Here is a 72089-nt window from a genome sequence, read left to right as displayed (position 1 = left end):
TCCTCATAAGAATCCTAAGAGATAAGTATTATTACATTGTTTGTACCAACAAGGAAATTGAGGAAGACAAAAATCAAATGACTTGTCTAGGCTCACAATCTAATAATTTTTTGAGGCAAGTTTTGAGCTCTAAGTTTCTTAATGTTAAGTCCAGCATTCTATCCATAATGCCTTCATAAAGACAGAAACTTCTACATCATCTCCCCACTAGTCCTTAGTACCTATTTTTATTTGAAAGAGCAAAGACCTATTTCCTGCTTGTTTTTTAGTAGAATTCCCCTTCCCCCATCTTCCCATGGTCACTTGCCCCATTAAATTTCTGGAATTTTGCAGAAAAAAACAAGTATGGAAAACTTAGAGCATTACATAGTAGAAAGTACAATAATGAACATTCTTCTTTAGCTCATAAATCAGCTAGACAGAGGTTTGGGTATCATGTATCACACTTCCTCATAATTCAGAGAAACCTCTCCCATTCTCACTGAATAATCTTTCCCCATTCCATTCTATTCTTCACAACCATTCCTAAACACAGGCCCAATCATCTTATTCCTCTGATTAAAGATCTTGCATAGCCCCCTACCCACTCTCTCCTGCCTATATGTAATGCATTTATACAAACCATATTTCATGCTTGGAACATATTCTCTCCTACATCTCAATATTCCTTCATATGTCTCCCAAGACATTTTTTTTGGGGGGGGGAACTCCCTGTCTAACATTAATAGAGTAGATAGACAAGAGTTCCACAGAATGAGAAGTAGTGTATGGTTTACAATCTTTTCCCCTGTAGGAAGTACTAACAACAATGAGATAAATATAGTTCCACTAAACTCTTCCTTTATTTTCCCCAACTAAAAACAATGCTGTGTTTAAATCTCCCATCCACTTACTTTTTCTATGCAATTGTGTCATAATTATATAACTTGAAATAAAGCCTTCTCTTTGAACACCCATATTTCTTTGGTGATACTATGTGGCTCTGAATCGGGGAACACTAAATCTCATTGCAGATCACATTGGAGAAGTGATGTGCGAAAATTGCTGCATGGTATTATCAACAATAACTTGTGCATTAAAAATAGCATTAAATAACCACCAAGAGATGTGGGATGAGAAAAGGAAGCAGTTCAATTGTGTCTTATAGAAAAAGCTTATATCAATCATATATGATCCCCAGATCTTAGAGATAAGTCCTTACATAAAGGAGGTAAAGGGTTAATAGCCAATTCTTAATGAAGTCAAAGACAATACCTCCAAATGACATAATCACAGTATACTATTCCCTTCATTTTTAGTTGGGGAACTGAGGCTAAAAGAAATGAAGTGATATACCTACAGTCACATAGAACTACTTAGTCACAGAACCAAGACTGAAAAGAATTAGTGACCACTGTTTAACATGTTTCTCCTCCTAACTCCCCTGTTTCTGATTTATGAACCTTTGTGCTCAATCAATCAATAATTCACTTTTAGAGATAAAGAATTGGAAGGGAAAGAATGGTGTAAGTTCATTGTGGCCAGTTATCCATTACTTGGATGACACCCATAGGTGAGAACTTTTAGCCTCTAAATTTCCCGTACTCCTTTGCAGGTTGTGAGAACTTTGTGAACTGGCTAACTCTGATCTGAAGCCCTGGGAGAGCAAATACATGTATGTCAGCTCTGAAGACTTGGAGTCATTTGAATTTCTGAAGATAAGGATCCTAGGGATCTCAGGGAAGAAGTAAGACAATGATTAGCTGGACTGCAGATAGAACTGATAAGATGGAAAGCTATATCCGGATTTAGACAAATGATATAATAGATTAAGAAATCAAACACAGTCCCTTCTTCAAGTACTTCCCACCAAAACTTTTCCCCCCAGAAATTCTCTTTTTTTAGACTAATTCATATCTAAATTTTTCCATTTTCTTCATTTGTTCACTTTGTAATATTTGTGTCATCCATTTAGCAATTGGCACCACTTCATTTCTATTCTTTTCTTTTTTGTGCCCCTGTTCTATTTTTCCCACTAGGTTATAAAGTCTCTCAAAGGTAATCACTGTGTCTAATATATCATATGTTCTCGTTTTTTTAACATAGTACCCTAGAAGCTCTTAACAGAAAACAATAGAACAGTAACATGTTAGAGTTGAAAGGGATGAAAGTGAACATGTAGATGTATTCCTTTATTTGATGGAGGAGAAATTGTGGCCTTAGGAAGTATAGTTGCTTGCCTAATTCATGTAGTCAGACAGGTGATGGAATGATTGATGGTCATGGTGACGCTGATGGTTTTTAAAATGGCCCACTCTTCCAGGATATAAAAGGACCATCAAAATGCCTGGAATAGATTGTAGACTAGACAGCTTTCACAGACATTTTAAGGAAATGCATTTTCTGTTAGCTCTTATTCACCTTCTAAGAATAAGTGTAGCTTACAGCATCACAGTTTTTCAGGGTTAAAACAATTTAAGGAGCCAAATGGTTTGACCATATCTGAAAAAGAATTACAGAAAGGGGGAGGGGGGAGAGAGAGAGAGAGAGAGAGAAAGAGAGAGAGAGAGAGAGACAGAGACAGAGACAGAGAGAGACAGAGACAGAGACAGAGACAGAGACATAGAGATGGACAAAGAGAAAGAAAGTGAGAGGGAGAGAGAAAAGGGGAGAGAGAGAGGGAAAGAGAGAGATGGAGGAGAGAGAAGGGAGGAAAGGAGAAGGAGAGGGAGAGGGAGGGGAGAGAGAGAAAGGGGAGAGAGAGAAAGAGAAAGAGAGAGAGAGAGGAAGGAAGGAAGGAAGGAAGGAAGGAAGGAAGGAAGGAAGGAAGGAAGGAAGGAAGGAAGGAAGGAAGGAGAGGGAGAGATAGAGATAGGAAAAGAGGGAAAATACCCACAAGTAATTATCTGGCCTTTGCTTAAAGAATTCCAATTAGGGAGCAACTAGGTGGTGTAGTGGATAGAGTAACAGCCTTGAAGTCAGGAAGACCTGAGTTCAAATCTGATCTCAGACACTTAACACTTCCCAGCTGTGTGATCCTGGGCAAGTCACTTAACTTCAATTGCCTCAGAAAAAAAAAAAATTCCAATTAGGAGGAATCTTCTACTGCCATGGTAACCCATACCATTTTTTAGGAGCTTTGATTGTTAATATCTCCCTGACACTTCTATCCATTGTTTCTTTTGTTCTCTGGGACCACGCAAAGTCTTTTCCCTCTACCAGAAGACATTTTGAATACATAGCTTTCATATTCTCCCATAAGTTTTCTGTTTTCCATTTTACTCTTGCCCAATTCTTTCAACCAATCCAATTCTCATTTGCCGTGATCTCAAGAAGGTAACTATTTTATGACTTTTAAATATTTGGATTGTATCTATTCCAGGACCATCCCACAACAAAATTGTAAGATAGATGGTGAGTATTTAATGGCCTCACCCTCACTTTTTTGCCTTTTTAAAAAAAATTCTTCTTTCCCAGTCTCAGTAGTCTAGTAATCTCATGTTCTCTTTCAGCTCTCTTTTCTATCAAAACAATTTCTAAAGAAAGGGGCAAACTTATTCACACTATGTGTTAGATATTGGTTTTCAAATACAGGCGAATGCATTCAACTATTAACTTGGGATTTCACAATAAGGACACAATCAATGACAAAACAAAGTATAACAGTCTTCATTGTCACCCACATTTGAGACATTGCTTCTTAATTGACATGTTTTTATATTAGATGTAAATTGCCCTATTAACAATATTTGTTGTTGATGATTGATGGAATCATAGCTAGTCACAGACCTAAACTTGGCTTTTTTAAAAAAAGAAAGGATACAGACAGAGAGAGAAAAAGACAGAAACACAGAGACGCAAAAAGGGAGAGACAGAAACAGAGAGAGAGGAATGCACGGTGGCAGAAAGAGATAGAGGCAGTCAAAAAGAGACAGAAAGACAAAGAACCAAAGTGTGGAAGACAGAAAAAGAGAAACATGGAAAGCTAGAAAAAGACTGAGAGCCAAAGACAAAAGGACACAGTGAAAGAAACAAAATAAGAAAGGCAAAGACAGAGAAAGAAAGAGAAAAATACAAATAGAAGCAAAGACATAAAGACACAGAAAGATAGACAGAGAGGGACACAGGAAGAAGAAGAAGAAGAAGAAGAAGAAGAAGAAGAAGAAGAAGAAGAAGAAGAAGAAGAACAAGAACAAGAACAAGAACAAGAACAAGAACAAGAACAAGAAGAAGAACAAGAACAAGAAGAACAAGAACAAGAACAAGAAGAACAAGAACAAGAACAAGAAGAACAAGAACAAGAACAAGAACAAGAAGAACAAGAACAAGAAGAACAAGAAGAACAAGAAGAACAAGAACAAGAACAAGAACAAGAACAAGAAGAACAAGAACAAGAAGAACAAGAACAAGAACAAGAACAAGAAGAAAAGAGAGACAGAGAGAGAGAAAAGGAAGGAGGGAGGGAAAGAGGGAGCACAAAGGAGAAAATCATAGCCAATAGAAAAGGAAGAATGGGGATCTCTGTCACCTTAGGTGAGGAAGAGACCAAAAGTCCCCAGAGATAACAATGATTAGAAGAAGGAATGGAGTGATTAGTTGCATTTATGAGTTCTTAGGCAAGAGGGGAAATTCTGAGAACAAGCCTCTTAAATCTAGTACTAGAGTTTCAGGACAATTCAGAGCTCAAAGGAGCAGTCATGACTACATCCAAAACATGGAAGAACCAATCTGATCTTTGGCACTTGTCTATGTTTAGGGGAAAAGAGTCAACATACATAATCCCAAGCAGTTTTTTCACACAGGGGACTTTTAATTCTAGAGCAGTGATATGAGCCTAGAAGTTTGTGGAAGAGTAGAGGCCACTGAAAAGAAAGAAGAGTTGTTTTCATATTCATTAGTTTGGGTACAACTCTTTCCTATTTTATGGATCTTTTATTTTGAAAGTATCAGTTGAAGGTACTAATAATAAGAACTAACATTTATATAGCTCTGTAAAGCTTGCAAAACATTTTACCTATGTTATCTAGAGTGGATCAGGAAAATTAGTTTTGAAATCCTACTTCTTAAATACTTAATAGGTATAATGCTAAATAAATTGCTTAATCTCTCTATTACCTCATCTGCAAAATGGGTACAGTACCAGCACTATCCTCATGGGATTGTCATAAAAATTGAATAAGTTGATAATATTTGTAAGGAACTTTTCAGATCTTAAAGTACCATATACATTTTAGTTATAATTATTATGGATTTTATTGGGTTAAATAAAACGTCCGCTGTATTTTATGTCCTGCTAGCTCAAGTACTTACATGGGAGCTGAGGGCTCTTTCTGCTTTGAGAGTGGAAAAAAGTCAAATTCTGATGTTCCCAAACGAAATTGTAGATGAGATCACAAATCAAAAAAGAATGTCCCCAAGATTAAAATGAATATAAGCCCCAAATCTTGGTATTGGACTTGGAGTTATACATGGAGTATAATTGTATTTAATGGGGGGGGGGATCATTAAAGTAAAGGAATTAAACTTCATTGATTTAATCTTAGGTACAATCAAACCATATTCAAGAGTTATTCTGAGACAACACTAGGGTTTTCTCAGTTCCCTAGAAAGTCTACCACACAGACAACAATTTACTCCATCCATATAAGAGGCCAGATCTGGAATCATAGTAGAATTTTAGGAACTCAGAAAGAGATCTTGAAGGTAATCCCAACCCCCTATCCAAAGCAGGAATCCTATCTATAGAATTTCTGCTATGAGATTATCCTTTCTCTTATGGAGCACTTTGAGTGACAAGGAATTCCCTGTTTCATTCTACTGTTGGAAAATTCTAGTTAGTTACCAGAAAGTCCCTCCTTCCAATAAAATGAAAACTTCTTTGCTGCAATTTTGATCCAACACTTCTCATTCTGCCCTGTGGAGACACATAGAATAAGCTTAATACTTCCATGTGGCAGTCATCTAGATATTTGAAAAGGTTAATCAAATTCTAAATCTTCTCTTTTCCAGGTTAAGAATGCTTCATTCCCTTAATTAACCAACATGTGACATAGATTTGTAATTCTGGGAAGATAGCAGAGTAGGTCAAAAAATCCAAGCTCTCCAAATTTCTTTACAAACAAACAGATCACCACAAAATGAATGCAGAACAGCAAAAGTAAAAGGGTCCCCCTAAGACAACTTGAGTGTACCTTAGATATAGCTGTGGAAATCTTCACTCTCATCACACTAGATTACTCTTGTTTTTTTTTTTAATCCATATTTCTATTAAGTCAATGTAAAAGCACAGTAGATTTGAATTTATCTGACCACTCAAAAGCCTCAGTGAATTAATATCTTTGTAATGCTTGAAATTCTATTAAATATGATGACAGAAGAAAAATATCAGGAAATTCTCAAGGAATAGACCAGATACTGAACAGGAATCCCAATAATATGTCAAACATGCTTTATCAAGATTCTAAACTTGGACCAATTTGGTTTATCACAAGATTTTTTGCCCAGGCCAACTTGGTTTTCCCAACCCACAGTCACTACCTTACTCTTTTCACTCTTTCATTACTAGGAACTTAACTTGTTCAATTGGATAACTCTGACAGTGAAGACAATATAAAAATTATAAAGGAACATTTTTGTTTTGTTTTAATCAGGGGAAAAGTCTCAAAGTAAAAAGCAGAAGAGAAGTGGAACTTTAGACACAAATAAAACATGATAAAAAGCTATTCTTGGGAAGCCAGACAGTTAATAAATAAAATATTCTACCCAAGAAGAAGCCTGTTTCAAAAGCTGAAATTCTTTTAAGCAAATTCTTGCTCCAGAGTTTATGGCATTCACAGAATAAGTACATAAAGTTGGGTAGAATGTGATGAACAAGAAATCACCCTGAGACCTGAAATTTTGGGTCATGGTGAGTTTAAAGGAAGCATTCAGGTCAATTCATCCTTTCATCCAAATCAGTCCATTCATCCCATAGTCAGTCCAACCAACTGCGCCTTTGTCTCACGTTTGACTTGTGTTTCAAATCACAACAAATACCAAGATTCTAAGGAAATGGAACAAATGAAAGTTTTTGAATACACACAGCTCAATAAAAGTATTTCACATCCAGCCAAAATGTAACTGCAGGAAAAATAAAAATAAAAATAAACACCCAAAATTACCTAGGCTAAAGAGCAACCTAGATAACATCCTCAGTCTAGCTACAAAGAAGCTCTTGTATTTAACCAATGAAGAATTAAACCAACATAGATGGGAAACCACAAGTTCAGAGTACAAATATTCAAACCAGTTTCTTGAGTAAAACATATATTGTCCTATGCTTTTCTCTTCCTGATTCCTGACGCAAAACACAGAAAATTTCAAGGCAGGTAACTAATCTAAGGTATACAACTCTACATCTATGCCCACATTAGATACTCAGCTGATTTGGACTGAAATGTCTCTTTAGGACGTTTTTTGATGGACACCTCACTGATAGATGTCCTTGGACACAGCCATCTGCAATTAATGGAGCACCAGGTAGGTCTGTACCAACAATCAGGCATTGGTACAGTGATCTATAGGAGATAACCCACATTTCAGTGGGTTAATCAGGGAGTGGTGGAACCTTTCCCAAGTCATAACATAGCTTGGTACTTACTTTGGCTTCCTTTGTGAACCTTCTCTATAACTCTTGGGTTGATGCCAGAATCAAAATTCTTTCCCAATTGCAAGGTGTTTAACTGGGATTTTTTTTAACCTTTTCGTGTGCATTTTGAAGAAACATATGCAATATTCTATTCTCCCAAAGGAATTGTTTTCCCTGTATCATAGATATCTCTAGTACTATTTACTAACAGTGATAATCATTCACATTTATATAGTACAAAACTTAGTTATTTTAAAAAATTGTTCACATATGGTCACTTATTTTAACCTTAAAATAATTCTGTATAATAGGCAGTATAAAAATTATCCTCATTTCAAAGATATCAGGAACAGGGTTCTGAGAGATCAAGTGATCTGCAAAGAACAGGAATTCAAAGCCACATTGTCTGACTACAAATAGCATTCTACATTGCCCCCATAGATGCATCCTTTTAGGGAAGGCTAAATGGAGAAGTCGATAAGAGTGCCAGGTATGGAATCAGGAAATTCTCGGTCCTAAAGTGGCCTCAGATATTCACTGGCTGTGTGGCTTTAGGCAAGACACTTGATATTTGCCTGCTTTAGTTTATTCAATTGTAACATGAGGGTGATAACCATAGAATCTACCTCACAGGGCTGCTATAAGATTCTAATGAGCACAGTGCTGGGCTGACTACACAGTAAGACTTCAATAAACATTTGTGGATTTACTGAGGTAGTCCTTCTCCTGTGCTCAGCTGCTCCCACTGCAAATACCTTTCTTACCTTTGTCTTTTGGACTCCCTAGTATCTTGCAAGACTTAGCTAAAATATAATTTACTGCACAAAGACTTTCTGAGTCTCCTCGGTAATGTGTCCTGTCCTATCCCAGTATCTACATATCTGTCTCATTAAAATTTCCTTGACAGAAGGGACTTTCTTTTTTTTTTTTCTTCTGTGAATCTGTGCCTGGCACCTAGTAGGAGTTGTATGCTAAATTAATTGATTCATTATGTGGTTTTATGTTCAAGTATTTTAATTCCTGGGCCTACATTTTAATCTGCAAAGATTTTTTTTATGATTGTTAAATCTGAGAATTCTAAAACTGAAAGGAACCTAAGAGGTCCCCTCATTTACCATTCTCATTTTATGGAAAAAGAAATTAAGTAACTGGGGAAAAGGAAAGCTCCTTCTCTAACATTAATTATTGGCAGAACCAGGGCCAAGATTCAAGTCTTTTGGCATGAACCTTAGCTAGATAATCAACATAGCAGGTTGAACTTATTTAATAAAGTATTTCTGTTTTGTGGTGTGAAGAAAGTTGTCAAATAAAAGCCATGGGAATCAGTGTAAAGATAAGATAAGTAATCACTAAAGGTAGCTAGATTTGCCACAGTTGTTTGTCTAATTGAGCAACAAATCTCCTCACCTATAATTATTGTCCTTCTAAAGTGCAATGGTATGTGTGTATTTTGGCCTGGGAGAGCAAGGTTTGGTGTCAAAGACTGTGCATTTGAATTTGGAAGACTTCAAAGGGAGATGGTGTTTAGAATTTTTTTAAAAAGCATTTCTTATAGTGCCACACAGGCAAAGTTATTTAAAAATTATTGGCTTGGAGTGTTTTAAGTTACCACCAATTCCCCAGATACAGAAATAATATACTGAAGGAGTCTCAGAATACTGATGGGCACATAAAAATTTAGGGTAAGAAAATCACTCCCACTTCTAGTTTCTACAAATGATACTAGTTAGCATCTTTGTCAATCAGCATCAAAGAGATAACTATGTTTTATTTGTTTAAAATAATTAAACATAATAACTATGTTTAATTGGTTTAATCAATTTGGATAGCTAGCCACTGATAGGGAAAGCAAAAATGATGGAGGACTCTGGATTGGTTATCTTACTCCTTCCATTCATATGATACACACAGAGAAGTTTGAGCTCTATCTCAGGAACCCACTGAGATCCAGTCTCAGCATCATATAAGCATCATTGACTTTGTTCTTTTCTGCATATACACACATCTAATTAGTTTCCAAATCTTATCAGTTCCACTAAAGTGATGTTTCTTAAATTTGTCCTTTCCATCTTTACTCTTCCTACCCTAACTTGTATTTCTTCATTACCTCTAACTTGTGTTATTGAAACATTTCTTCCTAATTGTCTGATTTCTCTTCTATCAATCCTACTTAATGATATTGAACAAAGATTATAATACAGGTCTGAACATGGTCATATCACTTTGTATTAAAAAACAAACAAATTTTAGTGGCTTCCAAATAATTTGCCTAACAGTTATGTTCCCAACTTATCTTTCTACTCTTTTCTCTCATTACTCTTTTTTAGATCTTTCACTTTCAAGTAATAGTAGTTTGTTCAACATTGCTGATCATATCCTCAAGCTTTTCTGATTCAGTGGCCCTGATCATACCATTTCCTCTGCCATAAAATTGTATTCTTTTTTCTCCTGCTCCCATCTTCACCTATCAAAATCTTGTTCATCCATCAAGAGCCCTCCAAAGGCTCCATCTCTATGAAACTTTTCCTTAAATTTTTCCAATTCAAAATAATTCCCCTTCTTTGTAAATTCCCAACATGTTCTGTCCACAACCTTCTATGGTGTTTATCACATGTGGCTGGTATGTGTGCTTTTTCTTGCCTACAAGACAATGAACTCTTAAAGAGTAGTCTCATCCCTATGCATAGTAGGGACTCAATAAATGTGTGTTGAACTATTTAACTGGTGAATTAAATATTTGGTAAATCTCAGAACTATACTCTGAATGGGACAGAGGTGCCACTTTTCCAAAGATGGACCTTTTGTTAGAATCGTAGCCAAAGTCACTGAGATATCCATACTGAATTTCCTGATTATGCTGCCAAGCCAGACTTATTCAGCTTGCCTCCAACATTCTAACATATTTTTCTTCATTCTTTAGTCTGATAAGTTATTCTTCCCATTGTCAGTTCTCAGTCTTGTTGAAAAGCACCCTTCCTGTTCAAAATGCACTATTCTCCCACCTTTGTTTTCAATACATTGCTACCACTACACAATAACAATGGATTTCCTTATCATTAATCCTTCTTACCTTCACTGAGGTGCCCTCTTCCTCATCCACAAGCACTCAGTCCAAGTCCTAACAGCCTTAACTCTAAACTCAATCCTACAATTGTTTAAGAATTATTATCATAGGTTATTGTCTATGGAAGTTCAGTGCCAAGTCAAGGTAATCATTGTTGTTCTCAGGACTCTTATTATTCTCTCTCTCTCTATCTCTGGCTTTTTTTTTGCCAGTAATGAGCAATATAGTAAATCTATCCCAAGACATCTCCTATTTCTAACGGTTTTCCCCACTTTTTTAATTTTCAGCATATGTGCAAGACTTCATGTCACTCCTAAATCTTAATTTTTGGCACTTTTGGCAGTACTATATGCCAGAACTTGTTTGACCTCATTGTACAACAGTCACCCAACATATATCCGTATTATATTGGGATTTTGGAATGAGATATGTCTGTTAAAGGGTCACTCAATATATCCCCTAATGCTGGCTGGAATGCATTTAAGCCTTGCTCTAATTTTCATCTAGAAATCTAATTTGTTTTTTAGACTTGTTTGAAGGAAAAGATCCTTCTTCTATTCATCACCAGTTCTGATATAATACAACTTATTTATGAGATAGCAAATGATAAGCAAATTGCTCCCAAATGAAGAAGATAGAGAAAAATATACCTTTTCCATTCTGGATTTGCATTGGAATCACACTGGCCATCTACTTCTAGAAATTGGACTTTCAGGAAAGCAAAATGGGTCAGAGGATCAAGAGACCTGATATCCTTTCACTCTTGTTTCCTAGTTGAACTCTTCCCTGATTGTTATCAACTCTATCCCCTAACTAAACATACATATACAACTCAAAATATACACAAAAATTGAGACAAAAGAAAGGCCTTAAAAAGTCTTATTGAATTAAAAAAAACCTCATACTGATAAAAGGATTTAGAGATCATAGAGCATTTTTCTTTGCAATATTCTGATGAGAAAGGCATTATTATCTTTAATTTACAAGTGAGGAAAAAGATGGATACAGGTTACAAAGGGACACATTTAAATTTGATTTCTTCAAAGTTTTCCTACCAAATAGAGCTAACCAGAAATAGAACAGGGCTAACTAAGATGGTAATGAGTTCTCTTAATTAGAAATCTTTAAGCAGAAACTGGACAACTATTCAGTGGTATGTTATAGTAGGAGTTCCTTTCATGCAGCTATTTAGTATCAAAGAAAGGATAGAGATCTTGGTGTCTGACTCTAAACCCCAAACTATTTCCATTTTGTCTAGCTTTAAAAATCTATTTGTAGTTTCATCCAAACCACAAGTTGGCTTAACCAAGTCCCTATATTTATTTCCTACAGTCTACTACAGATAAAAAGAAATATCCCTTTTTTTCTCAATGCTGACTCATGGTGGAGAGGTGCCCCTGGCTTTACAAATGCTGCGCTAACAGAATGTAATCTCTTGGAGATCATAACAAGTTAGAAAGGTTTCCAAAACAGTTCCAAGGCCATAATGCCATGATCATTTTTCTTTCTTTTTTTTTTTTTTTTTTTAGTTTATATGACCTGAATTTTATTTTTTATTAAAGCTTTTTATTTTCAAAACATTTGCATGGATAATTTTTCAACATTAACCCTTGCAAAACCTTGTGTTTCGAATCCCCCCCTTCATCCTACTCTCTCTCCTACATGGCAAGTAATGCAATATATGTTAAACATGTGCAATTCTTCTATACATATTTCTACAATTATCTTGCTGAACAAGAAAAATCAGATAAAAAGGAAAAAAATGAGAAAGACAACAAAACACAAGCCAATAACAACAAAAAGAGTGAGAATGCTATTTTGTAGTCCACTCCAGTTCCCACAGTCCTCTCTCTGGGTGTAAATGGCTCTCTTCATCACAAGACCTTTGAAACTGGCCTCAATCATCCCATTGCTGAAAAGAGCCAAGTCCATTAGAATTGACCTCCTTATATTTTTGTTGCCATGTACAATAATTTCCTAGTTCTGCTCATTTCATCAATTCATGTAAGTCTCTCCAGGCCTCTCTGAAATCATGCAGCTGATCATTTCTTACAGAACAATAATATTCCATTACATTCATATACCATAACTTATTCAGCCATTCTCCAACTGATGGGGATTCATTCAGTTTCCGGTTTCTAGCCACTACAAAAAGGGCTACCACAAACATTTTTGCATATGTGTATAATGTTCAGGCTAGCCTTTGTGGAGGTCCTCTGGACAGGCCTTGGTCTCAGCAGGATAGATATTATGAGAATGGTCAGGAATAGAGTCCAAAGTCTTTATTGTGTCTCCTTCACAGTCTGTGTCTGTTATAGTCTGACCAGTCTCCTCCAGCACTCTGAGTATCTGATAGTCTCAATCAGTCTCCACCTCAGTCTGACTTTGTCCCCAGTTTAAATACCCTGTTACAATTACATCATTACAATACACTGAGTATAAGCCAATCTAGAGTGATTATATCATTATATCATACTAGATGTATGTGAACTAGAGAACCATTATCTTTTCAATTCCACTGAGTTAACACCTTGTTTCAAGTGTACTTCTCCAGATTTCTGGCCCTCTACATCTCTCCTTTCTTTTGTTTTAGAACACAGGTAGTCACACTCTCCCTGACTTCTCAGGAAGGAAGGTGAAAACACCAAACTAGATATTGTTAGTGGGTTTCCTCTGGATTGAAGGGTTTTACTTGAAACAGATATACATACATCCATCAGCATGGGAGGTATTACACAAGCACATAGTAATATAACACAAGCTAGTAGTGATGTAACAAACAACCTGAATCAATAAGAGGAATTATATATGTCCATAAATCCTAGAAGGAAGGTGTATAAATAACAATCACACATATACCTCCTTCAGCAATCAAGAGATAGTCCAAAACCAATCTATTGTCCATTACTTCATGTATCAGGGAATCCAATGATTCCTGTAGATTTTGAAGTCCTGTATCAGTGTTATTGACAATTTTTATTGTTCATTGGCACATGTAGTCAGAGATGGAAACATCTGATGTTTCATGGGTCTTTTCCTTTGTTTCTTGGGTCTTCTCTGTCTGTCTCCAATGGACAAGGTGAATATGGCTCGTTGGCACCCATCTGATTCCTTCTCCATCAGGACAGATACAAGCAAACCCTCTCCCCCAAGTAGTTAACCTATCTGGTCCCTTCCATTCACCACTTTCTGGATCTCTCCACATCACTTGGCAATTATCTAAAGATAATGGAGCTCCTTGCACTGGATACTACCCTATCTGCCAGAGACAGTGCATCTTTATCAAGAATCAAAAAATTAATAGTATAAAGAGCTAAATTTAGAAGTTCTCTAGGGTTACCTGTGGCAGGTATGGCAGTGGTATGTAAAATCTAATACTGCGCACAAAAGTGTGCAAAATGTTTAGAAGTATATGCAGGTCCATTATCTGTTTTTATTGCTTGTGGCACACCCATAATTGCAAATACTTGTATAAGGAATTCAGTGACCACTTGGGCTGTCTCTTTTGCTTCTGGTATTGCAAAAGTAAATCCTGAAAAGGTGTCTACTACAACATGGCTAAAAGGCAGACAACCAAAAGATTTATAATGGGTCACATCCATTTGCCAAATTTCATTGGATCTCAAACCACAAGGGTTCTTCCCTGGAGGGAGTGTAGGAACATGGAAAGGAAGGCAAGTTGTACAGGCTTTTACTATGTTCCTAGCTTCCTCTCTTGTTATTCCAAATTGTAAATGTGAAGCTTGAGCAGCATATCTAAATGATATTTATGAGATTCTTGGACTGCCTGAAATAAAGGAGTATTGGCTAATATGATTAGAAGGCTATCTGCCCTTGAATTTCCATCAAAAAGTAGAACCTGGAAGTTCAGTATGAGAGTGGACATGCAAGATATAAATCTTATCTGGATGCTTTCTCACTTTCTCTAGAAGTTCCTTAAAGAGCTGATATGTGTTAGAAGCTACAAATTTTATTTGGACTGGCAATTCTTTGTATCACACCTACTGAATAGGCTGAATCAGATATTATATTTACATCTCCTGGATAATAAGTAAGAGCTAGAATGATTGCATAAAATTTATTCTGCTGAGTAGACTGAAAAGGAATTCTGACTACTCTCTATAGTTAAGTCATGAGAGATTACAGAACAAATGTTATGTTTGGATGCATCTGTAAAGATAGTTGGTCCTTTAAGAGGAACCTTAGAAACCTTTTCTTCAAAAATCCATTGCCAATTATGTAATAGTTGAGTTATCTTTAATGAAAACCTGTGTGTAAAATTTGGAGCTGTGGCAATAAAATTTGCCATTCTGGGATGGTTTCACAGCATACATTAATTTGTGCATTGGTATAAAATGTATATGTCTTGTTCAGGTCTTATCCCAGATAATTGTAGTGCTCACTTAATGGCCTTTAATAAAAGTATAGCCACAAGCACTGGGTAAAGAGTAAGAATTTGGTCTGGTTGTGCTGGGAAGTTCACCCACTCTATCACACTGTCTCCTTGATGAAGGACTGCTGTGGGTGCCTCTTTTGTAGCAAAAACTGATATTTCCAAGGGTTTTTGAGTAACTCTTTCAACCACATTGAATGAAGCCAGTTCAATTTCTCTCAAAGCCTTTTGGACTTCCTTTGTAAGCCGATATGGTGATTTTAAAGTACTGTCTTCCCTTAAAATGCCATACAATGGTTGCAATTGATAGGTGGTAAGCTTAACATTGGATGCATCCATTGGATATCTCCTATCAATTTCTGAAAGTCATTTCAGGTGTTTAGCTTTTATCTTCTTAAAGAATGCTTTTGTACTGTAAGAACCTTAGGATATACTTCATATCCTAAATATTGTAAAGGAGCATGGCTTTGAATTTTTCTGGAGCTATATGCAATTTGTAGTTCCTTAGTATTTCTATGATCTTTTGTGGATATATTTCTAACATTTGCTCTTCAGGTGCATATCCCAATATATCATCCATGTAATGTAATAACATAATTTTTGGAAATGCTTTTCTTAAGAGCAGGAGGCACTTACATTTGGCACATAGTAGGGCTATTTTGTATTCCCTGTGGCAAAACTGTCCATTCATATTTTTATAAGGCTCAGTTAAATTAAAAGGGCACTGAAAAGGCAAATCTTTTCATATCCTCCTTATCTGGAGGGATAGAATAGAAACAATCCTTAATGTCTATAACTCAAAGAGACCATTCTCTAGGCAACTGAGTAGGAGATGGAATTCGGGCTGAAGAGTTCCCATAGTTTCCATCTGTTCATTTACTTTTCTTAAATCAGTCAACATCCTCCATTTTCCAGATTTCTTTCTTACAACAAATACAGGGGAATTTCAAAGACTTAGAGAAGGTTGTAAGTGTCTTTGGTCAAGTTGCTCCTGTACTATATCTAATAAGGCCTGAATTTTATCGCTAGCTAAGGGCCACTGTTCTACCCACACTGGTGTATCAGTGTGGTCAGTGATCCTGCTATATAGGAGGATCAATAGCAGCTGAAGTTAGTGCTACCCCTTTGAGATGGACATTTGAAGGTGAAACAGGAGTTTTTACTCTTTTTGTAGTTGAAAAATCCCCATCAGCCTAAGGGGTAGAGACATCTTACAACAGTTAGGATTACAATTGAGTACTTTGGTTTTTTTAGGCAGAGCTGCTGTTGAAGGCCTGCCTGCACTCTCACCTGTTTCTATTCAGTGAAAAACTGATACACTAGTGTGGATAGAACAGAGGCTTTTAGCAAGTAATAAAATTCAGGCCTTATTAGATATAGTATAGGAGCAACTTGACCAAGGACACTTATACATGCCGGTTCCTTTCCATCCTTTATGATCTCTTTGGGATACAAGCCCAGTAGAAACACTGCTGGATCAAAGGGTATGCATAGTTTGGTAGACTTTTGGGCATAGTTCCAAATTGATGATCATTATTCTAAGATCAACTTGGCTAAATTCAGAGATGTTCCTTAAAAAGAGAGCTTGTCATAAGTTTATTATTTTTCCCCATTGATGGCAACAACTCACAAATATTATCTATTACATTTTAAATGGGCAGCAATCTTCACTGATAGAAGGAGTAAGTGCACCTGAAAAATCACAGATTATTTTTTTAAATGTATTTGTAATTTTTATTTGTAATTAAGTAGCATTTTGCAAATATCAATAGTTACCTCTGAATGCAGGTAGCATTAAGTGAAGATTCTACAATAACCCTGTACCTATTGCCTTCATAAATTTACAGACTATGATCATATCCCTCCACTATTTTCATCTCATCAGGTTGAAACTTCTTTATTTTTGTAAAAAAATAAGTTTTTTATTCTAGTATCTTACTTTGCATATCACCATGATTTCTTTCAGTATCCTTTCATCTCTCAGAGATCCAACTTGTGATAAATAGTGCTTTTAAACACAAAAGAGGAAAAATCAACATAAATTATCAATAATGATTCCTTTGTGAATTTATAGACTACAATCAGAACCCTTCTCCATCTTCATCTTAGCAGGCTGAAGTATCTTTTTGCAAAAAAAAAAAAAAAAACAAACAAACAAATTTTTATTGTTGTGTTTTGTTTTGTATACTACTTTAATTTCTCTTAGGACCTTTCCTTCCCCGAAAGAATCATCCAGTATGAACAATAATATTTTAAATATAAAAAGAAACTAGTATAATTAAATATATTGAAAATTATTTATATATTGAAATATTTTGAATATATTTACAAATAATTTGAGAAAATCTGAAAATTTGTGCATTGTCCAACACTTCTATACTTTCACATCTACAAAGGGGAGGTTTGGGTATGCTTCTCATTTCTCTTTTTTTAATCCATGCTTATTCTCTAGAATTTTGCAATATTCACTTCTGATATGTTTATGTATAATAATTCTTTCTATTTACATTGTTGTCATTGTGCATATTGTTTTCTTAGCTGTCCTTATTTACCTCTGTATCAGTTCATATAAGTATATCTTTTCATGATTTCATGTTTTTCTATATTGTTCAGAATGAAATAGGAATGAAAGTGATGAATAGTAGGAATGATTCAAGGATATTTGGCTGAGATATTGATAGAAAGGGGCTAGGGATTCTCAATCAATGGACATCTACTTTGTTTTCAATTCTTTGCTATAATAAAAAGTGCTACTCAAAGATTTTGTTCCATATGGATACTTTTTTTTAAATCAGTATTCTCCTTCTAGTATGTCTTATAGTAGAATATCTGCATCAAAGAAAATGCATATTTAAATCATTTTATTTGAACAATTCCAAATTAATTTCTGAAATATACTGGTTCTCAGATGTACCAACAATGTCCTAGTATTCTTATTTCCTACTCCCCTTCAACCTTTTCTGTGCTTTTCTTTTGTCATCTTTTCCAATTTGCAGAGCATGAATGAAGTTTCAGGATTGCTTTTTTCATTTCTTGTTATTAGTAATTTGAACTTTTTTCATGTGAATGTTGATAGTTTTCAATTAATTTAAGAAGAGGTTGCTCATTTCCTTTGACTATTTGTCTATTGAGGAATGGTTTTGATTTATGTAGATATACATATAGATATATGGTATAGATATACATATGTGCATATTATACACACATATTAATTGTTTAGATAGCTTGGATATCATATGTTTATCTTAAAATTTTGATGCAAAGATTTGTTTTCATTCAGCCATTCTTCTCTTATTCTAAGTGAATTTTATTCATACAGAAGCTTTTCAGTTTCATGAAGTTAAAGCCGTCTATTTTATTATTTACACTTGTCTCTACCCTTTATTTGATTAAGAAAACATCTCCTTCCCATTTGCCAAAGAAGTATAATTTTTTTATAGTATGATCTTTAATATTAAGGACATATGCCCAGTAAAAATGTATTATGAGAGGGTGGGATCAAAATGGTGGAATGAGAAAGGTTTTTTTTTTCCTTGTAGCTCTTCCAACATACCTCCTCCACAACAACTTACAAAAAGCACCAATCCAAATACTGATGGGGAAAGCCAAGAAAAAGTCAGAGTGAGTCACTTTTTCAGCCCAGGGTCACTTAGGAAACAGAGAATTAAAGAGATAATTATTATGTAATATAATTTGGGGTTTCGAAGTGCTATTCACTTCTTTTGTATTTCTCATTATTCTTTTTGATATTCTAGACATATTTTTCCAAATCATTTTTTATTATTTTGTCAAGTTCTATAAAGTATTTCTTTGATAATTAATTAGTATAGCATTATAAGCATAAACTACTTTGGGTGGTATTATTTTTATTATATTGGCATGATTTAACCATAAATACTAAAATATTCTTCCAGCTACTTAAATTGTTCTAAATTTCTTTATGGAGCACTTTGTAATTAATTATATACCTTTTTTGTACTTTAGTAAACTGATTTTTAGATACTTTGTACACCCTGTAGTTATTTAGAAAGAGATTTTCCTTTCTATTATTGCCCCTACGGTATTATAGTGAAATGATGAATGTTTTGAAAATTAGTTTTGCAGTCTAACTTTATTGAAGCTATTAATTGTATCAATTACTCTCTTTGCTCATTTTTGAAATGTCTTTATATATTTATTTATTTTTATATCTTTAATTTCTTTCACTTGTCTTATTTCAGTTGCCAGTAATTTCAGAATCATACCAAATAGCAGTGAAAACAATAAGCATTATTTTATTACTCCTATGTTTATTAGGAAAAGATCTAGTATAATCCTATTGCATTCAAAATGTTCTTTTGTTTTTAGATATGTACTTTTTATGATATTATAAAAGGTTTTTCTATGTCTATATTTTGTAGAGTTTTTAGCATAAATAAATGTTTCACTTTGTCAAAGGTTTTTTTGCATCTATTGAGATAATTGTATAGTTTGTGATGCTTTTTTTTAAATAATTGTGTTGATTACTTTGCTAATGTAGAACCATCTTTCTATCCTTAGTAAAAATCCATTTTTGTCATAATGAAATATTTCTTTTATGAGTCACTTTCTGATTTACAAGAATTTATAACTTTAACCAATATTCGCAAAGTATATTTGGTCTATAGCTCTTCTACACTTTATCCTTTACAGTTTAAATATTAAGATGAGATTGTTTCCAAAAAAAAGATTTGGAAAAGTGTTTTCTTTTTAAATTTCTGAGAATAATTTGTCAAATATGGATACTAAATTTTCTTTTAAAATTTGATACATTTTTTATATAAATACATCAAAATCAAGAATGTTTTTCCCTTGGTATATGTCTTAACTAATTCCAATTCTTTCTGAGATTGGATTATCTAATATGCTTATTTGGTCCTCTGAAGGTTGAGAATTTATTATTTTGAATTTTTTATCTTTTATATTCTCCAATTTGTTAGCTTGTCACTCTATAATACATTCTGATTATTATTTCACCTCTTTTTGCAATGATTTTCCCTTGCTCACTTGCTATTTTGTAAATTTGATTTTCTGTGTTTTTCTTTTTAATGAGATTGGCTAAAGGCTTGCAACTTTATTAATTTTTTCAAAGAAGGAGCTTTTAATTTGACTTATTTTTGGGTTGGGTTTTTCTCCTCTAAACTTAATCTCTTTTTTATGGTGCTTTTATGTTTAGATATTTTCGGACTTCCTAATTTTTAAATGCACATTTAATTTTTTCTTTTTCTATTTGTTCATGTATATTTGTAAGGGCATATTTTTTCTCTGAGGACTGCTTTAGTTGCATCCCAGAAATTTTGATATTTGTTTCATCATTATAATTTTCTTTCACATAATAATTAATTACTTCTATGATTTATTCTTTGGTCTTTTAATTGGATTTCATTGTTAAATCTTCATGTGAGTCTGAATCTTTCCTTTCATTCCCCAACTTGAATGCTGTTTTTATTGCATTATCACATTATACAATATTGCAATTTATGTATAATTGCAATGTATTTGATTGCATATGCAATTATATGCATCATCTGTAAAGATTCAAGCTCCAGCTTTATAGTTCTGTTCCTCTCCTTCAACTTCATTCTTGGAAAAGCTGCTCTTTTTAAAAAAATTATTTTAGTGGCTCTTTTTTTGGATAAAATCCATCTCCATTGTTGATTGTTGTAATTCAGTCTTTTCAGTTAAGACAAACTCTTCATGAACCCATTTGGGCTTTTCTTGGCAAAGAGTGGTTTGCCATTTATTTTTCCAGCTCATTTTACAGATGATGAAATGGAAGCAAACGGAGCTAAGTGACTTGCCCAGGCTTACAGAGTGAGTGTCTGAGGCTGAATTTGAATTCAGGTTTTCCTGACTTCAGGCCCTGCACTCTATCCACTCTATCACCCAACTGTACTATACTATTCATTGAACATTTATTGAGTACATATGTAAGACACTGTGCTTCATGCCAGGGGATGAGCAATGCTAAAACAAGATATTTCTGTCCTAAAAGAACTGACCATCCAAACTTTCTCCCAAGGTTCATGATTATTTAATCTCAGTTTTAGATGGGACCTTCCCAGGTGTCATTTTATCCAGCAATCATAGCTGATAGCAATTCCATCTACAGCCTTCTCTGTTTTAGATCCTCATCTTCCATCACCTGGATAACTATAATAGCCTCCTAAATGATCTCATAGCCTTCAATCGCTTTTCTCTCCCTCCTAACCTCCACACAGCTGTCACTGACATTCCATGTCACTACTCTGTTTAAGAAGCTACAGTAGTTCCCTGTAACCAAGAGAGTATTAACTTAGGATATGCAAAATTTTCCACCTAATATTTTGACACTATATTTCAATTTAATTGATTTTCTTTGAAATCATACATATTTCTATTTTAACATATTTAACATGTATTGGAGTACTTGCCATCTAGGGATGGGGATGGCAGAAGAAGGGGATAATTTGGAACAGAAGGCTTTGCAAGGGTTAGTGTTGAAAAATTACCCATGTATATGTTTTATAAATAAAAAGCTTTAATAAAATTTAAAAGAAAAGAAAAAAATCATATGTATTTTAGTTTGTATATTTAAAATGATAGTATGTTTTTTAAAAAGAGGTTCATGTTTTAAAGAAAGAGGTCAACAGCCTTCCAAGGGCATTCACAACACAAAATATTAAGCCTTTCATTTGCCTCTAGGATAAAATGTCAAGTCTTCTGTCTCACTTTAGAAACTCTCCCTAATTCTACCTTTCCAGACATGTTGATTTCTTCATACATTCTACATTCCAGTCAAATTGTCCCGCTTCCTCTTACTTTTATACAAAGTCTCTCTGATTTGGCATAAGCTGTCCATCAGAATTGGCTTTCAGTCCCTCCTTGCAACCACCTTGATAATCACTGGTGAACTTCAAAGCTCAGCTCCAATGGCACGGCCCACTGTAGGAAACCTATGCTTGCCACTTTCCTTCTCCAAGTAATTACTATGAATATATTTTGTATTGAATGTAAATGTTGTTCTCCCCCAACAGAAAATAACCTCCTTAAGGAGGTTCTTTTTCTTCTTTATATCCCCTCTAGCTCATTAACTGGAATATAATAGATAAATGAATTTAATCAAAAAGCATTTCTATGATTTCACCTAATAGTTTCAAGTCAAGAGATACTGTTACCTTTTGAGGCAGCTCATTCCACTTGAGTATCATCCTAATTATTAAGAGAATAGTTTTTCCTTATATTAAACTTAAATTTATATCTTTGCAATTTCTTTCTGGAGTAATATGGATGAAGTTCTGCAACTGGATCATTAATGGCAGTTTGAAGCAAGCATTGCATAAGTATAGAACCTCAGTTACCTATTTCTCATACATGAGGGTCCCAAAATAGCTACTCCAAGTTCAAAGTACTTTGTGAGTGACACACAAATCCCTAAAATTGTGTTTATTTTCCCTGTTCTATCAGAAAATATAATTAGTTCAAATAATATTTAAGGAAAAAACAGAGAGGTGGTGGTCAAACATTCTTTACATAAACCTAGCATACCTTTCCTAAAAACATATGCAGCATCTGTTACAACAGTGTTAGCACACAGAAATCATAAGGGTGGGAGGAGCACACATGTAGGGAACATGGATGTTTAGAGCTTCTGAACTGTGTGTACAGAATCATAGACTTTAAAATGTAGAAGTATCTTCACTCATAGATCTTTTATGTCTCTCCCTTCATTCTACAGATGAAGAAATAGAGAAGAAAAGTATTTGCAGCAAATGTATTCTAAGACATTAGATGGTCTTCTGGAAGTGAGATATCGAATAGTGATAGAACTAAGATAACAAAGATTCTTCCCTGGCAGGTCATTGTCTCCTTCTATTGTATTACTCTGAAAACTACTATGAAATCTTTTTAAAATATCCAATAAAATATGCAAATGAGCTAAACTTTCTCTCAACCCAATGCCAGAGATCATAGAACTTGGGTCATAGTTTTAAAGTTAGGTAGAATCTCTCAGAGATCATCTGTTGCATGTAAATGTAAAATATAAAAACTTTACAAATTTTTTTTTAATTTTTTACAATTTTTACAATTTTTTTTTTTACAAATAGTGAGACCAAATGAGATGATTTGACCCAGATAATAAGTGGTAGAGCTGGGATTTGAAAACAGTTCCTGTAACATAAAAGCTAGTATTCTTTGCACCATAGTACAATGGAAATTTTGTATCAGCAATCCAATCAAATAATTAAGTATGCTAAACTTTCAGCTAAAAGAGAGAGGTAGGATGAAGGCTATCATTACATTGATTCTACAAGTAATCAAAATTAGGCACAGAAAAATTAAATCACTTATTGAAGTTCCCAATGTGGTAGGTAGATAGCACAGTAAGTAGAACATAGATAGAGCCTGGAATCATGAAGACCTGAGTTCAAATCCAGATTGATCTTTCATTTTCAAAGAGAACCAATGGATTTGAGGACAGTCAATTACCCCAACCTGGTTTATCCCATCTGCTGAGAAGGTTTATTGAGTAGTGGCTTCTACCCATGCTACAGCTTCTTGGAGCCCACAGGTAAGAGTTGGGAGAATCAGGTGGACACTAAAGATGGATGAACAACCCTGAAAAGGATTCAGCAAGCCCAGTTTTTTTGAATACTCCATACACCCAAGCTTGTGAACCCAGAAAGTTACTTAATCTCTGTCTATCTCAATTTCTTCAAATTTAAAATGGAGATATTAGCAGCACTTATATCCCAGGACTGTTATGAGGATCAAATAAGATACAATTTTAAAATGTTTAACGTAGTGCCTGGCATTTATATGCTTAATAAGTGCTTATTCTCTTCTCTTCCCCACCCTACTTTTACAAAATGGACTTAGATGAACTCTCTAGTGCTTGGTATCTGAATGTAGTGGCCTTTGCTTAGGAAATAAAGGTCCTATCACAATCATTACTTTCACTGAAGGAAAAACAAAAAAAAATACAACTGTTTTATATTAATATACTCTTCTCATTAGAGTTTATCCTCTTTGATTATTTCATTATTCATTGACTCTTATCAATGTTGATAAGATTCACAGTTACTGGATAAAGTTTAGCCAGGTGTAAAAGACATAGTTATATAATATGCGTTAAGATTAGTTCTATAAAAATAAGGGAAATAATTTGGTTTCTATATCTCTAAGTCTCTTCATTTAGGAACCTTGGAAAGTAGCACTCTACTAGTTAGTTCAGGGGTCCTCAAACTACGGCCCACGGGCCAGATGTGGCCCACTGAGGACACTTATGTAGCCCGCCAAGTTATGACAAAATCAGAACAGAAGTGACATTCGACCTAAACTCACGTTAGCAACATACACTTCTATCACTGGGCTGAGGCGGCGGAGACAGAGTGTGAGGTGATACCAATACCGAGGTGAGGTGAGTTCCCAGGCTGGGGTGTGTGGTGTGGAGAAGGGAGAGAGATGCAGAAGACAGAGAACTGATGACCTGTGGCCTTGTACAGTAATGGCAGCCATCATAACAGACAGGCATGGGGGATATACAGTGCATGCTGCACATGTCATGGCCACTGTAGGGAGAATTCACTGCAGCAGTGAAGGTCGGAAGTGGAAGCACGAAGAGCGAGAGAGAGTGTGGGAAATGGAGGCATAACAGTGCAGAGGCAGCTTGGAGGAAGTTGGGCATTGCAGTCTGTATGTCTCTGTGTGGGCAAAGTTACTGCTGGTATATTTTTTTTAGCACTGTATATACATATTGGTATTTTACTAATAGCAACTTGGAATCCCTAGGAAATAATGATGTCAAGAAAAAGAAAAATTGACTTGGAGTGTAGGATATTCAAAGAACAGTGGACTTATGATTACTTTTTCATGCAGTACAAGAAAAGAGCTGTATGTCTGATATGCCAGAATATTGTGTCTGTGTTCAAAGAATATAATTTGTGTCGACACTATGAAACTCAACATAAAGATAAATATGATTGTTTGGTTGGAGAAGTGAGAAAAGATAAAATATTAAAACTGAAAAAATACATTGACAACTCAGCAAAATACTTTTGTGAAACAGAAACAGCTAAATATTTCATCACTACAAGCAAGTTTTCAAGTTGCCAAGCTAATAGCACACACTGGCAGACTATTCCTGGAGGGAGAATTTGTTGAAGAATGTCTTCTTTCTGTTGCCAAAGAGATGTGTCCAGAGAAGGCCAATTTATTTAGTACAGTGAGTCTTTCAGGACCTACAATTATACGGAGGATTGAAGAAATGGGAGACAATCTGCATCAGCATTTGCAAAACTCCATAAAAAAATTTCTCATTTTTCCTTGGCATTTGATAAAAGCAATGATGTTCGTGATTCTGCAAAACTTCTAATTTTTATTTGTGGGATGAATGATTATTTTGAAGTCATAGAAGAGCTTGCTGCACTGCAAAGCATCAAAGGAACAACTACAGGAGAGGATATCTATGAAAAGGTTTGCCAAACTATGAATGGTTTGGAGCTGGACTGGGCTAAACTAGCCAGCATGACAACTGATGGTGCTTCTAGCATGGTGGGGTCTAAGAAAGGAGTAATTGCTAGCATTAACCAAGAGATAGACAAACATAACCATTCTCATCCAATAGCCATATATGCCTCATCTACCAACAAGCGCTGTGTAGTGATTTACATAGAAATGGGACTCTATTATGAAAATTGTGGTATCTTGTGTTAACTTCATTAGAGCTAATGCACTAAATCACAGACAATCTCAGGAATTTCTATCTGAGCTAAATGTTGAGTATGAAGATGTTCTATATCACACAGAAATCCATTGGCTGAGTTGAGAGAGAGTTTTGAAATGTTTCTATGACTTACTTCCACAGATTACAACTTTTCTGCTTTCAAAAAACAAAGAAGTACCAGAGCTCAAGGATGCAGAATAGAAATGGCACCTTGTCTTTCTGACAGATGTAACAGAGTTACTCAACAATTTCAATATGAAACTTCAAGGAAAGGGGAAGCTCATCTGTGATATGTAATCACATGTCAAAGCATTTGAAGTAAAATTAGGCCTCCTCATCAAACAAGTGAAGGAGGAAAACTTCTGCCATCTCCCCACAACTCAAAATCTGTTAGCGGAAAAACTGCTGATTGCATTCCCAAACAAAACATGTGTGGATTCACTGGAAAAATTGCAAAAGGAGTTCCAATTTAGATTTAAAGAGCTTCGTCTCCATGAACAGGACATACAGCTTTTCCATAACCCAGTTTCTATTGACATTGAAAATGTGGATACATTGACTATCTCATTAGCCAAAAGCAGGCCCATAGTTCCCATTGAAATACTGGTAAGTTTGTTGATTTAACTTTACTTCATTTTAAATATTGTATTTGTTCCCGTTTTGTTTCTTCACTTCAAAATAAGATATATACAGTGTGCATAGGAATTTCTTCATAGTTTTTGTTTTTACTATAGTCTGCCCCTCCACCAGTCTGAGGGACAGTGAACTGGCCCCTTATTTAAAAAGTTTGAGGACCCCTGAGTTAGTGTCTATATGGACATTAACCAAGAACTTTGATGGTTTCTGACTTAAATTCATTTTATTTAATTAACCGGGTTTAGCCTCTCATTTTGTCTCATGTTCTAGGGTTTCACTGTCTTAGGAAGAATGATTTGCTTATATCCTTTCTGTTGCACTTTCAATCCATTTCTCTAAGTAAAAAAATTATTGACAACCAAACAAGAGGAAATTATTAAATTATTTGCTTTACTAGATCATGTTAAATGGCCTATAAAGTATATCTTCATCTTTTTGGAGATCCATAAAAATTTACAGATTTTCAGATGATTAACAGAATCTCTCTATTCATCCTGCACACTACTGTCAGACTGATCTTATTAAAACTTTATTTTTCATCAATTTAATTCAATTCACCAAAAAAGTATTAAGTGCCTATCATGTGTAGGGCCTTGTATTAATAGGTTCTTAGGATAGGGAAATCAAATATAGTCAAAATTCTCAAGAATCTTGCAGTCTAATAGGAGGAAGAGAAAGTATATAAATAAGTATGATTTTTAAAAAGAAGAGTGAGATATGTATATGCAATTGGAAATATAGATAGAACTTTAAAATAGAGATATAAATTTGAATGTTATCAAGAGGGACGTGATAATTAAAGCTACTGAAAATAGATGTGATCATCCATCAAGGAAAAGTACAGAGAGACACTCTTGAGGGGGAAAAAAGAGGATGAAGAACTGATTAAAAGAAAAACAGGGAACAGAAATAATCAGAAACTTAGAAGGAAAAATGTGATGAGTGCCAAATTAAGCCAAAGGAAGAAAATATTTTCAAAAATTTTTCAAAGAGAGACAGAGATTTCCATAATTTTAGATACATCAAGGAAGTCAAGGAGAATGAAAATAGAAAAAAATTCCTTGAATTTGTTGATTGTTGGCAAAAGTCAAGTTATTCAAATGAATAGAGATGGAAAGGAAGCTGCAAAAGTCTAAGGAGTGACTGGGTGGTGTCAAACAAAAAGCAGCAAATGCATACTATTCTTTCTATAAATTAGATCCTTTTTGAACTAAATTGCCAAGCATTTCAACTCTGATGGGCTGGCTGCTTTGTTCAAATGTCAAATACATGCTTGCCAAATAGATTATTTTATGAAGAACTCACACAGGGCAAGCTCTGTCAAGATAATCAGAAAAAGCAATACAAGGACACTTTCAAGATATTTCTTGACACAGGAGACACTGGCACAGGAATGCCCTCTCATCAAAGAATGTGCCATGCTCTATGGGCAGAGCAGAATTTAATTCTCTCAGAAGGAACAAGAGATGTGCAAAGTTAGAAAAGCTACCCCTAATGTTCATAGGGACTATTTGTGTCCAACCTGTGGCAGAACATTCCAAGCTCATATTGCTCTAATCATCTATAGTCAGTCACACTGTGACTCGACACTAACATAGTGATGTCATTTTGATCCTCTTCAAGAATGAAGACCAACCAATAAATTTGGTGGTAAATAAACAAAAGGAGATAGGATGATACAGTTATATGGACAGAAGAGACCCAAAAGGAACTGTAAGTGAAGGGAAAAGACCCACTCCATGGAATGGGAGAAACGAAAATAAATGAGAGAAGGAAAATTGTTAGAGAAAGTAACAGAGACTCCTAGAGGCAATGATTTTAATAATATAGGAGCAATGGTAATGAGAGAATTTATATCAAATAGCTATAATACTTTTCATGAAAAATAGGAGACAAGATCATCTCCTGAGAATGAGAAAAGAGAAGATTTTGTTGAGACCTTGGAGGATGAATAAGAACATTGGCTATGGAAGTATAAAAGAGCCAATAGGAGATCATTGAATCAAAGATTTAGAGCAGAGAGATCTATTAGAAGCTACTTACTTAAAATTCCTCATTTTCTAGATGAGAAAATTGAAGACAGACTTGTCCAAGTTTACATAGGTGGAAAGTCTCAGAGACAGCACTTGAATCCATGTCTTCTGCCTCCAGATCCATTACTCTTTCTTGTATAGCAGTAAGAGTCCAGTTGAAATTAGATAGCAAAAATTTGCAATGAGAAGTATCATGGATGCATTAGTAGATAGAGAGCTGACCTCAGAATCAGGAAGACGTAACTTCAAGTCCTGCCATAGCAGACTTGTAACTTGGGCAAGGTCCCTTACCTTCTCAGTGGAACAAGCCATAAGCAACTATAAGTTACAGAAAAAGTGTGAATCTGCTTCAATAGAAAAAAAAATCTTTAGCAGTAGCTCCCAGCACTGAAGATATTGCACATTTAATTTAAAAACAACAATAACCTGTAATGGAGTCAATTAGCCTAATTTTGTCATTCACCTGATCAAAAATACTCAATAGTTTCTTATTACCAAGAACAGTGATTTTCAAACCTTTTTATCCATACACCTCTATTTTGTTATACCTTTTGATGTGGCTTGAGTGAGATTTGGGATCACAAAGAACAGTACAAGGAGGGGTAGAAATCTTTTTTAGGATACCACTTATGCTTGGGAGAAGGACTGGAGTAATAGGTTAGAGCATAGCCCTGGTGTCAAAGAGGACACCTACTATTGAGGAATAGGGGGGTTTTCCCTATCCATTATTTTCTATATCCCCTAAGTCTTAATATGGGAATTAGGTATGACTTCCAGGACCATTAGTCCTAATCCTAGAATATTTTTTGATGCTTCTAAAGGAGAAAACTGGAATGGATGGAAGATGAACACAGAATGAGTTGATGACTAGAAGAAATTAAAGCAAACAAGTGTTATTGGGGTAATTCTCAGAGTACAAAGGACTGTAAGGAAAGAATGAAACAAAAAAAGGTACACTAGGTTACCTGGAGGAAGAGAAGATTACAGGGGGCAAGCTTCAAAGTTTCTTTTGTAAGATTGTCTGGGTCAAACAGTACCAGTTATGAGGAGACAGATTGCAAAATCTAGCTCAGAACACAAATCATGGTTCAGTCAGATGCTGAATCATTTAGGGGTGATGTCCTGCATAGTTGGCAAGCTAGTTGAGACTTTAACTTTTAAAGGACAGGAAAAGGGTTTTCTATCACTATAATAGGCTTTACTTTTGCTAGATCAATTCAAAGCATTTGAGTTTCTCTGGATTCTTCACTTATTGAGCTGGGGATTCAGTTAAGATTCTTACAATCCATTTGCCAACCCCTAGTATCAATGCCTCATTTTATGAAGGAAGGAAGAGGTGAAGACACTTATGAAAGTCACATAAGAAGTGACAAGACTGATTTAAAACTAAATAATCCAAATTCTATCCAGGACTATTTCCTTAAAAGAGTATCTGGAGGGGGGGAGAGAAGGAATAAATTCCTACATATTCTGTTCAAAGCACCCTGACACTTAGAATGCTATTCTCTCCATCTCCATTTTGAAATCTTTGGATTGCAAAAATTACATAGTATAGGGGGGAAAGCATTGAATCAAGAGCCACAGAAATTAGATTTGTCTCTCACCTCTGCCATACAGACCCCTTCTAATAGATTCTATTATACTAAAGAACCTAGTTTCTATGACTCTTGAGTCAGTGCTTTTCTCCTTTTTACTATGTTGTTTATGCAATCCAAAAGCTCCAAAATGGAGATGGAAAGAATAGTGATAAGTGATACTTGATAAGTATCAAGTTTTTTTTTAACAGAATATACAGGAATTTCTTCCTCTCCCCTAAGTAGTCTTTTAAATAATAATACTGGAGAAGATTCAGATCATCTATTTTTAAGTCACAGCCTTGTCACTTACTATGACTAAAGAAACTTTATAAGTTTCTTCACCTCTTTATGTCCCCATTTTTTCCTTTATAAAATGAGGCATTGAAATTGCAGGGATTGGTAAACTATGACCTCAAAGCCAAGATCAGCCTTCTGTCTGCTTATATACACAAATGAGCTAAGAATAATTTTTACATTTTCAAATAAAGTTTTCTTGTGTTTTAAGAATGCAAAAAACCTATTTTGTTATTTTAAAATGTAAAAAAAATGTTCTTAGTTCCCTAGATTAGATGATTCCAACTTCAAACATTGATGGTAAAATACACCCATTTAGAAATGACATTGTACTGATCACATAAATCCATAGAACTTCAAAGAGTCTCAAGATCCTTAATCATTCCCCCCAAAAGTTGAGGTTAATTATTTGTAGAGGGAAAAACAAATAGACTAAGAATGATTATTGTCTAAAGATTGTGAAATGGAGTTGTATAAACTATTGGGTTATATATCTTTGAGAATAATTGAAAATGGATAACAGGCTTTCAGGAAAGAAGTCAAAATACCAGAGCAGAGAAAATCCTCAGCTGATCTCTTCCAATATTCCCTCTAAACAACTTTTTTAAAAAATACCTCAAATCGAATTCTGAAGTGGCAGAGCCAACAAAAGATCAGACTTCCAGTCCAAAATAACACAGGACGTCAGTAAGAGTTATCTGGCATTTGGTGGCAGAAGGTGGTAGCAACATAAGTAGGAACAGCTTCAGAAACTCTCAAACCAGAGACAGTACAGGAACCAGGAAACTTGTCATAAACAGATTACCAAGAACCCTGTGCTAGACTAGACAAAAACCAGCTGCTATTTGGCAAATTTATTGCTTAAACTTCATGTTTCATGTGTCATGCTTCAAGGGCAGAGAGGAGCATTTTTAGTCAAGAAGTAGTGGAAACTCTGAGGAGCAGTATTTCTTTTGGTCACAAGGGATCATGAACCCAGAAAAAAAATATTATTTCTAGTAACAAGGAATCAGTGATCATGGAGAACAATAACATTGCTTGTCCCAAGGGAGCAAGGGATCCCTGAGGAGCAGTATTAACTTCAATCCCAAAAGATCAGTGGCCCACCTTGTGTAAGGACCAGAGTACAGACAAGGATAGCAGTGACCACAGCACTCAGCAGGACACATCATCTTGGAAGCACTAAGAATTTTCAAATCTCCAAAACTAGTTCGAAAAACAGCAGTGGAGAAAAAAGGCACAAGTTTAAGACAATGTTCTTTCCACCCCTACACTGGGAACAGAACCCAACTTTAGCATGAAGTTCAAAATTAGGAAGTGGGATAGAAAAATGAGCAAATAATAAAAAAAAAATGAAGCTGATCATAAAAAGTTCCTGTGGTGACAGAAAAGATCGAGACAAACTCTGAAGAAGATAATAATGAAGTCAAAATAACACAATCAAAGCCTCAGAAAAATGTGAATTAAAAACATACCTAATAAGAAATCAAATAAGAATTGTAGAGGGAAAATAAACAAATAAATGAAAGCAAAAGAAGAACATTATGAAAAAAAAAACCAAGAGTTTGGTAAGAGATGCACAAAAAATGCTGAAGAAAACCACAGAAGAGTTCAAATGGGAAAAAGTACAAAATTTTACTAAAGAAAATAATTCCTTAAAAATTGTAATGGGGGGGCAGCTAATTGGTGCAGTGGATAGATCACCAGTCCTGAAGTCAGGAGGACCTGAGTTCAAAACTGGTCTCAGACACTTAACACTTCCTAGCTGTGTGACCCTGGGCAAGTCGTTTAATCCCAATTGCCTCAGCAAAAAAAAAAAAAAAAAAAAAAAAAAAAATTGTAATTGGATAAATAGAAACTAACAATTTCATGAAATATCAAGAAACAATTAAAGTCAAAAGAATGAAATATGAAATATCTCATCCAAAAAACAAATGATCTGGAAAATAGAACAAGGAGAGAAAAATCTAAGAATAACTGGATTAGCTGAACATTACAATCAAAGAAATAACTCACTAATCATATTTCAATAAATTATCAAAGAAAACTGCCCTAATATCATAGAACCAGAGGGTAAAATAGAAAATATAAGAATCTACTATTTGCCACTAGAGATTCCAAAAGAAAAACTTCTAAGAATATTATAGTCAATTTCCAGAATTTCCAGGTAAAAGAGAAAATATTCTAAATAGACAGAAGGGAACCAAATATCATATAGCCATTATCAGGATCATTCAAGATTTGGCAGGAACTATATTAAAATAAAGGAGGGTTTAGAATACATTGTTACAGAAATAAAAGAATTGGGATTATGACCAAGAACAACAACCTAGTAAAACTGACTATGAGTCTACCTTAAACATATTGTGAGTTCAGTTACAGTCCATCACAATAAAGTGAATATCCCAATAAAGCAAGTCACATGACTTTTTTATTTCCCAGTGCATATGAAAATTATGTTTACATTATACTGCAGTCTATTAAGGCAATATCATTACGTCTAAAATGTACATATCTTATCTTAAAAATTACTAACTAGCCATAATCTGAGCCTTTAGCAAACTATAGTCTTTTTGCTTGTGGAGGGTCTTGCCCCAATATTATGGTATACTATTGTGCTGTAAAAAATAATGAGCAAGGTGGTTTCAGAAAAACCTGGGAAGACTTGTATGAACTGATATTAAGTATAGTGAAAAGAATCAAGAGAACAATGTATCCCACAATAGCAATATTGCAAAGATAGTCAACTCTGAAGGACTTACATATTTTGATCAAGACAATGATCCAAGACTGTTCCAAAGGATATATGACGAAAAATGCTAATCAACTCCAGAAAAAAAGCTGATGAGCTCTAAATACAAAGTGAGACATATTTTTTATACTTTATTTTTCTTGGAATTTTTTCATCTGTGGTTTTTTTTTTACAACATAGCTAGTACGGAAATATATTTTGCATGAGTTTGCATGTATAATCAATATCAAAATGCTTACCTTCTCCAGGACAGGGGACAAGAAAAAGGGAACAAACTTGGAACTCAAAATTTTTAAAAAATAAATATAAAAATTGTATATGAAATATTTAATGAGATAAAAATATATTTAAAATAAATAAAACTGCCAACCAATTAATTATACATGCTGGACGGATATGCTAGCATACATAACCAAACACAAAGAGAAACACACAAAGATGGTAACACACAAAAATACACACATTTCCCCAAATATATACCCAAACACCGGATAATATACACCAACACACACACATAAACCTACATACATTCATGAATAGATATATATACACCCAAACATATATATATATATATATATATATATATATATATATATATATATAAAACTTTCTCCACACATTAAAACAAGTAGATACAAACAACACAAACAACCGAAGTTAAGGATCACAATAGAGACATATATACCAAGCATACTTATATACACATGAGTATACATATCTAAGCACATTCATATAGATACATGAATATACACCCTGCCAAAACATATATGGATACAAAACTGTTGATTCTTAATCAACTTGTACTAGAAGTCAATAACATCCATAGTATTCAATTTAGAAGTTCTTCAAAAGAGATCCTCTATTCCCTGTATGCTCTTTACCATTAAGTTCCACAGAGCATTGGAGAGATGTATGTATCAAATACGATTTTGGATATGTATATTGTAGTTGTTAGAGCATATGAAATACATAATAATTTTAAAGTGCCCCCAAAGCATTAGAACCAGTAATGTCATTGTCATCATTTTGAATGTTTTTTGAAGTCTTAGTACTCTAACAAAAAAATTAGGGAGTTTTGAAATTTTTTGAAATAATTTATTTTGAATTATATATATATATATATATATATATATATACATTAATTAATTGCCTTCATCTTGGTCAGTAATTTACTTGCACATACCAAACCAATGTCCCATTACGTATGCTGACTAATGTTACAAAAGCACTACACAAACTCACACTCATCAACGCATGCAATCATCTATTTAACAATATAAAGAAAAATCCCTTTAAAGACAGTTTTTAAAGGCTTGATACTGCCTAACTTGTACCAGTTTTCACAATAACATTCACTCTCTGCCCAAACTGAGGCTATGTACCTTCTTCTAATGTAATATTCTGGGAAAATTTCTTCTGTTCTCAAGCAAAACCAGGATACTTGAATTTCCACGTACAAGGAACAACAGAACATCTGGTGGTTTCCCAAATGCAGATCAATACTATTTATCTAGGACTTTTCTTTTTTTTAGTACTAAGCAGAGACAAAGCAAAATCAGCAAGGAGCAACACTGAGACAAGTTGCAACAAAATGGAAAGACCATTAGGGAGAGAGTTGTGAGTTGTTGTTCTTGTTGTTTAGTTGAATAGTCATGTCCAACTTTTCATGATCCTATTTAGGGTTTTCTTGGCAAAGGTACTGGAGTGGTTTGCTATTTCCTTCCCCAACTCATTTACAGATGAGAAAACTGAGGCAAATAGAGTTAAGTGACTCACTCAAGGTGACAGAACTAGTGTCAGTGGTCAGATCTGAATTTACTTCAAGAAATGCTGGAGGCAGCTAGGTAATGCAGAGCTAGGTAGAGCAGAGGTAATCCCTGAAGTCAGGAGGACCTGAGTCTTAACACTTCCTAGCTATGTGACTCTAGGCAAGTTGCTTAACCCCAAATGCCTCAGAAAATTTTTTAAAAATCCTGGAAGAGATCAGAGACATCGTTGCCCCACCAATGAAGGCTGATATCACTTTAAATGTGGACTCAAAGTATTGCTCTTCTTTTTACCTAAGAATAGCAGTAAATTAGAAGCTCTATGAGACCAGAATTATATCTTATTCTTTTAATTCCTCAAAGAATCTGAAAAGAATTGTACACATAATATATACAAACATTTAAAGAACAATTAATTCCAATACTATATAAACTATTAGGAAAAATAGAGGAAGAAGGAATCCTACCAAATTACTTCTATGACATAGATATGATGCTGATATCTAAAACAGAAAGGACCAAAACAGAGAAAGAAAATTATAAATCAATTTCCTTAGTGCATATTGATGCAAAAATCTTAAAGAAATTATAAGCAGAGAGATTATAGCAACTTGTCATCAGAATTACCAGAATGACCAAGTGGGATTTAGACCAAGAATGCAGGGTTGGCTCAATATCAGGAAAGTATCAACATAATTGACAATATCAATAACCAATCTAACAGAATTATAATAATGTCAATAGATGCATAAAAAGTATTTGACAAAATAAAACACACATTCCTACTTAAAACAATGGAGAGCACAGGAATACATGGAGTTTTACTTAAAATGATAGGTAGTATCTATCTAAAACCATCAGCAAGGATTATATGTAAAGATTAAAAGCTAGAAGCATTTCCAATAAGATCAGGAATGAAACAAGGTTTTGCACTATTTTCACCACTATTATTCATTCATGCTAGAAATATTAGCTTTAGCAATGAGAAGAAAAAGAAATTGTAAGTATTAGAGTAAGTAATGAGGAAACAAAATTATCACTCTTTGCAAATGAGATGATTATATATTTAGAGAATCAACCAAAAAAAACTATTAGAAACAATTAACAGCTTTAATAAAGTTACAAGATATAAAATAAATTCACAGTAATCATTGACATTTCAATACATTACCAACAAAGCCCAGCAATAAGAGATAGAAAGAGAAATCTCACTTAAAATAACTATAGATAATTTAAAAGATTTCGGAATCTACCTGCCAAGACAAAGGCAGGAACTATATGAACATAGTTACAAAATACTTTTTACACAAATAAACTTAGATCTGAACAATTGGAAGAATATCAGTGCTAGTGAGTAAACCAAGCTAATATAATGAAAAGGATAATACTACCTAAATTGCCATACCAACTGAATTTCCAAGAAATTACTTTATAAAGTTAGAAAAAATAACAACAAAATTAATCTGGAAGAGCAAAAGGTCAAGAATTTTAAGACAATTAATGGAAAAACTGCAAAGGAAGATGGCTTTGCTACACCAGACCTAAAATTATTTTATAAAGTGGCAGTCACCAAAACCATTTAGCACTGGCTAAGAAATAGAGTAAAGGATCAGTAGAATTGGGTAAGTTCACAAGACACAATAGTCAATGACCATAATAATCTAGTGTTTGATAAATACAAAGAGTCCAGGTCCTGGGATAAGAACTCAACATTTGACAAAAATTGCTAGGAAAATTGGAAAACCAGTATGGCAGAAACTAGGCACTGGCCAACATCTAACACCATATGCCAAGGTAAAGTCAAAATTGGTTTATGATTAGATATAAAAGGTGATATCATAAGCAAATTAGGAGAACAAGGGATAGTCAACCTCTCAGATCTGTGGGAAAGGAAGGAATTTATAGCTAAAGAACAATTAGAGAACAATATAACATGCAAAGTGGATAATTTTGATTACCTTAAATTAAAAAATTAAAATTTTTAAATTAAACAGAAACAAAATCAATGGAGCTAAGATTAAAATGGAAGCAAAAATCCAAAAAACAATTTTTACAGCCAGTATTTTGGATAAAGGCCTCATTTCTAAAATATACAGAGAACTGACTGTAATTTACAAGAATACAAGCTGTTCCCCAACTGACAAATTGTGAAAGGATGTGAACAGACAATCTTCAGATAAAGAAATTAAATCCATTTTCTAGTCATGAAAAATGCTGTAGATTAATATTGATTAGAGAAATACAAATTAAGACAATTCTGAGGTACCACTTCACCCCTGTCACATTGGCTAAGATGACAGGAAAAGATAAAAATAAATGTTGGAGGGAATGTGAGAAAACTGGAACACTAATGCATTGTTGGTAGAGTAGTGAATTGATCCAACCATTCTGGAGTAATTCAGAACTATGCCCAAAGAGCTATGAAAATTTGTAAATCCTTTAATCCAGCAGTTTCTCTAACAAATCTGTATCCAAGAGATCATAAAAGAGGGGAAGGGACACACATGTGCAAAAAATGTTTGTGGCAATCTTTTTTCTAGTGGCAAGTCACTGGAATTGAGTGGATGCCCATCAATTGGGGAATGTCTGAATAAGTGATGGTATATGAATGTAATATAATATTGTTGTTCTATAAGAAATGATGGACAGGCTGGTTTCAGAAAAGTCTGGAAAGATTTACATGAACTAATGCTGAGTAAAATGATCAGGCCCAAGAGAACATTGTACACAGTAACAAGATTATGTGATGATCAATTGTGATGGACTTGGCTCTTTTCAACAATATGGTGATTAAGGAAATTGCAATAGATTTGTGATGGAAAGTCCATATCCAGAAAGAGAACTATCTTGAATGAATGTGGATCAAAGCATAATATTTTCACCTTATTATTATTGTTGTTGTTGTTTTTTGCTAGTTTTTTCTTTTTCATGATTTTTCCCTTTTCATCTGATTTTTAAAGGAAATATATTTAGAAGAATTTCATGTTTAACTTATATCAGATTGCTTGTCATCTTGGGAAGGTGGGAGGAGGGAAAGAGCAAGAAAAATTTGGAATGCAGAGTTTTGCAAAAGTGAATGTTGAAAACTATGTTTGCATGTAGTTTTGAAAAATAAAATAAATGTAAATAGAAAAAAAAAAGATCAAGAACTTTGGAATTCAAAAAAACCATGGAAAGCCTAACTCTGGGAGATAAAAATCAGAAACCCAGGTAACTGGTTGAAATTAAACAGAATTTACCACCCCACTGAAAAATACAGAGAAGACAAGAACCTGGTCTTGCCACAAACCCTCCAGTTTAGGAACTAAGGCCAAAGAGATTAGTGAAGCAAAGAAGATACCTACTAGTATAGAAAAGCTGTAGACCTAGAATGCCCCCAAGGAAATATAGAGAAAATCCATAAATAACAACAGAGATTTCAAAGAGAAAAAAATATTTTCCACAAGGATTAAATGAATTCATAAAACAAATGAAAGAGACGAAAATTAAATAAAGCTCTAGAGACAAAAAATGGAAGAAAAGTAAGTAGAGTAAAAGAGTAAAGTAAAAAAAGGTTCAGTAAACCTTACTCAAGTAGCAGAATCCATGAATCACAATGGAACAATTAGCAATCAATGATTCCAAGAAGTAGAAACATAAGAAAACCAAAAGATTTTTCAAAACTATATAAGAAAATGTAAGATAATTGATATTATTTAAAAACTGACCTAGAAAGCATATCAAAGAAAGAATTTAAGAATGATTGGACTTCTTGAAATTACAATTTTTAAAAAGGCCTGGCATTTTAATTTGAGAAATTATAAATTCAAACTATCTAAATCAATTAAGACATATTAAAGTAATTCCTTTGCCCAAAATAATTATAGCTACTTCCAAAGGGCAAAGTAATCACTTCCTTAAAATAATCACAATCGCTTGCTTAAAAAGAAATTAAAAGTCTCAGGAATTTTATAACCAAAATCCAGAACACCTATATTAAAGAAAAAATACTACAAATGTATACAAACAAACAGTTGAAGTATCATGTAACTCTGAATCACATAAGACCTGGAAACTTATGCTCTAAATGAGAGATCATGGAGTACCTTATTACAAAAGACAAGAACAAAGGCTTATTACCAAAATAACTTATCTCACAATGTTAAATATAATTTTACTGAAGGAAAATGGATCTTTGATCGAAAAAAAAGACTTTCAAGCAGAATAACATCAAAACTGAATAAGAATTTTAAATATAAACACAAGAACTTAGAGAAACCAAGAACAGTAAATTCATCTGAGTTAGAAGGAAATATTCAATAATGCCTGACATAAAGCAAATGTTTAATAAATGTCAGCTGACTAACTGATATAGTCCTAATATTCTAAAAGAGAGAGAAAAGAAATAAGTAACCATATGGAAAACTCACAATCCTCAAAGGCTATTTATTGAGTGATTTAAATTGAAAAGTAGACTTTTGGTGAATTGGCTCTGTTCTGGGCAGAAAGATAAATGAGAATAAAAGGAATACAATGATGTAGAAAGGAAGAAGTAGAACTTGTTGTCTCTAATAATTGCTATCCATAAAGGGAAGGATATATAAACAAGGAGAAAGGGGAAGGAAGAATGAACATCAGATAAACCTCAGTCCTATATGAAGGCGACAAAGTAGTGTTGAATATACACAAAGAGTTTGGTGTAGAAATACAGCAAACTCAACAAAGAAAAGAGACAGTATGGGAGAGATGATAAGGAAGGGTAATATCAAAAAGGCAAAAGTTAAAGGTAAAACATATTTTCTGATCTTAAAGGATAGATTAAAAGTGGAAAAAGAAAAGGAAGAGAAGAATTAGAATCTACAGGGAGATAAGGTTAACTTGTTTCTTAGACAAGTGGAGCTTAAATTGACTCGTGGACAATTTGGAATGACTGAACTAATTATGGCACATGAATTAATGAATATTGTTGTACCATACGATATTAAGAAAGAAACATTTTCAGATAATCCTGGGTACTGTGTACTGATTCAGAGTTAACTGAGCAGAACCAAAACAACAATCTATACAATAATAAAGACTTAAAAACTCTGTGTAATAACAATCATATCTCCAGATGATGGAACATATTATTTGTCTTCTAACAAATAGGACTCAGCAAGGGATAGTTTATCTGTCAGATGTATGAAGAAAGGGAGAATTTATGATTGAACAGGAGATAGAATATTATGAAATGCAAAATGGATAATTTACATTAAGTTTAAAAAAGTTTTACACAAATAAGCCCAATACAACCAAAATTAAAAAGGGAAGCAGAAAGCTGAAAATTTTTTTTACAGTCAATGTATCTGATGAAGGCCTCATTTCTAAAAAAAAAAAAAAATTAGAGAGAATTGAGTTAAATTTATAATAATACTAATCATTCTCCAATTGATAAGTGATCAGAAGAATTTTTCAGGCCTGAAAACAGGCATTAAAGATTACAAATTTTTTTAAATCTTTTTTTAATCTTTTAAAAATCTTTTTAAAAATTCAGATTAAAAAATCAAAAAAATTAAAGCATTTATAGTCATATAAAAATGCTCCAAATCATTATTGATTAGAGAAATGTAAGGTACTATCTTACACCTATCAGAGTGGCTAATATGGCAAAAAAGGAAAATGATAAATTTTGGAGAGGATGTGGGGAAATTGGAACACTAATGCATTGTTGTTGGAGTTGTAAACTGATCCAACCATTCTGGAACACAATTTGGAACTATGCCCCAAATACTATGTGCATACCCTTTGATCCAACAATATCACCACTAAGTTTGTATCCCAAAGAGATAAAAAAAACTTGGAAAGAGGTAAATATATAAACATATTTATAGTAGCTTTCTTTGTGATGGCAAAGAATTGGAAATTGAGGGGATACCTGTTAATTGGAGAATAGTTGAACAAAATATTGTATATTAATGTAATGGAAAACTATTATTCTGATGACCAGATGGATTTCAGAAAAACCTGGAAAGACTAACATGAACTGAAACTGAATGAAATGAGCAGAACCAGGAGAATAGTGTACATAGTGACAGCAACATTATGTAGAGGATCAACTTTGATAGACTTTGCCTTTTTCAGCAATACAATAATACATAATGTAAGACAATTCCAAAAGGCTCATGATGGAAATTGCTATCCACATCCAGAGAAAGAACTATGTATTCTGAATGCAGATTAAAGCATATTATTTTTTATTTTTTCATTGTCTTTTGTTTCTTGTGGTATTTCCTTTTTATTTATTTATTTGTTTGTCTGTTTGTCTTCCTGACTTCAGGACTGGTGCTCTATCCACTGCACCATCTAACTGCTCCCATTCCTTTTTATTTTTAATACTTCTTGTATAACATGACTAATGTGGAAATGTGTTTAATATGATGGCACCTGTATAACCTCTAGCAAAGATTGATTGCTTTCTTTGGGAAGGGAACAGATGGAAAGGAGGGAGAAAAGAAAATCAAAATATTATAAAAGTAAATATTGAAGACAAATTAAAAAACCAAATAATGGACTTCAAGACAGAAAGAGACATGCATTTTTGCACATGGTCTCTAAGATGATTCTTTGTTCAGCCAGCTTATACAAGGATTTGTTTGTTTTATTATTTTTTTTTTGCTTTTTCTGGTTTTAATTGGAAAGGGTGGTTAAAAATAAAGAGGGAAACAACTATAGGAATGCTCCCATTAAATGTTTTATTGTACTGATAAGAACAGAAGGAAATTCAAAAGTAAAAGGGGAAAGGAGAAATGATTTCTTCTGTTCTTCACACCTTATAGGCAAGAAGCCCCCTCCATTGTATCCTTGCTCCTCTTCTTCAATTGAAAGGCTCCAAAAACCACCACCACAGCAATGAATACCCCGATAGAAGCAGCAATAGGTTGATACAGCTTATTGTATTCATATGGGCCTTGAACATCCACAACAGCTAGATATGGAAAGATAAGAGAAATAATGATTACTCTCATTTCACTGAGTATTAATAACTAGAGATAGACCAAGAAAGCTTGCAAAGGACTGGAGATGAGCTTCTGAGAAAACTCTTTATGAGTCAGATCAGAGAAGGAATCATAGTTGGATTTAATCACTTAAAAGCCATTCAATTAATGATATTATATAATAGGTAGTTTTAATAATTTCCTTGTTGTTTTTTATGCAGACCTTATCCAATCTTTGTCAGAGTGAAAAATTAGATTATGAGTTCTTTGAGATTTGAATTTTCTTTTTTTAAATCTTTCTTCAAATCCCCAGCATTTAGCATAGCACTGGCACTAGGAACATGCTTAAAAATGCTTGTCCACATTGTATGGACTTGAAACATGTCCAGTTCCTTGGAATTTGCTAGCACTGTGCCTGGTTTAAGAATCCCAAATCATCAGACACCAATGCAGTGTGATCTCAAGAAAATAATTTCTCTCCCTGGGTTTCAGTTTCTTTCTTTGTAAAAATAGGTTTTTACATCTTTCTTTCTTTCTTTCTTCTTCCTTCCTTTCTTTCTTCTTTCCTTCCTTCCCTCCTTCATTTCTCTCTTTTTTTTCCCCTTCCTTCATGTTTTTTTCCCCCACTGGAGACTAAAAAATGCACTAGCCATGGACAAAAGATACACAGTAATAATCAAAAGGATTTTATAGTACTTCCTATGTGCCAGGGACTATGCTAAGTATTTATAACTATTTTCTCATTTGATCCTCACAATAACATTGGATAGGTACTATTATTGTATTTTACAGTTGGAGCAACTGAGGCAAAAAAATTAAATGATTTGACTGAAGTCATACAATTAGCAAATGTCTGAATTTAGGTCTTTCTGACTCCAGGCTAAGGGCTCTATCCACTGTGCCACCTAGCTAATTTTCAGCCCCATCCTAATCCAAGGAGATTCCAACCTTATTGTTATTCACATAAGATTAACCACTTGGACTATATAGTAAACTAATGGTATTGTATAACCAATGTGACAGTATCAAATAACTTCATATCTCTTCCCCACCCCACTCCCAATCCTAATTCATGCACTGACTTAATAGGCTATCTGCAAATGTTTGTTGAACTCCCATTTCTGTTCAGGTTTATGGCTTTAAATTAGAAGTAGGGGTCTTTTGATACAGAATATATTTTAAAGGGGGAAATGTAGGGCAGGTATCCACTGCCAAACTGCCAAACTGGTAATCAACTAATTATTTTACTAAATTAGCCAAATCACATAGCTGCATGGATCAATCCATCCAGAGAAATCAAGGATCACTAAGTCATTGAATTACCCAGATTTCTGTCCTCTTTTTCGTCTTCTTTCTCAAGTTCAATTGGTCCCAAAACAATATCCAGTTTTTCCTCATAGGTACTTGTATCTCTTTTAGTTCTCTCCATACAATATTTGTAACATCTTGAAGTATAATCAAAGGCCCTACACACAACCATTTTACATTGTAAATAAACAAAAGGATGTTTCTCTAAGAAGGAAAAGGATTTGAATCCAAAACGAGCCTTTTGTGGGAAAGGCGAGTCATATGTAATATAGGTTTCATCCTTTGCACACCTGAAAATAGAGAAAAAACAGCTGGTGAGATTTCACCAAAAGGTCATATCATCCAGATTAAATATTTTCCTTTTATCAAAAAACAGAGCAATCTAGATTTTATCACACACATAAACACACACACACATACAAAAACAGCATCTGGCCTTTTTTGTTATCTCAGGAGAAAATAGATTTACCTAAAGTGGGAATTACACATGGTCAGTTGATCCTATTTATCAAAGAAATCTCCAAAAAATATAAAAATGTTGACAATAATTTAAATTGTAAAGCAGGGCACAGAGGAGCTTGGAGGATTTAGAGTTTAAATACTCCTTAGAGAAAACTTTAATTATTGTTTTATAGATGAGAAACCGGTGTCCTAGAGAGGGGAAATGACTTGGCCAACTGGAAAGTTAGTGACTGCACGAGGATTTGAACCCAAATTTCTTAAGTCTGAAGCTAGCTCTCTTCTTTCTGTGCCATGTTGCCTATTTCTATACCATTACAGATAAACACATAAACACATACATTTTTGCTTAAACACATAACTGAAAGATGTAGATAAGCCAGTTGCTAAAAAATAAAATAAATTTTTCCACAGGAACATTCAATCAGTCAATTATTTATTATCTTCTAAGTATAATGGCCTATAATGAAGTGAGGGGAAATGTAATATCTATTAGACTTTATGTTTACTCTCCAGCAACTTCCAATCAAGCAATAATTCAAATTTGTAAAGTGTATTAAGTTTTATAGTTTTTTCTCTCACAAAAATTCCTCAGAAAGATCAAAATATTTGGTCAAGATCATACATCAAGCAAATAACATAGCTAATACTCAACCCAGAACTTCTGACTTTATATATTTAGTCTTACAACTATCATACTATACCAATTCTAAATTAAGGCATGTTTTAGGAATAAAAGTCACTTCCAGTAGGCTGATCTGCAATCATTATTTATGCAATCTAATCTCCTATACATTCTTCATCTATATCAGGACTTCTATATCAGCAGACCCTTAAGGGGTCAGTGAATAAATTTCAGAGTCTGTGAATTTGAAAAGAAAAATTATAATTTTATTTCAATATAACTAAATTCCTTTGTAATTCTATGCCTTTTACTTTATACAGTTAAAGACATTCTGAGAAGCGATCCATAGGTATCATCAGACTGCCACAGGGATCCATGACACATACACAAAAAACCATAAGAACTTCTTATATATACATATATATGTATAATCAGTAAGTATAAATTGATGTTCATAAAAATTACTTAGAGCACAAGATTTTCAGTCATATAAGAAATATTTTACTATATTCACTAGACTATATTTGTTAAAAAATGAATCAGTACAATTGAAAAATAATTGTAGCAACAAGGCTTATTTAGGAATAAGGAGTTTTTGTTCTGAATTTAGTTATTCACTTACTGCATATCCTTGAACAAATCATCTAACCTCTCCCAATCTCACTTTTTTTCATATGCTAAATAAGGATAACAGTACTTATTGTATCTAATGGGATTGTTATGAGGACTAAACAAGGTAATACATATATTTGTGTTTTGAAAAATTTTGGTAACAAAAAATCATTATTAATAATTACTATTATTAATTAAGAATTTGTGTTTGCTCAACAGTAATCAATCAGTAAATTCACTCCTTGAGTATTTCAGGCAAATGAATTTTTTTCCTGGGGAAATTTAAGCAATAACAGAAATAGTCCTTACCCATTCCTGATTAAATCGTAAGTGAGGGTTGTAAAATCATCTGGACTTGGGGATGCTATACATGTATCCACAAACAAAGTCAGGCTGGCATCAGTGTGAAGAATTTCTGCTTGAAGGTATAGATCCTGGTTTAATTTTACATAGTATGGTGTACTATTCACAGGTATGATAAAAGCAGAAGTTTCATAAAAAGATAGTTCCACATGGTAATTGGAATATCGGACTTCAGTGATGTCAATACCCCCAGTGGTAGCAAACATAGCTTCTACCCAGGTATTTTTGAGCATTCTGCAACTAACGTGTAAGTGGAGAGATTCACTCCTTGTGATTATATCACTGTGTCTAATTGTTTGATTTATTCTGAGGATGTTACTATAATTGATAGTATCACTGGTTATCTGTAAAAAAAAAAAAAAGAAAAGAAAAGAAAAGGACAATCAGCAACATTTCAACACAATAACAGTTGTCATTCACATATATGTGTTTGCAACAAGTTTACAAAAAACTTTGCTCATAACATATCTGTGAAATATATAATATAAACATGATTATACCCATTTTACAAATGAGGAAAATGAAGCTCAAAGATGTGAAATGATACGATCAAACTTTCAAATAGTAGGGCTGAAACTGAAACTCAGGTTTTTTTATCTTCTGTTCCAGTGCTTTTGTTGCCACAATGAGTCAAAACAGATTTGTCAAAATAATGCTACAGTGTTTTATGAAACTCACTGAAAATCATCCCAAAGCAGCATTCCCCTAATAAGCTAAGCCAATTCAACAATAAGATGTTTTCCTCACTCTTCATTTAAGATATATTTAAGTGATTCATAAAGGAGGGAGATAAATCTCTGATCAATTGGTGATTTGTCTAAACAAATCGAGGGTACAGTATCAAAGGTTTCCTTGTTCACCTCAATGTAATTATAAGAAATCGGTCATCGAACATTGATAACTGGTTGAAGGTCAACCCCATGATGGGTCCTAAAAAGCATGAGTCAGTTTTCAGGAAAGAATCAGAACTCAGCAGATGAAATTTCCCTCTTAACCTTTTTCCCTTGAAGAGTACAGCAAGACAGGGAAGATTTTGCTACATCCTCCCTACTATCTAGCCTCAGAAATACAGGGTCATGTCCCATGGTAAGAATCCATTGGAAGAATCAAATTGAGTTGGTCATTAATAGGAATTAGGGTCTCTCCTCTGTAACTAGCATCTTGTTCAGTGAAAAGAAGATTTAAGAGCTGAAAACTCTGTTGTTGCTAAAGTGTAGGCTCTTGTTCATTCTGAAAATGCTGCCTCATCTATTAAAGAGAGACTTGAGTAGATATTCTTATTGTTTTCTTATAGCTCAAAAATTAGTGATTCTGTAAGCCTCATATTAATCCCATGGTATAGCTTGCTTTGCATTCTTTGAAACTTTTTCCCCTAAAAGGTCAACTTCTCTTCCAGAATAAAGTAATTTAATCACTACTTCTGACCTTGTTCACTTCTAACAGAAATGACTGAGGAAGTCTATGACTTCCCAACAGACAAGGGATCATTAATATTCTGGGTCAATGTATATAAAGGTAAGTAAATTGTACATTTTAAGTGTAAAGGAGAAGGAATGTGATGCCCCCCTTTACCCCATAATAAGGTAGAAATCTAGTGTTTGACAAACCTAAAGAGCTAAGATTTAGAGACAAGAAGTCACTATTTAAGAAAAAGTGATGGAAAAATTGAAAAGCAGTTTGGCAGAAACAAGGTACAAACCAAGATTTCATACCATATACCAAGAGAAGGTCAAAATGAATATATTATTTTGACATGAAGAGTGTGATATCATAAGCAAATTAGGGGATCATGGAATATTTTAACAGGAAGAAGTTATGACCAATAAAAGATAAAGATGTAAAATGGATAATTTTGATCACATCACATTAAAAAGGGGTTGCATAAGCATAACTAATGCAGCCAAAATTAGAAGAAAAAAGGGAAATGGGGGAAGGAATTTTATAGGAAGTTATAAGTTTATAGTTTAAAAGTTTATAGGAAGTTTTCCTGATAAATGCCTTATTTCTCAAGTATGTAGAGAATTAAGTCAAATTTATAATATGATTAATTTCCTAACTGATAGTCAAAATATTTGAATAGAAAGTTCCAAAAGAAGAAATCAAAGCTATCTATAGTATAATATTTTAAAAGCTCTAAATCATTCTCATTTAAAGAAATGTAAATTGAAACAACTCTGAGGTACCATCTTTCCCCTATCAGATTGCTTAATATGACAGAAAAGAAAAACTACAAATCCTACAGTACCAATTATTGTTGTTATTGTTATTGTTGTTCAGCTGTTTTAATCATATCCAACTCTTAATGGATCCATTTGGGGTTTTCTTGGCAACAATACTGGAGTAGTTTACCACTTCCTTTTCTAGCTTATTTTACAGATGAGAAACTGAGGCTAATGGCAATTCCTCAAAGCAGAAATGAAGTACCTCAAAAGAAATGTGAGGTGCACAAATTTAGAGAGTTCACCCAAAATAATCACATGGACTACTTCTGCCTGACCTATGGCAGAGCATTCCAAGATCAATATTGGTCTGATTAGCTATAGTTGGACACATTGTGACTTGGCTCTAGCATAGTGATATTATTTTGGTTCTCTTCCAGAAAGAAACTTTCTGGAACTCTAACTTTTATGTCCTCTTCTCCCCTTGTGGCAGCCAGGTGACTCAATGGACAGAATGCTGGCTTAAAGTCGGGAAGACTCATTTTCTTCAGTTCAATTCCAGCCTCAAACATTTATTAGCTGTGTGATACTGGGCAAGTCACTTAATTTGTTTGAAAGCTAACTATAAAGGATGGATTAATAGGAGAAAAAGAAAAAGTAAGAACCAGGATTCAAGAATGATGAAAAGAGACACAAGAGAATAAAAACAGATTACTGTGAATATAGGTTACTAGTGTTGCTCAGATTCCTTTTCATTCTATGATAAAGTAGTATTTTGTTCTTTATTCTTATTTTTATAGTTTTATTTATATATAATATGATATAAATAAATATTTAGATATATTTATACTTTATTCTTAGTTTAAAAAATCAGTATGGAAGAAAAGTTGGATTAGAAGACCTATATCATCCCTGAGCAAACTAACATTGCTAGACTTCAGTTTCTTTATTTGTAAAGTTAGGGGTTGAACTAGATGACTTCTTATCTCCCTTATGATCCTATGAATCTTTGAGTTTCAATTTCTCCAATTGTAAAATGGCTAAACTAATGCTTAGAGTGCCTATAGCACAGAGATATCATACAGTGGAAATGAGTGGGGGGGAAAGGATATGAAAGCACCTTATCAATTCTAATGTTCCATATAAGAGTGAAATAACAGTATTATGCCTAATTTTTTAAAATTTCTAAACATGTGTTTTTTAAAAGAAGCATTGCTCAGAGAAAACCCAAGACATACCGTTTTTTTTGTGCCACAGCTATCGTATGGAATTTCAACTATGATATTAGTTCTGTTTTCCATGATCACGCAGGATGAGTTATACAAGACAAAATTCCATGTAGTATAGCCCAATGACTTGAGATACTCTTTACTGAAAATGGCTGTCATTTGTTCTTGTGAGCATGTTAGAGCTGATGGAAGAAAAACAACCCTACTTTTAGTGTCTTCAGTGATCTGCTGAAGTTTTCTCAAAAAGTAAAAAATGTGAGAGTCAATATCTGTTTTAAGGGTTTTGTTTCAGGAAGTATTTATTAGTAGCCAGCAGGACACAAGTAGGCTTTCAACATGACCAAACTTTATTGCTTCAAAACTATAATGAGCCAAATCCTTTCTTAAAATCAAAATACAACTCACTGGAACCTCTGAAGTGGCAAAATGACAAAACAAATTCAGAATAATACAACACTGCACCACAGTGACCCCTAGTGTACCTACATAACCTTGACATGGAGCCTTTTCAAATTTACAATTTATGGTCATACTTCATGTAATATCAGAATCATGACATTCTCATTTTCTCTCTCTCTCTCTCTCTCTCTCTCTCTCTCTCTCTCTCTCTCTCTCTCTCTCTCTCTCCCCCGATTTTATTAGTAAATTCTTTATCATATCCAGCATAGGCAGATAAAGCCAGTAGATCAGTTCCTAGATAAGAAAACTTTTAAGTCCAATCAAATTTCATTATCGAGTTACTTCACCATCACTAAATGCTTTCAAGAAACCAAAATAATTTATAATTATAAAAACTTATGAAATATCCTAAGTCCTCCTTTTGACCCACTATTTGCATTAATGTTGGACAAGCAACCTCAGTTTATTTATCTATAAAATAAGGGGACTATACTATATGACAAATCTTGTGATTCAGAATAGAAGAATAAGTATCAAATTGGTCCTTGTTGTGAATATTACACCAAGATTTTTAATAGGATATGAGGTTCATAAATATGAACCAAGATGAGACTTCCAATATTCATATAAGATCTAAGATGTAATTCAGCTGCCTGAGAAAAGGAACACACGTTCTCAAGAGTTTCTCACATGCTCCTAGGGAATAATAAAGTACCAAAAGAATTTTGCTCTATTTCTTCTGAACAATTTCTTTCATGTTTCATTGTATCATCCTCCCCAGAATGCTACTGTGATATCTTCTTTTGGTGGGAAAAGGAGTCTGGATCCTTGAATATTATCAGAGCAGAAGCCTAGGAGATTCTACCTACAATCATGAAAAGATTGTGGTCTCAGAAACAGACTGAGTGTTCTTTCTGAAAGCCACTCTACCAATGTATGTCAAGGTTCAACAGGGAGAAAGTAGTTAATTAGCTACTAAGTAAGAAATCATCTTGGCAAGGTGACCCAAAAGATATGTTATACTGTTTGACAAAATAGAAAAAAAAAAGACAAAAAAAGGCCAAATGGGAAGGTCCTCTATAAAGGACTTTTGGTAGGACAGGAACAATTCTTTGAATTGTACTAAATAGAAATGTTTGGATAGAAACAGTGGACAATTTATTCAGTAAGCTACTGAATCCATCAAAACAGTGAAGGAATTTTTTGAACTGTACGTTAGATACTGTTCTGGACTGGTAGAATGGAGATCTATTAACCAGTTACCTAATCCTCATCATGTTTCTTTCTCTTTATGAAAAGATTAGATTAGATGATTTCTAAGTATGTAGAACCATGGGATTCATAGCCTGGAAAGGCCTTATTAATCAGTTCTAATATTATTTAATTTTATCATACCTCCTACTTCAGTATCAAATACTGAAAGGAAGAAAGGAAGATTGGGAGGTAATAATCAAACAATTTAACAAGTGTACAACTTGACTTCAGGAATTGAAATCAGTTTAATTTCCCTCTTCTCTCCCCACCCCACCCCCATTTAAGAGCACCAAAATAATTGATTGAGAACTCAGTAGCCTGACTGTATTAGTAATGGAGCTTTCTTTACTAACGCACTTATTAATTACATTATTAATGCAAACTCCACTTAAAACTGGGAAGTAGTAGAGGCAAGAATTTAGTATGGCCACCAAAACTGATTACTAGCTGATTACTTTGTTGGAGAAGAAACTTACAAGTGCCATTATGGGAAGGTATGGAAAAGTAGTGAGCCTGAAATCCTCGTTTGGAGTTACCGCTGTTGCTGGAGAAGCGAACCGACAAGAAGTTGGTTGTTGATCTGAAGGTGCCTCTCTTATTACCACAAATTCGTGTAATTCTAGGGGAACTCTGGTAAGGTCCATCGTAGATTTCAATAAAATCCATGTCACAGTTTTCATCTAGGCTAGAGAGCCAAAAGCAAAGAGCAAAGGATGTTTTAGTTTTACCTGGCCTAGATATGAGGTATCCTGCTATTCCCACATCTGCTTTTTCTTATCCTCTTTATTGCTCTTTTAAGGTATTCAGTGAACCTAATGCTGTATCTTGGCTGTCCAGGGAATCTCACTTGACCCCATCACTTGCTCAGGGATTTTTTTCCGCTATTAGTGGGGATACCAATTTCTCCTCACTTTCCCCTCTCTGAGATTATACATCACTCTCCCTTCTATTGTATTATAATGCTAGTTCCTTCCTTCTATTAATTATTTCCAATTTATCCTGTATATAATTTGTTTGTCCATAGTTGTTTGTAAATTCTTCCTTTAGACTGTAAACTTCTTGAGAGCAGAACTAAAGTATATAGTCCAGTACCTTGCACATAAAAAGTGTTTAATAAAATTTTATTGACTGCCTGTCTTGAATGGGTTGATGAGGATAAAGAGAGAGATGAAGAGGATAATCCCATTGCAAGTTGGCAATAGCTCTGGCTGGAGTCTGGACCTCACCGATGGGAATTGTAGGAAAAGGCACCATCCCATACTGTCCAGCAATAATATAACTGTTAAATAAAACCAGCATTTGCTACTGATCATTAACAGGGAGAGAAGTTTTCACCCTTACATGGTGATATATCCTTTAATTAGTACAAAATTCATGCTTACAATCATGATTCTCTCCCCTTCCCCCCCATTTTCAAATTCACAATTTGATTGTTTTCCATTCTATCAAAAGAGTCTTTACTTACTCGACATCTCCAAATACTATGGTCACAACGAAATTGCTTGATACTAGAATATCCCAGAAACAGTTGGTGTTGTTTGAATACTGTTTAGGGTAATTTGGGCTGAAGATTTTCCCTGAGGGTTGGGAAAAGTAGCCTCCACAAGTGTAATTTGCTGTGGAAACAAAAGAATTTAGATCTCTGACAAAGTAGAAATAATAATCTTCTCCCTGGTGGCTTCATGAAGCTGTTGTGAAAATCAAACGTGATCATAAATATGAAAGCATTTTTAAACTAACACTAAATACTTATGTCTTTTGAGAATCATAAATGCATTAGTCTTTTGGCACTGCTTTTTTGCACAATGTCATATCACAATGAGGACCTTGGAATGCAGAAGATCAGCAAGCCTACCAGAATTCTCTTTTTAAAATAATGTCATATAAAGGAAAAAATCAACACTTCTTATGTGTAGTTATATATATAGATATACAGTTCTCAATAAAACTGAGAATACACATACAAAAATAGAGGATTACTTCCAAAAAATAAAAAGTACAACAATAATAGAACATCAAATAAAGATCTTAAATAATCCAATCTCAAAACTTAAAAACCTTACCAGATAGGATGGATTGAAATTTTAAAAATCAATATGTATTTACAAATTTTCCTCAAAAATTGACAAAGTACTCTACCAAACTCCCTTTTAAAACAAATAGGCTCCTGGCATCTAAATCGGGAAAAGATAAATCAAAAAAAGGAAACTAAAGGTCAATATCAAAGAAAATATCTACAGTTATGAATACAATGTCTTCTATTATTATATGTGCTTTCTTGAAATGGAATTTTATAACATAGTTTGAATCCTCCCTGATGTTCTTCTGGGCAATAGATAAAAAGTCAAAAGCTGTAATATATATCAAAAAGGAACAGACAGACAGAAAGAGAGGAGGAGGAAAGGATAGAGGGAGAGAGAAGAGAAGCTAGACTAATTCTAGCAGCAGAAGTAGAAACCAAAAATGTAAGTACCTGAAGGAAATTTTTTAACTAATCTAGGGGCAGCTATATGGCACAGTGCATAGAACATCAGCCCTGAAGTCAGGAGGACCTGAGTTCAAATCTGACCTCAGACACTTAAACACTTCCTAGCTGTGTGACCTTGGGCAAGTCACTTAACCCCAATTGCTTCAGCAACAAAATAAAATAAAATCAAACTAATCTAAAAGCTAGAGTTGTTCAAGAACTGAACAGGTTTCCTCACAAAATGGCGAATTTTTCATCACTTACTAGAGATGATTACATGGTCACTTGGAAATTCTATAAAGGGGATTCTTGCTTCAGAGAAGGATAGAATTAGATGATCTTTAAGATCACCTCAATTCTGATGTACATAACATGTTGTAACCATAAATTATTATGCAATATACAAATACAAATTGTACTACATTGTATTAGGGGAAAAAAACTGAACAGGAAGTCCAAAGATGTATTTTGAGTATTGATTGGTAGTACTAAGCTATGTGATGATAGATGTCATTTAATCCTTTTGCAAAAAACCTTTTCCTGATTTCTCCTTAATACTAATGCCTCTCTCTGTCAATTATCTTCATTTTCTCATATATATATATATATATATATATATATATATATATATATATATATATCTTCTTTTTTTCTTTTTTGCTGAGTAGTAAAATAACTACTATTCATATCTATATGGCTATTTAAAATTTATAAAGTTCTTTTATAATAAGTAAATCAACTAACATTTTTAGGAACTTGATAAGTGCCAGGCACTTATCATTTGCTAAATGCTGGATACAAAAAATGTCAATAGATGGTCCTTGTTCTTGAGTTTTACAGTCTAATATGAAAGATAATATGTAAACAACCATGTGGCACAGTGGATAGACCTTTTCAGATGTCCTGTTATGGCATGGAAGTGATGCTGGCTTGTTAGCCTAATTAAATTAAAATTTAAAGCAAGTCTAGCAAGTAGCACTACAGGCTTGCAAACAGTGATATATCTAGTGACTATTAGTTAAGAACGCGTCTTATTTAAATAGGAGACACTCTCACTAGTAGATGAGCCACTAGACAATAAAATCTATTGGCCACATCTTCTCATGAGGATTGCTAAAGTTTGAAGGGGCATGAAAAACTGGTCACCAGGAAAAATACCTACTGACAAAATCAGGAACTCCTTATTGAAGAAGGACCTGGTAAACAATAAGTAATTTATAAGTACTTGATAATAATATTATCATTGCTGTGATTTCTATAGAGGGGGTTTCTGCATGGGTTTGAAGACTAGACTGGCTAATCCTTCCACCTCTAAGATCCTTTTTCACAGATTAGTTAGCTATTAATACTTAGATCCTTAAAGGCACTGGTGTCAAGTCCAGTTAGAAAATGGGAGCCACTAAACCATACACCAAGATCCCTTTAAGTAGTATATTAGAAAACCGCATATTTATACTATGTTCTATTGTATTTATATTGATTTTCTTCAATATTTTGAAGTTGTGTTTTATTCTGATTCTTGTAGTACCATCAAAATGATCTTTTACACTTTGCTCTAAGAAGTCTCATTCAGAACACACACACATAAGCTCATATCAATTTGGGTCATCTAGGGGAAAAAATGTATACATGATTTTTATTGGCATTAATCTTGATATAGTATGCATTCACTCAGGGATGAAGAGAAGAGATATTAGAAGAAAGTTAAAAAAGAACATCAGAATTCTCCACCAGAAAAGTCAGTGACACTCAACTTACCTAATATAGGTGGTCTTGTGTAGTTCAAATTTGGATAAAGACCTGTTGGTATGAATTTTTAAAAAGTTATTATTTTCCTATGTAACACTTGGGAACCATTCTACAGCAACTTATTCAAGAAACAAGTGGAAATCCCTTCATCACTAATGCAATCATTTAAGGAATGAATTGGGCCCAGACTTTACTTTTTTTGATGATTAATGAATGAAATGAATGAAAAACAAATGGGTAAATTTTTTTAAAGCAACAGTACAAAACACTTGAAAAGTAAAAAGTATTGCCAGAGCAAACTGGGCAAGAGGTAGCAAATTGGAAGATAATTTGAAGGAAAAGGCTAGAGAGCTGGAGAATGGTCAGGATTTGAATATAACAGGGAAAATATAGTTCAGCTACAAAATCATTATCAAAAAATAACCTACCTTGTAAGCACAACAAAAAAGGAACAGTGTATCAGATGCAATAGGATGTAGACCTGGACTAGATCTTGGAGCTCATCTCTTTTAACACTGTCATTTTGAACATCTAAACCAAACTAAAGCCCAGAACTTGAAAGATGAGATCTCAACCAGGAAAATTACATAGAGAATTGGAGGCTCCATTTTAAAAATACTGCTATCAGACCAAAGATGAGGGACATAAAGATACTTATTCTTTTAACCAAGGAATAGTAAAGTGAATACTGCACATAATAATACAAATAAGTTTGTACAACAGATTAGAAATTAAGAAAGGCGGTTTTATAGCCTTTTTTGCCTAATGCACTTGTCAGATACTTTAAAGAAAATTGAAAGGACATGATCAGCAGTAATCAAGCTAACCAAGCACTAATAAACTCTCCTGATTTGATGAAATCCTTTATTTCAAGGAAACAGATTATTTACTTGGAGAAAGACCATGAAAGTCCTGTCAGGTTTTTTTTTTAAGCAAAACTGAAGGACAACCACACATTCTATTTATTTACACATACACAAAATTTGTGAGTAAAACATAAAATGAGGATGTAAAATTAGCTTAATTTTTAACCAATCGACCAGCATTTCTACATCCAAACCAAGGCTTCATTCTTCTCTCCCAGGTCTCTCTTATACTACATCCTTCAGGGCCTTGCCCAAAAGCTACATCCTAAAGAAAGACTTCCCCAATGCACTTGCACTCAGTCAAAATAACTCAAATTAATTATTTCCTTCCCTGAACTTCCAGAATCCTTTATCCTACTTTGACACTGCTGTCTATTCTATTTTGTATTTCAGTTAATTGGGAATTTGTTTTCTTTCCTCCCTCCACTAGTCTATATGTTCCATAGTATAAATCAAGACATGATTCAAGGACTATATGTTGTTTGTATCCTTCCCATCACCTATTCCAGGCCTTGTACAAAGTGGATTCTCAAGGAATATTTTTAAATGACAGAATGAATAAATAAAGGAAATGTGACTCCCCAGAAAAGTAAGAAATAATAAAATACCTGAGCAGGTGACACTAGCATCATCATGGTGATCACAGCTCTGAGAGAACCAGCCAGAATTGTGACATTGCCAGAGGTTTGCCTCATTCCCTTTACACCACACGTTATTCAGGATGACAGGTCCAGTGCCTGGACCATAAAAGGCTTTTCTTGGAGCTGCAATAGCATTTCCACAGCCTAGCTGTCGACAGATCACTCCGGCAGTTAATATATTCCAAAAACTATCACAAACCGACCCCCACTTTCCATTGGCAAAAACTTCAACACGACCAGAACAGCCATAATTGGTTGAATTGACCAACCTCAATTCTGCATCTGGAAGAGACACACAGCATTAAGAAACCTTGAATCTTTAACTACAAGTCAAAGGTATTTTAACACGTCAAATTTTCATCTATCTCCAAATAATCTGTGGTCTTATTCAACCTATCTTCAGGCTTACTTAGCTATTTGTGATAAGAACATGTCTTAGGGAAAGCAATTAAGAAAAGATTCTGGGAAGATGGAAGAGTAGGTTAAAAAAATTCCAAACTCTCCAGATTTTCCCCCACAAACAAAACAAAATAATGCCTCCAAGAGAACTTATAGTGATAAAAATATACAAGAGTTGGGGCAAAGCAGTGTTCCTCCTGGGATAAGTGAAGAAATTCTGAAGAACCTGCTAAGACAGAGCACTGTGCAAGAAAAAACCAGCACATTCTCAATGAAGGCAGAAGCAGCGGAGCAGGAACACTGCTAGCTGTGGGCACTTACAGGAGGGAAGAATTCTTGGTTTCAAATTCCATACCAAAAGGGAGAATTGAAAGAGAACTTGAGGCCAGAGGCACCATTCCCCCCAAACCCTAGGATTAGACATGATTACACTAACAAGCTGCTATTTTAATAAAAGAGCCAGTAAAGAAAGAATCCAACCATAGAAAGTTACTATGGGAACAGAAAATACCAGGGTTCATCTACAGAGGAGGGTTCTAACACAAACAAAAAGAAAAAGGCTCTCCTACCCAAAGGATAACAGCAAATGGTTACCTGCCCCAAAAGAATTCGTAAAATAATTTTAATTTTATTTTAAAATTTAATTTAGTTTTAAACATTTAAAAATTAAATGAGCGACTGAAAAATTGAGAGGTTGAAGAAACATAAGAAAAAAATTTATGAAAAGAAAGTCAACCACTTATAAAAGGAGATACATAATCTTAAGGAAGAAAATGACTCCTTGAAAATTAAAACAGGGCAATGGAAAGTTAGCAAAGTCATAAGAAACCAAGAAAAAATAAAACAAAATATATAGAATTAAAAATAGAAGAGAATATGAAATATTTCAAAAGAAAAAAGCTAATCTGAAAAATCAAGATCAAGAAGATAAAACGTAAAAATAATAGGGCTTTCTCAAAGCTACAATCAGAAAAAGAACCTTGATACAATAATGCAAGAAATGATTAAAGAAAATTGTCCTGAAGAGTTAAAACAAGAGAGGAAAGCAGAAATAGAAAAAAATCTACCAATCACCACCAGAAAGAGATCCTTTGAGGAAACTTACCTGAATATCATAGCCAAATTCCAAAAACCCTAGCTGAAGGAGAAATATGAGCAATAGGAAAAAAAATTAAAATATGATGGAGCTACAATTAGAATCACAAAAGACCTAGCAGCAACTACATTAAAAGACTGCAGATCTTGGAAAACTATTTATTGAAGAGCAAAAGAAGTGGGATTGTGGTTAAAAATATCATGCCCAGCAAAGTTAAACATAATCCTTAACAACAACAATAACATTGCCAGACTTTCAGGATTTTGTTGCAAAAAACCCCCTGAACTTAATAAACTATTTGACATAAAAGAACCAAGAGAAATATAAGGTAAACATCAAAAACTAATTATAAACAATTCAATAAAAACAAACTATTTACATTTTATACATGAAAATGTATACATGGAAATATGTCTAAGATTGTCATTAGTAACTGGATATTAAAAGAAATATGAGGATAGAACTGAGTATTATGTAATTCTAAAAAAAGCAAATTTTATAGGAAAAGGTAAAAGGAATAATTATACAAATGAGGTATGAGAGTAAGAACTGACACAAAGAAATTAGGGAGGAAGGTGGTAGTTCTGGAACCTTACACTCAATAGGTATGGGTTAAAGAGGGAACAATCCATATATCTAGAAGAATATAAAAGTCTTCTAAATTCAGAAAGAAATAAGAGGATAAGGGAATAAAGAAGGTATAGAGGACATGGGAGAGAATTTTAGAGGGAATCTTAGACACATAAATCTGTGTTAAAGAGAAAACAACATATACATTCTGAAGAGAATAAAAATCTAAATGTATAAGAAATAAGAGGGTGAAGGGAAAGGATAAGGAGTAGATATAGAAGGTTATGTATATCAACAAAAATAGAATAAAGAGATAACACTATATATATATATATATATTTGAAAGGCTATAAAAGTCTTTAAATTTATTTAGAAAGAAGAAGGAAAAGGAAAAGGATTGAGGGAGAAGATAAGAAAAAAGATCCTTGCAGGAGAGAAGAAGAGATTAAGTAATAAGAGGACAAGATAAGGGGTAAAGTAAAACAGAAAGGTTAGGAGGGATAGGGGAAAAAAGATAGACAAAAATGTAAAATAAATATTAGGAGTACAATGTATTAGGTTGAAAAAAAAGCAGGGGTAGTAGTCATGACCTCAGACAAAGTAAAAGCCAAAATAAATTTAATCAAAAGAGAAAAATGGAGAAATTACACTGTAAGCCATATTAATCAATATTGTTTAAAACTATGTAAAATAACTAGATAGTATAAAGTTGAAATATTTCTATGGTGTAGGAAATGATAAATTGGTAAAATATGGAAAGAATTGGATTTATGAAGAAAGATGTTATCCACCTCTAGAGAAATAGAAGACAAACAAGCACACTATGTTCTTACATAGATGTGTATGAAAGCACATGTGTATGTAAGTGGATGATTATACATATCCATGTATGTGTATGTAAGTCTCTTTATATATGTATGTATATGTAAAGGTTTGTGTGTATATGTATATATAGATAAATGCATATGTATATGTGTATGCACATAAATACATTCATATACCCATGCTTAATTGTAGCCTTCTTAAAATGGGGAGTGGATCCAGAAGGGGGAAAAAGAAAATAAATGCACAGCAGAGAACAAAAGAAAACCTACAAGGAAACAAAAAAAATGAATAACTCTAAACACAATGCGTAGTATTTATTATAGAGGCTTTGTTGAAATAGAAACTTATTGTTTCATATTTTAATCCCCTCATATTCTGTGCATATGGCAATTTTTTTCTTTTCATATTTTATATTTAGAGAAGGAAGGAGGGAGGGAGGGAAGGAGGGAGGGAGGGTGAAAAGGAAGAAGGGAGGGAGGGAGAAAGATTCATTGTCTACAAAATAAATTAACTATACTAGGTGAGCTCTAAAGATATTTCCAGCTCTAACACTTTATGATTCTGTTTTACAAGTAAGATAATTTAAAAAGGAGATTTTTATTGGATGATTTGGATCAGTGGTTTTCAAGTTTTTTGGGTCTTAAGACCCTTCAACACTTCTTTAAAAATGTATTTATTGAACTAAAGACAAAATAAGAGAAAACAGAATAGAAAAAAGAAAGACAGAAAAGGAAAATAAATAAAACAGAATAAAACTATTGTCATATGCCCAAAATAATGTCACAGAGGATTCAAAATAAATGTCCATTTCAAAATATGTATGTATATATGTATATATATATATATATATATATATACATATGTAAAAATATAATGTAATAGTAGAAGAAATTATATTCATGAGGATCCATCTTTTCTTTGTTTCCTTATTTTGTCCTTTGCTTCTTTTGTTCTCTGCTGTGTACTTTTAACTTTATTCTTTTTCCCCCTTTCATCGTCCCCACCTCTCCCAAGCAGGATATAGTTAAGCAAGGATATATTTACACAAATACACACACATATACACACACAAACATTTATACAGGGCCACATACATGTACATATATCTATAAATGCACATAGACCTACATGCATATATACTCACATAGACACATATGTACATACACATATATACCCCTATATAAGCATCTAAAACAATATTCATATGACTGACATACAATGTAGACTTCTCTCTTAATTGGATATGTTTGACTTTGTCTAAAAACAATTATTATTAACCCTATTTTTTCTCATAATCCTTCTATCCTTGTAATGTTTCTGTATATCTCATATTTCCTATCCCTGCTAATTCTTCTATTTTAATTCTTCTCCTCCTTAACTTCCTTTGGTATTACTTAACCTCACCCCACTCATAGATTCTTCCCTTATTGTCTCCTCCTACTCTTTACTTCCCTTTTTATCCCATTCCCATTAATCCCCCACACTTTATCCCACTCCTATTAATCTAAATACCCTTCTATACCTATACCTATCCCATGATCCTCTTTCCTTCCCTTTTTATACCTTTTCCATTCATCTATACATTTTGTCCCACTACTATAAATCTACACGTTCCTCTATAACCCACCTTATACTACTTCCTCTTCCCTTATTTCTTTGTGGATTTTGAAGGGTGCAATATTCTTCATGGTGTGTGTGTGTGTGTGTGTGTGTGTATGTATGTACATACATATACATATATATGTATACACATACCTTTAACATGTGCAATTTTTACACATACATATGTATACACACACACACATACACACACACGCATACCATGAAGAGTATAATATTGAGAATGGGTTAAATAAGCAACACTACCATTCCCAATGTGAGTAGGTTTTCACAACTATGAGCCCTCGTCTCCCTTCTCTAAGTCTCTATATCAGGTTTTCCTCTGCACCTCAATTGTATAACATAATTACTATTTTTTACCTTCTCCTAGACAATACTGCTGTTTAGAACAAAGCATACTCAATTCTGTCCCAATCTTTTTTTTTTTTTTGAGCTACCAATAACTAATGTCAATCTTAAATATATAGTATATATTTCCATGTACAATATGTAAATGATTTGTTCATGTTGAGTTCCTTGAAATTAATCTTTGATATTGTCTCTTATATGTTATGTTTGCTATTAAGTTCAGGTTTGGTTGAGACAAAGTACTAGAAATCTGCAAATTCATTGAATGTCCCTTTATTTTTCATTCCATATTATAGATAATTTTGCTGGATATGATCGTTTTAGCCACAAGCTTAGTTCTTTTTTGCCAGTATTTTTTATTCTAAGACCTGCCATCTTTTATTGTGATTGCTGATAAGAATTGTATAATTCTAATTGTAAATCTAGGATGTTTAAATTGTTTTTTGTTTGTTTCTTGCAAAATTTTCTTTTTGATTTAGAGGTTTCAAAATTTAGCAATAATATTCCTATATGTTTTCCACAAAGGATCTCTTTGAGGTGGTGATTGGTGGATTCCTTTTTTATTTCTACTTCCCCTCCCATTCCAAGACAACTTTCATTGATTATTTCTTACATTATTATATTAAGGTTTTTTTTGGTCACAGCTTTCAATAGTCCAATTATTCTTATATTTTCTCTTCTTGATCTGTTTTGTAGACCTGTTATATTTGTTGGTCTCTTATAGCTTCACTGGTTTCTCCTTGGCTAATTCTAATTTAAAAAAAAAAAAGGCTCTTTTTTAAAGATTCTATCTTTTTCTAGTTGGTTAACTTTTTTCATAATCTTGTTTTTCTTGGATAGTTTTTTTTTTAGTTTTTCTCAATCTCTCTCATTTGAGATTTCTGATTTTTTCTATAAATTCTTTCTGGGCAGGTAGCTATTTAACTACCTTTTGGAGTAGAAGATACTTTTTTTTTTATTGACCTCTGCAGATGAGCATGGGCCTTCCCTAATCCCATAGCAACTGCCTTTAGTTTCACTTCAGCTATCCCCTCTAACCTGGAAACCTAAACCAAAAATGTCTATCCTCTTGCAAGTGCCCACAGCCAGTAGCATCCCTGCTACGCTGATTCTGCACTCAATGGGAATGCTGGGTATCATCCAGGGCTGTATCTCAACAGATGGGCCTGGCATTTCTAATCATCAGAGTTTCCCTCAGTCTTTGTGAATTCAGCTCCCTGATTCCCTATCCTGTTGGGGAGGTTGAGAGTGCTGTCCAGGAGGTGAAAGTTCCTGTGCTTCCAACTGAGATTCCGGCCAAACCTAGCTAATTGCAGGGATGTTTCTGTGGAGTTTTTGCACTTCACACAGGTTAAACCATGTCCTGGTCTTTCTCCGGGTCCTCTTAGGTTGTCCCAGAAGGATCCTTGTTCTGTCTCTAGTCTTCTTTATTTTTCACTAGTCTATGTTAGTCCTGAGGTCCAAATTTATTCTGTTTGTGGGGGGAGTCTGAAGAACTTGAAATTTTCTGACCTACTCTGCCATCTTCCCAGAATCCTTCCCTCCCCCTTAACACTCTTAAAAGTTATTGAACTTTTATTTGGGATTATATCTATTGATATTTATTATATTAGAAATTAAAACTGAGGTTAAAATTGAGCCCTACATTGTTTCATACTATCCACTTCTAGCCAAACTGAATCCTGTGTCCAGAGACTTCTCTGTCTTCCTATGCTGACCCAAGCTGGAAAAAAATAATAATTTGCTGATTTGTTCTTGTATTTTTTCAGTCAGTTCTCAACAAAATGAATTTTCTAGTTCTGTCAGGGGAAGTTAAGAGTAGAGGGATATTTGCTGTTTCCTTCCTCTCGCTATACTTCATCATCTTGTATCAAGCTTCTCTTGTTAATAGAATATTAAAAGAAATAACAACTCCATCAAATCTTTTTTCTCCTTGAACACAAGTATTAACTATATGTCAGGCCCTGGGCACATATCTAGAAATATTTTCATTTTGTTTTATATATATATATGGTCTTTGTGAAAAAGCAATATTGTATAGAGGATACAAAGTCAAGCCCCAGAATTAGGAAGATGTATATTCAGCACCTATTTTTGGTTCACATTGGTTGCATTGGATCCAGGTTCAAAAAACATGTATCCATGTATTCTGCATTAATGTTAATTCTTGGCTATAGTTTGAAATAAACCATTTGGAGGACAAGGAAAACTTTTAATTCAATGTTTTTTCACTTTCAAGATGAGAAAACTGAAGCTTTAAGTGACTTGAAATGTTCTCTTATATCAGAGATCTAAAACACTAAGGAGTCTTATCTAGCTACACATACCTAATCAAACACTGAGGAGTCTTATCTAGCTACACATACCTAATCAACTTTTGTTAGTTCTTACCTCTTGGAAAAGAGTTATACCAAGCAGAAAATCCTGTGTTTTCTATAAAGACTTCACTGACAAAGAGCAGAGTTACAATGTTGGAGGAGGAGACATATATTTCCTCAGTATTTTTGCAAAGTTTTTTTATCAACCGACTGTTCAATGGGCCATCATAGATTTCTATAAAATCTTTACAAGTAGCTTCTCTAAGCAAACTGAAAAGGAATAGTCAGAAGATAGCTGATCAGCATCTTAGTTGCAAACAAACTGTTCAGTGACTCAATTCCCACATTATGACAATGCAGACTTCTATGTTTTGTACAAAATACTTCATTGGGCTCTTGAAACTACATATACTATTGAGCTAGAATCAGATCCAGAAAAGTAATGGTTTATTGTTATCTCAAAATAACAATCAAGAAAAAAGTGCCATATTTATTAATATCCTCCCCACCCTACTATATCCAACACAAACACACACACACACACACACACACACACACACACACACACACACCCCTTTTTCAAGCCACTTTATCACTAAACTGTAAAAGAGCAAATGAAAGCAAAGTTTCTGCTCTTATAGAATTTGGGCAGCCTAACACATAAAATATTTGTCCCAACCCTGCCAGGGTACTGAGGCTACGAGCAATCTGCAAGCCCTTTCAGAATGGATGATGAATTAGGAGGGCTTGTTGAAGACATAATATAGTGGGCTATAAACAGGTCAACTATTCCACTTATTCTCTTCAATCTCCCGATTCTCAAGTGCCCTGATAAAGGATTAGAAAGTATAGAATGATTATTACCTAACTGTATCCTGATTTTTTTCTTCTAGCCAACATCCTCACTGACTCCTGCTGAACTGAGGGTTTTATAAGAAATGTTCCATCATATTCTACTATGCCTAACACATGACTCCTAAATACTTCTAGGTATAGCATTTGAAGAACTAATTCTTTAATTTTGTTGTTCAGTCATTTTTCATGTCTGACTTTTCATGATTCCATTTGAGGCTTTCTTGGCAGAGATATTATCTTCTCTAGCTCACTTTACAGATAGGGAAACTGAGGCAAAAAGGAAGAAGGCCACACAGTTAAGTGTCTGAAGCCAGAATTGTGTACAGTAAGTGTCTGACTCCAAGTCCAGCACTCTATCCCTTGCATCACCTAACTGACCTGTGGTAGTATTACTTACTTGAAATAATTGAAGCCCAAATTTATCTTATAGCCAGGTTCCACTTCTATTTCCCAGACGCAGTTGAGATTCTTTGTAAAGAATGGCAAATTCAAAGGGCTTGAAAATATCCCAGTGCTGTTTTTAAGGAAGCCACCACATAAAGAAGGATTATCTGAGAAAGAAAAAGAGAGAAGGAGGGGGAGAGAGGGAGTATTATTATTTTCTGTAGAAGTTTTATGAAAGTTTCACTCATTAGTGTTTCAAAATATTCTCGAGTATAGACTCACTAAGGTAGAGCACAATCAGCACTTTTAATTCTACCAGTTTGTATGTGAGGAAAGAAGTCCCCAGAGATTAGTAACTTGCCCATTGTAAAACAGGTATTTGCCACTGAAGGTAGGAATTCAACATAAAGGCTCTACCAAATCCATTGCAATTTCTACCATACCATTAATTCCATCATGTTCACATTCAAAGGCAGAATTTCTAGCGCATTAGAACTCTCAGTGATCACCAGGATGAAGTTCCAAAGTTTGCTCCTTGGTTTTCAATTCATTAGTGCTACCCAATTTGCAAAACCAGTCCTGGGCTCCAGCTCCAAGATTCCTTTTAAAATTCTCCAGTTCAGCACGGTCTCTCACCAGATGCCTTGAGTTAAGGAGTTACCAAATGAAGCCAAATAAGAAAAGGCAAATGAGAAAGTATCTGAAACTGAGAGCCCATATTGAATGCTTCAGAGCCAGTCAAAGTCCGTCCCTATTTATATGTGCTTTATAGTCTCTCCAAAGTATTTTCCTTTTATATCATCAACAGATCTACTGAAAGAAGCCTTCCCATGGTCTCCATAGAGAAGCCATCATAGGTGCTCTCTATATGCACCTGATACTCCACTACATATGAAATGTGCTATTATCAGTTTCTATCATTATCCTATATTCTGGTAACCTGTATCCCTCTATATTCAGTAAAAATAGACAATGTGATTTATGGGAACAAGTCAAAGCTAAGCTCCCAGTTGATGACACTCATTTAACAACAGCAATGGCCACGAAGTCTATGTATTCATTTCACAGGAGCATGTAAAAATATCCTGAGGGTCAATTGTTGGAAGCTACCAATCCAAAGAGAAAAACAAACCCATTTTGCAAGTATTAAGAAGTCCTGAGGAGTTATAGGAGTTCAGACCAGACACCTTAGCCCTCTAAAGAATAATCAGAGAAATCAAGAAATAGTCCTGTCCAGGGAACAGTGCCATCTAGAAAAGTCAGTCTGCTCTTTAAGATGGGCTGTGATCTTTTTATAAGGAAAGGTCCAACTTGCAAAATAACAGATTAATCACTCTTTACGCATCTCTTTAACTTTCCAATCTCTAAGCAAGGAGTTACAATCCAGGTAAGATTAATAGCCCTGGAACAGGTCGGGATCTCATGAATGAACAAGTAGAGAACTTTTAAAGTTAGGACACTCATTCAGCAGTTCCTTCTCCAATAGGCTTTTATGTTTTAGGGGCAGAAGGCACTTCATTGATATCATGCTTATTATATAGGAAGACTAGGTTCCCTGATAGCTGTAGCGACTTTGCCCAAACACCCCAGCCCCTTAGAAGAAGAAATCACATTGCCCGTCTCTGTGAAGGAAAAGGAAAGAATAAAGGGAAAAATTAGGTGGGTTAAAAACAGACCAATCAACGCAACATGAAATCTGAGGGGAAAGTAATTAGACCAGCTTAGATCAGGACTATATGGCAGAGGTTACTCATGGCAGGAATGTAGTTTGGTGATTCCCATGTTCCATATTTTTGGATGCCGAAGCAGTCCAGTAATTATTTGTCTAAATTTGTCTAAATTCATAATAAATTCACAAAGGGAATGGTGACATAGAAAGAATTACCTTATTCACTTGACACTGTGGTTAAATTATTCAGAGAGGTTTTAGTTTCTAAAATAAAAATATTAAATTTAATCCTATCCTGGGTTATCCTGATGGTCAATGAATACAAAATTGAAAAGAATTAGCTAAATTCCAGCCATTCAATGATTTAGGAAATCCCTTACAGGCGTGATAGCCTCTGATCATGAAGCAGAAAAAAACATAATCTAGATTTCAGACCTCTAATTAATTAAGAATTCCTCAACTGACCTAAGAAAGATGATTTATTCACAAACTCCAAATTAAGCAAAATTTCATAAGTTAAATCAAGTGTTAAGTGTTCTAAGGGATTTTCTTACTTTTGGGAATATTATCCTTAATACTCTGAAAAACAAAAATTCTTGTCATTGAGTATCCTTTTTCTCCTGCCATAGGGATTTCAGTTAGGCTTGGAATAGCTATCTCTGATCGTAAAACTACCAGCAGGCACTCTTTATCTTGGCATTTGTTGTAAAAGGAGAGGCCATTTGGCCTTAAATATGCTCCCAGGCTTTGAACTCTGTGTATGTCTATTCTTTTCTGTTCTAAGTGAAAAGAATGAGTGGTCACCAATCTTGAGAGTTTTAAAAGGTCCAGTATCTACCTCAGCTTCCTAGGGTTCTAAAGTCTGGGTCCCAGAGCCATCACAGCATGGATATGCCAAAGAGTATGGGTCAACTGTCAAGACCAGCAATAGAAGCCAAGACAAGGAGTCATCCATCAGTCATGCTGCATTAGACGTAAATTTGATGGGACCAATGATATTATTAACCCCTGTTACATTGAGGAAACTGAGATCAACAGAGGTTAAATTATTGGCCCAATATCTGAGTTCCCATTTAAACTGAAGTCTTTCTTATTTCCAGCACTCTACCCACTTTGTCAGCTGTACTAACAAGAGTTGTCTTTCAGAGAACCTGTCCACATTAACTTCACTTTTTCTCTATTATTGACCCTCTAACTTCCTTCCTTACAGCTCCTATCTCAGAGCCATAGGATAGTGAGGAAAGAATGCTGGATTTAATGTCAGATGATCTTGATTATGATTTTCTAATCTACAGACTCGTCTCTGTAGGACATTATTGACTATGCCATAAAAATCTCTTCTCCTTAGAAGCTCACTCAACTCCTTGAATGCCTTCTCATACTGGAAGTACTTTGGGCCTCATCCTCTGAGCAGTTTCTCCCAAAACCATTCAATTAAACACAAGACTCAGAACAGAGATTTCTCCATCAGGATTTTTCTTGGGCAGCAAGATAATTGTATAAATATGTAGGCATATATTGGATTTAGCATATATTTCTATCATGTTTAACATATATTGGATTATTTACCATCTTGGGGAGAGGGGGGAAGGGGAAGGAAAACTGGAATACAAGGTTTAGTTTTGAAAATAAAAAGCTTTAATAAAAAAAGATTTCCCCTTTAGTCTCCAGGCTGCCTGCCTGACTCATCTCCACTAGACTTTCTCTGCCATGCCCCTAAGCAGGGTACATTTTCTCCCCATCCTTTCACTTGCCTTTTAGTTATTGTTTCCCCCTACAAGAATATAAGCTTCTAAGGGAAAAGGACAGTCTTTCTGCTCCTTATTTGTATTCTTAGTGCTTAGCACATAAGTGCTAAGCACTTAATAATTAATTAGTAATTAATGCCAGGTACTTAATAAGTACTTAATTAAGGCTGGTTGACTGACTGATTCCACTCTTTATCTTGGCATCCTAATTTTTTAAAATGGGAGATTTGGGGGGAAAATGTCTCAAATTATCTCTAAATTCTATCTAAATCCTACAACACAGTCTCTCACCAAATGCCAAAGTAAAGAGAACCTACTGGTAGTTTTATGATCAATTCCAAGAACAGCAGCCAGCCCAACTGAAATCCCCATGGCAAGAGAAAAAGGATATTCTGTGACAAAAATTTTTGCTTTTAAGAAGTATTAAGAACAATATTCCTAAAAGTAAGAAAACCCCTTAGAATATTTAACACTTGATTTAGACTATGAAATTTTGCTTAATTTGTGAATAAATCATTTTTCTTAGGATTTATCTTATGACTCAATATTTCCCAGGGAAGGAAGAAGCCTATACAGGGTCAAGTATTTAGTAATCAGTAAAGCCAATATGCAAACTCAGGTCTCCTTAATCCCAAATTCTTTGATCTTTCCAAAACACCACGTTGTTTCCAAAAGTGTTCATGGGCCAAAAAAAGTAAAAGACTACATAAGGCAGACTGTCTTTAATGGGCACCAGTAGAGCAACAAAGAAAGTCCACAAGATTAAACTGGCTAGAAGAGTGAATGGACTCTGAATTGAAGAGTGAGAAATCAGTCTGCCTTGTTATGTTCAGTTCTTCTGTTGGTGATTAAGACCAATCATTTAGAGTCATACAAGCTCCCTGCCCATCGACAATAAAAGCCATGGTTTTCATAAAATACTTCAGATGAGTAAATACCTCAAATTTACTTGAGTTTAAGAAAGAGGGATTTGATGCTGTCTTTCCATCTCAACTGGTTTTAGCAAGTATGGCCTCCTCATCCCAAACTCAGTACTATCAGTAGCACCAACAATCACCAACTCCAAAGACAATGGGGCTTTAAATCCAACTCTGATTTTCACTAGAAAGTTCTGAATATAGGAGATTAGCCCCCATTGCATCTATCATTTGAAGACTAAACCCTTCAGGGAAAGACCATTAAAAGAATTAAGAAAAAAAAAATTCCCCATGCTCAAAACAACTTAGCTTTTTATTGCCTTCTAAAGTTCAGAGTGGGAGAGTAGATGGCAAACATGAAAAACATTGTTGATTTATCACTCAACCCTTTACTCACATAGTTATCGGTCAATGTATGAATTACACACCAACAGTTATATTTCCTTGTGAGGAAGTACAAAAGGTTGCAACGGGGAAGCCCATGCTCTGTTTTCATTTTTAAATTTTTCAGATGAAATAGCATGTCCTACTACCTTCTTTCTCTAGCTCCTGGGGTACTGATGGACAAAACTAAAGATGGCTTTCAATTCTGACAAATAACTTGGTTTATGAAACATATGAATCTGGCAAAAAAATATTAAAAAACAATACACACATATAACAACTTGCCCAGTTAGCAGCCCTGTTGAAAATTGGCTTGGAAAGACAGTCAAGAATCACCAAATCCTGTGCTCCTCAAAGTTTGCCTACAGCTTTTCAGGCATTTAGCCAACTCTTTCATGTGATACCTAGAACTGGGTAAAAGGCTAGCTCCAAGTCAAATGCAAAAACTGTGGCAGACAAGAGTGGATTCCTTTTTCCCTTTTCTATCAAAAAAACATTTAGTTATGTAGTACTCTAATTAAGAAGTGTTTGTAAGACAGATAAGTCTTCAGGCAGAATTCAAATTACATGCCTTTAACAAACATTATGTTAACAAGATAATATATCCTGCCCATTTTTACATCATGGAGACTGTGGTTTTACTGTATTTCAGCAAACATTTTAACTTAAGCCACAAATGCAAATAATTAGAGACTAAGAGTTATATCATTCTGATCCATGCTAAATTATTTTAACAGCCATGTGATTTCCAAGACCAAACAGTTATTCAACTGCCATAATGATTTAATAAAACCAAGGCCTCACAATTAGTTTTCTCTTGTTGCAATTGCTTAAATTTTCTAATGGTAGCAAAACATCCATTTTTCAACTCCCAAAGCAATCATCTACTCTTTGCTTAATGAGTGCAAGACACTTTGTAGTCCTCTGGCTACCTCAGTCTGGGATAAAATTCCTCTTGAAATACACAATCAAATACCAGTGTTCAAAATACTAAAATCTGTACTTTAGTGGAGAATCAGATATTATAATTAATTACATTACCTGCATCGACAAGGTGAAACATTAACAGCCATATCCCAACAAACATAGAGATACCCATGTTGCTGGGGATTCAAATCTAAATTAAAGACACCCTGAAATTTATATCTTACCAGGTTTAAAGAGGTGTGTTCTCTCATGTGCTTTCTTGCTTTTACGGCTCCAAAAACATTTAATTGAAAGGAAGTAAAGTCACTCATAACCGGTTCACTATCTATAGTAAAAACATAGGTGTGTCTAATCAGCTGTTCCTTAAAAGATTTGGCAATTGTAGAACCACTTTGACATTAGTAAGATAATTTGCCACTTTTCTGCCATCCAGTGGGTGAAATTCTAAACACTCCCATGGGTGGGCTTAGGAGAGCCTAGATTTGCCAATAGAAACTATGCTATAAGATAGTCTAAGTAGAATAAAATGTGGTAGGTTAGTGAAATAGGGGACAGTTCACTGAATATTGAGTCAGAAAAACCCAAGTTCAAATCCAGCCTCAGACATACTAGCTGCATGATACTGAGTGAATCCACTTAACCTCTGTCTGCCTCAATTTCCTCATTTGTAAAATGAAGCTAATAACTACATCTACCCCACAGTATTATTGTGAGGATAACATATTTGTAAAGCATTTTGCAAATTTTAAAATACTATTATTAGGCTAGCTATTATTTTAATTTCACAAATAGGAAAGAAAAAGTTAAAAGGGAAAATACTCTTTTCTGATTTGTTTGCCTGCAGAATATTCTCTAAATAGTCCCAGAATACATAATGTTGCTCAGTATGGTAGACTATGGTGATGTCCTGTGATGTTACAGGCCTGAAGGCAGAGAATCACATGGGGCTAGATACTGACTTAAAGCAAAGACAGAATAATAGTTGTTTTAAGTACCTGTGAGAGCAGCTGCTTCACAAAACCAATTTATAGCTACTGGGCTGTTTTGGGGCATTTCTTAGGCAAATGCTCCATTTTTCTTGCTTTGTTCTTCTTTTCTTGGCATTTCTTGAACAAATGCTCCATTTTTCTTGCTTTGTTCTTGTTTTGTTCTTTTTATTTATCATAGAGATGTTGTTTTGTTCTTTAATATCATTTGCTCTCATGCCATGGATTAATCTAGAATTCTACAAATACTATGAGTTCTACAAATACCCCAAAATGACTGTCAGTTTTGGGACACCAAGTGTTCATTGCCAAATCCACTAACAGGCCATTGATGGGAATCAGTGTCACTTGGGAAAGAGCTCAATTTTAGCCACTGGTAAGAAATTACTTTATCATATCTGTATAGCCTCTCTTCTTCTCCTAGTGACCTCTGGTTTTGGAGGTAGCTTCCAGCCCACACCATCCCCATACTGTCAGTGTTGTCTTTTAGTTGCAGCTTTAGACACTGGTGTCAATTCCTAGCAAATAGTAGATATATAACGCATGTCTATTAAATTAGGTTAGTATACATTTAGAGTGCCTGCTTAGAAGGCACAGTGGATAGAGTTCAGGGAGAATCAGTTCAATCCAGCTTTAGACACTTACTAGCTGTGTGACCCTGAACAAGTCACTTAATCCTGTTTGTCTCAGTTTCCTCATCTATAAAATGAGCTGGAGAAGGAAATGACAAACCACTCCAATATCTCTGCCAAGAAATTTAAAATGGGGTCATGAAGAGTCAGACATGAATGAATAACAACCACCAAACCCAAAATATTCCAATGTGTTAGATCATTCCTATACAGATGATTTATTGGAGGAAACAAGCAAGAATAATTCATGATGAAAAATCATATATTAATAATCTGCATCATTGGAAGGAGCAAAGAAATCATGGAAATTAGAAGTATTGTTATAATCACATACCAACCATGCATTGAAATAGAGTTTACAGTTAGCAAGAGAGTTTCACATATATACCATTTTCTACAACTTCAAGAGGCAGGCAATACAGGTATCATTATCACCATTTTACGTACGAAGATACTTAGGTTCACAGAGGTAGGTTTCAAAGT

General features: G+C 34.2%; 1 protein-coding gene across 1 annotated transcript; it reads right to left on the bottom strand.

Moving 5' to 3' along the window:
• Positions 1-41558: 41558 nt before the first annotated feature.
• Positions 41559-70160, bottom strand: LOC111718836 (deleted in malignant brain tumors 1 protein-like). Its single transcript, XM_031949360.1, has 9 exons — positions 70103-70160; positions 55896-56210; positions 54431-54472; positions 51671-51821; positions 50682-50890; positions 48562-48734; positions 45111-45508; positions 43121-43395; positions 41559-41787 (listed from the first exon to the last, which is right to left on the bottom strand). The coding sequence occupies exons 1-9, from the start codon at positions 70158-70160 to the stop codon at positions 41633-41635; spliced, it is 1776 nt and encodes a 591-aa protein (XP_031805220.1). The 3' UTR covers positions 41559-41632.
• Between the last annotated feature and the right edge of the window lie 1929 nt (positions 70161-72089).

This window comes from Sarcophilus harrisii, chromosome 2, assembly GCF_902635505.1.
Source record: "Sarcophilus harrisii chromosome 2, mSarHar1.11, whole genome shotgun sequence".
Lineage (NCBI taxonomy): Eukaryota > Metazoa > Chordata > Mammalia > Dasyuromorphia > Dasyuridae > Sarcophilus > Sarcophilus harrisii.
Note: the sequence above shows the minus strand (reverse complement) of the source record. Positions and strands in the feature narration are given on the sequence as shown.

What these genes read in the sequence shown, in the direction of transcription:
- LOC111718836 (XM_031949360.1), bottom strand. Translation starts at nt 70,160, where the DNA reads ATGGGTATCTCTATGTTTGTTGGGATATGGCTGTTAATGTTTCACCTT. An exon ending in TGCTAGTGTCACCTGCTCAG is followed by an intron (nt 54,473 to 55,895) that starts GTATTTTATTAT and finishes TCATACCAACAG; the next exon opens with GTCTTTATCCAAATTTGAAC. An exon ending in TACGATTTAATCAGGAATGG is followed by an intron (nt 43,396 to 45,110) that starts GTAAGGACTATT and finishes CTCTATTTTCAG; the next exon opens with GTGTGCAAAGGATGAAACCT.